The sequence below is a fragment of the Myotis daubentonii genome, chromosome 2 (assembly GCF_963259705.1).
Source record: "Myotis daubentonii chromosome 2, mMyoDau2.1, whole genome shotgun sequence".
Lineage (NCBI taxonomy): Eukaryota > Metazoa > Chordata > Mammalia > Chiroptera > Vespertilionidae > Myotis > Myotis daubentonii.
This window is the reverse complement of record NC_081841.1, coordinates 95,609,838-95,681,926: the sequence shown is the minus strand read 5'-3', so window position 1 is coordinate 95,681,926 and position 72,089 is coordinate 95,609,838.

Here is a 72,089-nt window from a genome sequence, read left to right as displayed (position 1 = left end):
CACCACCTCTGTTTGTCCAGACAGTGGTAGCTGAAACTATTCCCCCATTTATTATTATGTAAATCCTTGCTGATGGGCTAGTCTGCCTGTTAATGGCGGTTCGCCTGCCTAAGGGCTACTCCGGATCAATAAAAGATTGGAGCAGCCTGAGCATGAGTGGAAGTCCCTCTCCTTGAGTTGGACTTGCCCGCCTGGACCTCCAATATAGCAAAATTATCTCGTGTCTTTTTCTCTCATTTGTTGTGCGGCTCCTCTTTCAGATACCAAACCCTACTCCACGCGGGACGTGGAAGGAAACACTCAACATCTGGCGCCCTACGGTTAATCTAGAAGTGCAGGGCTCGCTGGAGCGAGAAAAGGAAGTTTTCACCGAAAAGGTGTGGAAAACTCACCGAAAAAAGGTTAGGGGAAGTCTACCGCAGGCAATGCCCAGGATCAACTACAGAAGCCCGGGTCTGTAAGTACACTGGGAACGTTTTCTTAACCAGGCTAACAAACGGGGCAGGATTTGGCTTTAAAAAAGTAGATTCGGCTTTAAAAAGGTATATTTGGCTTTTAAAAAACTAAGAAACTGTATTATGTGCTTTTGATTTGCATGTTTAAAGTGTTAAAATTTTAGAAGGTAATCTTTCTTTTACATTTTTTGCATGTTATTATAGAACATAACCTTTGCTTTTCTTGACGAAGGTACATTAGATCTTAAAAGGTTGCCAAAAAAGTTAGTTAGAACTTGAAAAAAGGTTAGCAGGAGGAAAATCCTCATCTCAAAAAAAAACTTCTTCCATGGGGAACATAATATCGCATTTGCCAAAGCCTTTTCCAGAGGCTGAGGAGGAGTCTCCTCAACTGGTTCCCTCCGCTCCTCCTAGTGAGGAGTGGGAAGACACGTTAGAGGAATGGCCTTCACCGTCCTCTCCACCTCCGCATGCACATCCCAATTCTGATATGCTTAATTCACTGTCATTTGAATCACCTGTGCAAAAAGCCATCCGAGAAGGATTGAGGGAAATACCGGCGGAAGAAAGGCTTGCTTTCCCGATCATAGAGGTACCTGATCCACAGCTACCGAATCAGGTAATCAGACAGCATGTAAAAATTGACTTTAAAATGATAAAGGCCTTACGGGAAAGTGTAGTCCAAAATGGTCCAACAGCTCCTTTTACAGGAGAAATTATGTATAGTATTTCTGAAGCTTTCCTAATCCCTCATGATTGGTATTCTCTAGCACGTGCAACTCTGGATGGAGGGGATTATTTACCATGGAAAGGAGAATTCTTGGAGAGATGCCAGGAGCAAGCCCAAATAAACCGCGGGCTGAATGCTCAAATAACTTATGAAATGCTAGCAGGACTGGGACAATACAACGATGTTCGAACCCAGTTAGATTATGTGCAACTGGCATATGAGCAAATTAGAGCTTGTGGAAGGAAAGCGTGGTGGACTTTACCAGCAAAAGGGGACTCTGAGGGAGCTTTTAGTAAATGTTTACAGGGGCCTTTAGAATCATTTTCAGATTTTGTGGCTCATCTCACTCGAGCAGTGAGACGACAGATTCAACATGAGGCAGCAGGAGACATTTTAATTCAACAATTAGCCTATGAAAATGCCAATGATGATTGTAAGAAATGCCTGATGCCTCTGAGAAAAGGTAGTACCATTACAGAAATGATTCGAGCATGTCAGAATGTGGAGTCAGGCACTTTTCAAGTGAATTTACTCACTGCCGCTGCTACTGTAAATAAAAGGTGTCATAACTGTGGAAACATAGGACATTTTAGAAAAGAATGTAGACAACCAAGAAGGACACAAGGAGGCGCTCCAGGGAAAGGCGCTAACATCTTGCCTCGTGAGCTGATCAAAACAGATCCAACCTCTCTGTGTCCTAGATGCCAGAAGGGCTACCATTGGGCCGGCCATTGTAAATCGAGATTCCACAAAAATGGGCAGCCGTTAAATCAAGACACAGGGTATGGCCAACCGCAGGGAAACGGCCAATGGGGCAACCCCCAGCCCCATCAATAAAAGGGGAGATCTGCCCTGCAAAGCCCACAGTGGAATCTCTGATTTGGGCCACTCCAGGAAGTGCAAGCCTAGATCTAAACAGTACTATAGCGGTCACTTTGACCCCTGATATGGCTCGGCAAGCTGTTCCTACAGGAATCTGGGGACCTGTGCCATCAGGAACTTTAGGATTAATTTTAGGGAGAACTGGAAACACTCTGAAAGGATTAACTGTTTTGCCTGGAGTCATAGATTCAAATTATGATGGAGAGATTAAAGTTATATCGGAATGCAGTCATATTATGCAAATTACCCCAGGACAAAGAATTGCTCAAATACTACGTCTACCTTATGCTCAACAAGGCAAGGCTATAAATAGGAAAAGAGGAATGCAAGGACTTGAAAGCTCAGACATCTATTGGATACAGGAAATTAGCAAAACTCGTCCTATGATTAATTTGAGAATAGAAGGAAAAATGTTTAAAGGCCTAGTAGACACTGGGGCAGATGTCAGCGTTCTCAGCAAAGAATTCTGGCCTCCTGGTTGGTCCATGGTAGAAGCTATGGACTCAATTAGAGGGGTGGGAGTTCCTGATAACACACAACGTAGTGCTGCAGTCTTAAAATGGCAAGATGAGGAAAGACAGACAGGATGGTTTCAGCCCTACATTGTCTCTGGAATTACAGTCAATTTATGGGGCCGGGATGTCTTAGAAGGTTTACAAGCTTGTATTATTACTGGCAAAGGTCAGCAGCTTGTAACTCAGATGTGACATCAGAGTGATCAAGGTGTAAAAAACCCAGGAAGGTGAGGATATCAACCTTTTTAGGAGTGGTCACTGCTCAGTCTCCTCGCCCCCATGCTGACCCTATACAATGGAAAGATGATAAACCTGTATGGGTGGATCAGTGGCCATTAACCAAGGAGAAATTAGGTCATATTCATGGATTGATACAGGAACAAATAGAAGCTGGTCATATAGAGCATTCCAATGGCCTTTGGAATACGCCTATATTTATTATACCTAAGAAGGTGGCAGGGAAAAATGGTGATTGATACATGATCTCAGAGCAATTAATGCTACTATGCATACCATGGGAGCTTTGCAACCTGGACTCCCAGCACCTTCACAAATCCCTTTAAATTGGTCTCTCATAGTAGTAGATCTTAAAGATTGTTTTCACCATTCCCTTGGCACCTCAAGATAAAGAAAGATTTGCCTTTTCAGTGCCATCTATTAATAATATAGAACCCATGAGAAGATATCAGTGGAAGGTTTTGCCTCAAGGAATAGCCAACAGCCCTACCTTGTGCCAAAACTATGTGGCTCAAGCTGTTCAACCTTTAAGGGACAGATATTCCGATGTTACATTATCCATTACATGGATGACTTGCTCTTAGCAAGTCCACGGGAAGAGCAGACTTTTGAAATACTTTTCCAATTAGAGAAGGAGCTCCCTAAATGGGGCTTAAAAATTGCTCCAGAAAAGGTACAAAAACAAACACCTTTTAAATATCTGGGAACCATTATTGAAAACCAATGCATTAGGCCACAAAAGGTGGAACTAAGAAAAGATTGTCTTAAAACTTTAAATGATTTTCAGAAATTATTAGGGGACATTAACTGGCTAAGACCCTACCTAAAAATCTCTACGGGAGAAATGACAAATTTATTTGATATACTTAGGGGTGACTCTGACCTTTCCTCACCCAGAACACTAACAGATGATGCCAGAAAGGAGTTGCTAAGACTTGAACAGGCGATATCCTCAGCTCAAGTAGCACGGGTACAGCCTGAATTGCCTTTATTGGGACAGATTAACCATACTGCAAATAGTCCCACTGGAGTCATCTTCCAAAATAAAGACTCTCTCGCTATTATTGAATGGGTCCACCTAGGCCATCAGTCCTCTAAAACTGCTATTACTTATATAGAACTGATGGCTCAATTAATATATCAGCTTAGGAAGCATTGCAAGCAGCTTAGAGGAGAAGAACCTAAATGCATCTATCTTCCCCTCACTGGAAAGCAATTAGAAATGTTGTTTCAACTGATGTAAATTGGCAAATTGGGTTAAGTGGATATTCAGGGGAACTTAGTTGTCACCTATTAAAAGATAAACTTTTACAATTTTTAAATAAGACCTCCATCATTATACCAAAAAATACTAGGCAGGAACCAATTCCTGGAGCTTTAACTGTTTTTACTGATGGGTCATCAAATGGGAAAGCTGCCTATCATCCTATACATTCTGACCGAGTCATACTGACCAGTCATACTTCTGTGCAAAGAATTGAGTTAGAAGCTATTAAGGCTGCATTGCAAGATTTCCAACAGCCTGTTAACATAATTTCTGATTCCTCTTATGCTTCGGGCCTCGTGAGTAGGATTGAAACTGCCCGGCTGAAATGGCTTAGTGACCAAAGTTTATTCTTACTATTTAAGCAGGTTCAGCAGATTGTGCAGCAGAGAAAATACCCTTTTTATATCACTCACAGCAGGGCTCACAGTGTATTACCTGGCCCATTAACTAAGGGAAATGCACATGCTGATCAATCGGTTGCTTTATTAAAAGAGGCTTCAGAGTCTCATCAGCTTTTACATCAGCCTGCTAAAATGTTGTCCAAACAATTCTCAATCTCTCAACAGAAAGCAAAAGAGATTATCAAGGAATGTCCCAGTTGCATGTTACATCTACCTCAAGGGCCTAACACAGGAGTCAACCCTAGAGGTTTGCTAAGGGACCATATCTGGCAAATGGATGTAACACATTATACTCCTTTTGGACGTGTTGGGCCGTTAAATGTCTCTGTAGATACTTTTTCAAAGGTCCTATGGGCCACTGTATCTACAGGAGAGATGGCAAAACAGATTATTAATCATTGCCTAGCTGCTTTTGCCGTCATGGGAATTCCAAAGATTATTAAAACTGATAATGGACCTGCTTATACAAGCTGTCAATTCCAGGAATTTTGTAAAAAGTGGAAAATTCAGCATATTACGGGAATACCATATAATTCCCAAGGACAGTCCATTATTGAACGTCAACACCAAAGACTGAAATCTCAATTAGAAAAACAAAAAGGGGGGATGATGGAGAAATCACCTGTGGGTAGGCTGCATCAAGCCTTAATTTCTCTTAATTTTTTCACTTGTGATGCTGATGGAAAGACACCTATGGAGCTACATTGGTGTCAGAATAAAACAAAAGAAAATGGTCTAGTTAAATGGAAGGATCCCGAATCTGGTTTATGGAAGGGACCTGACCCATTATTAACCTTTGGCAGAGGGTACGCTTGTATATTCCCAGAGAATTTTTCCAAACCCGTATGGATTCCTGCCAGAAATATTAAACTGCATCAGGAATCTAGCCAGACTGAAGATCTTGCGCCTGGAGCCATAACATGTAGCTGTAAACAATCAACTTCTTCAGCCACAGAGAGCAGCGACTCCAAGCAGTCCACTGAAGATGAGGAACAGGAGGAAGACAAACCAAACAACCAACAGCCCAGAAACCACATGGGGCATGGTAAAGTGAAGTATGGTAGCAATTAACTCAGGTTAAAAACTATAGTTTCATACTGGTCTTAGAAGGCACATTTTTCCTTTACCTGGGAAGGACAGCATAGCTATCCCAAAGTCAGAAGGCTCCAGTTAGCGTGTCAACTCAGTGCTCTGGAGACCCACAACTGTAATTTAGATAGCATGCTGTCTCTGCTTCTGTAAATTGCTTTTTTTTTTGCTAACTAGGTTCCTCATTCCAAACCTTGAGACAGCCAGTTTAAAATTAAGTTGTCATGACCTAGAGCAAAGAATATTCTTACATGGTATTATTCTACAAGTTTCATTAATAATTTTTGATGCTTTACAACAGTATATTGTGCATTTATCCCAAACGAATTTACAAATGAATTTGAATGTTTTACGTGAAGGGATTTATTCCTTTCCACTGGGTGGAGGGCCTCCTGGGGAAGGCACTTAAGTATTCTGTATTGACCTATCTTGATTTTTCTTTGCCAAGAGGAATCCAATTGCCTACAGCTGTTATCTGAGCTCTCTGTTCAAGCTGGGATCATGAAAAGCTGGTACCATGGATCTGTCTCTTGCCCAATGGCGTAAGCGTGGCCCTCTCTGGAGAAGAAACCTGGGTTCCCTATGATCAATGCTGGGGCCCCGCCAGCAGGCGAGGGGATCCAAAGGCAGTTGCTGGGCATGGAGGCCAGAGGGACACAGGTTAACAAGGAGACAGAACTGAACCTCACATCACCCTACTTGGCCCAGAGATGGTTGGTAGTCAACGACGGGTAAGACCCCACAGGGTGGGGCGACCTAAGATAGGCACAGCCGGGGGCCAGTAGGAGAAAACTTGGCGCGCAACAAAGGTGGGGCTCAGAGCCCCCCCCCCCCCAATGGTGCACGGGCTTGAACACTCGCCCTTTCTGAGGAAGGTCTCCTGTCCCCATGGCTGCTTCTTGCTTCCCATGCCCAGCCCAGATCAGGAACCAAATAACAGAAGAGATTTGGTCCAGCTGAAATCAGAATCCAGATAAACGGAGGCTTGGCTAACAGACCCTATGTCTAAATCTAGCCTAACAACATGAATGCTCACAGCCTTCACAAGGATGTAAAGTGATCCTTTTCATTAATATTTACAGTGTAAACTAAGATTATTGTTAAAATATTAAATTTGACAGCAAAATAGTTTTCAAATTAATTAAATTTGGCTAATTTGAAATAAGTAATTATTCAAAAAGTATTAACAAAAATTTTCATTTCATGGTAAACATGCTATGAACCTAAAGCATGTTCAGGTTCATTTTTTTGCGTGCAAAAAATTAATATTTAAAGCTATCTAGACTGCATTATAAAATTTTCAATAACTCTCCTAATTAAATAAAAAAAGGGGGGGATAGTGGAAAAATATAGTAGAAGAATACCAAGTCAGGAAATAGATCCTGTAATTAAATTTCATTTAGAGAAAAAAATTTTTTTTCGTTTATAATGCTAATAGTGAGACACCTAGAAAAAACACACATTATGCCAGGGTAAGCCAGGGAAAGATCATGTTAAAGAAAAGACCCCAAGTAAGGTGTGGTTTTTTTTTCCCTTTAACCTTTGTTCGAGAATATGTTTGTATACTTTCAGAGAACAGGTACAAGACCATGGGGATTCCTGTAACAACAGATCCCAGAAAGCCAGCCACAGAGACAGAAGAGACAGTTCAGAGATGGAGATGGTGGAAGACGCCTTGCCATGCTAGCAGTCAGCAGCTGTGCGTTGCTGCAGGGTGCCCAGGACCAGACCAGAAAGGACCGGACCTGCATTTTCCACCATCCAGAACCAACATTTCATTTCTGGCATGTACACATGAACTTTTGGACATTGAAACATGGACTCAGAACTTTTGGACATTGAAATTGGAACTTAATTATTTTTTAAAGAAAAAATAAGGGGGAGATGTGGGAAACTGTTTATTGCCTTCACTATCTGATAAGCATAGACAGAGAACTCCCCGAAACACGCCCCCCCCCAAGGCTGGGTGCCTTTGAAACCCTAGCAAAGCTCGGAGCTAGGCACCACCTCTGTTTGTCCAGACAGTGGTAGCTGAAACTATTCCCCCATTTATTATTATGTAAATCCTTGCTGATGGGCTAGTCTGCCTGTTAATGGCGGTTCGCCTGCCTAAGGGCTACTCCGGATCAATAAAAGATTGGAGCAGCCTGAGCATGGGTGGAAGTCCCTCTCCTTGAGTTGGACTTGCCCGCCTGGACCTCCAATATTGCAAAATTATCTCGTGTCTTTTTCTCTCATTTGTTGTGCGGCTCCTCTTTCAGATACCAAACCCTACTCCACACGGGACGTGGAAGGAAACACTCAACACAGTTGTTCCTCCTTTTTTTCCCCATAGCTCCCTTCCACCCGGTTCCCACCCCCACTCCACCCTCACCCACCACTGTCCTCATCCATAGGTGTACGATTTTTGTCCAGTCTCTTCCCGCATCCCCGACACCCCTTTCCCACCCAAGAATAGTCAGTCCACTCCCTTTCTATGCCCCTGATTCTATTATATTCAACAGTTTATTCTGTTCATCAGATTATTTATTCACTTGATTTTTAGATTCACTTGTTGATAGATGCATATTTGTTGTTCACAATTTGTATATTTACCTGTTTCTTCTTCTTCCTCTTCTTAAAGGATACCTTTCAGCATTTTATATAATACTGGTTTGGTGGTGATGAACTCCTTTACCTTTTTCTTATCTGTGAAGCTCTTTATCTGAGCTTCAATTCTGAATGATAGCTTTGCTGGATAAAGTAATCTTGGTTGTAGGTTCTTGGCATTCATCACTTTGAATATTTCTTGCCACTTCCTTCTGGCCTGCAAAGTTTCTGTTAAGAAAGAAGCTGACAGTCGTATGGGTATTCCCTTGTAGGTAACTGACTGTCTTTCTCTTGCTGCTTTTAAGATTCTCTCTTTGTCTTTTGCCCTTGGCATTTTAATGATTATGTGTCTTGGTGTGGTCCCCTTTGGATTCCTTTTGTTTGGGGGTCTCTGCGATTCCTGGACTTGTAAGTCTATTTCTTTCACCAGGTAGGGGAAGTTTTCTGTCATTATTTCTTCAACTAGGTTTTCAATATCTTGCTCTCTCTCTTCTTCTGGCACCCCTATAATTCGGATGTTGGTACGCTTGAAGCTGTCCCAGAGGCTCCTTACATTATCTTCGTACTTTTGGATTCTTTTTTCATTTTGCTTTTCTGGTTGAGTGTGTTTTGCTTCTTCGTATTTCAAATCTTTGACTTGATTCTTGCGATCCTCTAGTCTGCTGTTAGAACTCTGCATAATATCAGTGTATGCTTAATTTCTAGTTGGTCCATTTTCATAACCTCAAGGGTCTCACTAGATTTCTTGAGGGTTTCACTACATTTATCGGCAGTCTCACCAGTCTTTATGAGGGTCTTACTAAATTTATCGGCGGTTTCTAGAAAGTTCTTGAAAACCTTCAAAGTGTGGTTTTGAACTCTATATCCAGTCGTTTTCTTTCCTCCATTTCCGTCATTTGTGACCTGTTTCTTTGTCTCCCCATTTTCTTTGCCTCCCTGTGTTGGTAGAGTGGCTTTGTGTGCTAGGTGTCCTATAGGACCCAGTGGCTCAGCCTCCCCAATTACCTGAGGTGGACACTCTTGGTGCACCACTTTGTGGGCTTTGTGCATGGTCTTGTTGTAGTTAAGCCTTGATTGTTGTAGGTATCACTGGGAGGAATTGACCTCCAGGCCAACTGGCTGTGAGATTCAGCTGTGTCTACAGTGGGAGAACTTCTGTGCTGAAGACACCCTTATGAGGCAAGACTTGCTTCAGTGGAGCTTTGGTGCTCACTGAGTCTGCCCACTGAATGTGTCCTTTATGGATATGAGGAGATGTACTTGGATTGTCCCACTCTGACCACTGGGTACACTGGCTCTTGGATCTAAGGAGGTGCTAATTTAGCCTCTCTCTGAGGCTCCCCAGCAGGAGCTACGAGGAGATCTGCAGATTCCCCTTCCTTGTTTGGGGTTTGGAGGTTCCCAAATGAGGCCCAGCTGTGAAGCAATGCAAGCTCCTGTGGGGGCTTGGGCCTTCTCTTGGAAGTTCTGGATCTATCTGGCCCAGCTGCAGTCTTTTAGGTAATTTTCAGATTGCAAAGGGCCAGGGCATTCATATGCAAAAGCCTCTGTCTCGGCTTGGGTGGGGCGGGGTCTCCCCTGAGAGACTATGGCTGATCCTCAGCCCTGCCCTAAGAGGCCCCGCATCTCAATGTCCTGGTAATCTCTGCAAACACCTCTGACAGAAAGCCGCCCTCGAGTTCAGAGTTCTGCCCACTGCCAGACAGTCCATTTTCTCCCCGAATGAGTCTATGTCCCCAGAGTCTTACCAGGAACTGGAGTTCAGAGCAGTTGGAGGCTTGTGACTCCCTCCGAATTCAAAAAGAAAGCCGCATCCTCAGTTGCCAGCCCTTGCCCCATGCGCCTCCGTACCTCTGCACTTCCGCACCTCCTCTGAGTCTCAGTGTGCTTTTGTCTTTCCTTCTAGTTGTAGAATTTCCACTCAGCCAGCCTTCTTTGGTTCTGGATGATGTCTGTTTTGTCTTTTAGTTGTATTTTTGAATTTGTTGTGGGAGGCAGCAATTTCCGTTTTTTACCTATGCTGCCATATTGGTTTTCCAGGGTTGGATTATTTTAGTTGTCCCAAGCTATGTTTATAGCAGTCTATTTTAAGTTGATAGTCACGTAAGTTCAAACACATTCTAGAATCACGACAACTTTAACTCATCCCCTCTACATTTATGTTTTTATCATTACTTTTAGTTCTTATGTGTCTCTTAATTTATTGTTGTAATTATACATGATCTTCCTACGTACCTTTTAACCTTTGTACTAGCTGTATAGTTGGTTGATCCACTGCTTTTATTGTTTGTCTTAATCAGCTTTGTCTTTCCTGTATTTTCTTTTTTTTTAATTTTTATTTTATCCTCACCTGAGGACATGTTTTTGTTGTTTTGTTTGTGGAGTGTTTTCCTTTTTTTTTTTTTTTTTTTAGAACGAGAAGGAGAGAGAGAAACACCAATTGGTTGCCTCCTGAACAGGCCTGGAATTGAACTCATAACCTAGGTACTAGTATGTGCCATGACTGGGAATCAAATCCATGACCGCTTGGTGTATATGGGACATTGCTCTAACCAACTGAGTCATACCAGCCAGGGCTTCCCTATATTTTCTTATTCATATTTTTGATCTTTTCTCTTCTCCTTAAAGAAGTCCTGTTAGCCCAGCCAGTGTGGCTATAGAAGAAATGGGCTCAGGAAAAAAAATAGGCAATAGACAGGTTCAATTAAGGGAAAGATTCTTTTGTCAGGGAAGATTCTAGCCTAAGACATGACTACCTGTCAGGAACTGCTTTTGCTTAGAGTTTTAATTTCAGACCATCCTATGTGGTTGCTTCAGGTCTCTGAGTTTGTAAGGCCTCCCCTGAGCTTGTCAGGTTTAGAAGTGGCCCCTTTTCGTCCACATCAGGGGTCCTCAAACTTTTTAAACAGGGGTCCAGTTCACTGTCCCTCAGACCGTTGGAGGGCTGGACTATAGTTAAAAAATATTATGAACAAATTCCTATGCACACTGCACATATCTTATTTTGAAGTAAAAAAACAAAATGGGAATGAATACAATATTTGTATTTGCATGTGGCCCGCGGACTGTAGTTTGAGGACCCTTGGTCCACATAATTTACAAATATGCTTTCTATAACTCAACAGTGAGAGCTATTTAAACCTGTTATGTATTCCTCTTTGCCTTTTTTCTAGTAATCACAGAGTTAAATATTGTGTGTCTTTTAAATTCTTCGTTGGCCAGCATTGTTTCTTTTCCTGTTCTCATTACTTCTTGCTAATTTTAAGTATTTGTGCTAGTAAGCGTCACACTGCTTGGATTCAGATCCCTCCTCTACGAGTAAGTAGTTGGGTGGCCTTGGAATGTTGTTTAAACCCTCTGAGCCTCAGTTTTCTTAGTTATAAAATGGAGATAATGACAGAAACTATCCTGGAGATCTCCCTCCTGGGAGCACACCTGTGCCTTTCCCCTCCCATTTCCCTCCTCTCTCTTCTTCCCCCCAGGCTGGTCCTTCTTGCCTCTCTCTTTCTCCTAAGTTCAAAGTGTCCTTTTCTATTGCCTCCCTAACTTGTTTCTGGAGCCCATTTTTCTATTGCTCATTTCTTCTACCTCTGCAACTTTCGAAATAAATTTTCTCTTAGAGCTTGTGGGCGGGAGGGAAGGACCTATCCTATGGGATTTTTGTGGGATCATTGAAATTCTCTTGGTAACATAAAGGGTTTAGCACCTTGCATGCTGCATTATAAAAGCTAAAAAAGGTTAACTATTACTAATATCAATTGGAGTTAGTTAGTGGACCGAGACAGGGCCCACAGCAGTCTGCCTCAGGCAGGCCAGTTGTATGTTTGTTCTTGACTTGCTGCAGGAAAGATTTCACAACACAAATCCAGGTATTTCAAGAGCATATTTATTAACGGTGGGGATAGTAAAAGAGGAAGGTCTTAGGATAGAAGAAGCAACAGGAGAGACCTAGGCGGTCTGCTTTGGCCTCTGGAAATGTTATAGGAAAGAAATTAGCTGAGGCAGGGCTACTTTGGCTCAGAGTAAAGGGGCCTTGGAGACAGATTCAGGGATTATCCCAGGATGAGATGTTGCTGCCCATTGCTCCCCTGGTTGCAAGTCTCCTGGAGGCCCTTAGAGTTTAGGAGTTGCACACCTGTGGGGAATGACAAGGGAAAAGGGGAAGGCACAGGCACACTCCCTGCGAGCTGGATCCTTGTCTTGAGGGTTTTAAAGGCTGGGAGTTTAGGGGAGTTCTTAGAGAAGGATCTCAATAGAATATTCATCTGCTTTTCCAGGCATATCCTTTCAGGGTCATGGTCTCCACTGATTGGTCAATGCCAAGGAAGGGGGTCATTTGTTAGCTGGTCCTGGCTTGCCCCCCTTGTTTTGCTGCTTTTCTGGCCCTGGAATTGAAATAAAACTGAGGCCTAGATGTTATGTCTAGGGAGGAAACGTCATGGTATCTAAACCACATGACCAGCTAGAGGAAACGTCATTAACGGAGCATCAGTCCAGAAACTGAATTATCTTAGCAACTCAGAAAGTATCAGGTTCACGACAGATACATAATCACTAAATTTATATTTGCTAATGGATGTGTATTTATAAAGGAGCCCTTTCCAGTGAGCATAAGCTAATTTTCTATTTGGGAAGCGGATGTGAGTTGGAATTGCTTATTGATCATAGACTCAAAACCAGGAAAACATATAGATTTGAGTGAGACATATTTCCTAGGCCCAGGAAAGTCCCATGAAATCTGCCTGTCCTGTAAGAGAAAACACCTTTCTACAGACCCATTATTCCCATCCCCCAAACCCCATGTGCCTCTCCCTGGAACAGTACAATGTGTACCCTAATAATACTTGTCTCTCTGGACCTCAGTTTCTTTGATAACTGTCCAGTGTACATCTAATTACACTACTTTTGCTCATTAAGCCACACTGTAGTGGGCATGGGACATATTCTCTTTCCTCATGTAACAGTCAATAATTAATCAAACTGAATTTCCAGGCTGCCCCACTTTCACTGACTACAATTGGTATTCCATGGTGTTTAAAAATGGGGGACTAGAATTCAAGAAAGAGGCAGTCTAGATGTATGGATTTGGTCACCCCTGAAGAAAAGAACTAAATCTATGGTAAGTGATAAAACTAAACCTATGGTAAGTGATTTCTAAAGAGTGAATAGCTTAAAAAAAGGGGGGGAGAGGAGGTTATATCCCTATGGAAAAGAATAAAGTTGGACCTTACACCATTTATAAAACTTAACTTAAATGGATTTAAACATAACTATAAACTATAAAAGTCTTAGAAGAAAATGGGGGGAAACTTCAAGATAGTGGATGGCAATAGTTCTTAGATATAACAAACACAAAGGCTGAAAAAATAAAAATCGGTAACTTGAACTAAAAATTAAAACTTCTGCACATCAAAAGACACAATCAACAGAGTGAAAAGACAGCATATGGAATAGGAGAAAATATTTGCAAATCATATATCCAATAAAAGGCTACTACCTAGAATGTATAAAGAACTTGTACAACTCAACAAAAACAAATACCCCAATTATAAAATGGGCAAAGTAGTTGAAAAGATAATTCTACAGAGAAGATATACAAATGGCCAGCAAGCACATAAAAAGGTGCTCAACATCACTAATCATCAGGGGAATGGAAATCAAAACCATAATAAGATACCACCTCATGCTAATTAGGATGGCGAAAGGAAGGAAGGAAGGAAGGAAGGAAGGAAGGAAGGAAGGAAGGAAGGAAGGGAGGGAGGGAGGGAGGGAGGGAGGGAGGGAGGGAGGGAGGGAGGAAGAAAGGAAGGAAAGAAAGAAAGAAAGAAAGAAAGAAAGAAAGAAAGAAAGAAAGAAAGAAAGAAAGAAAGAAAGAAAGAAAGAAAGATGGAAGCCAGTAAGTGAGGAGAATAAGAGGGAAGGAAGGAAGGGAGGGAAGGAGGGATGGAGGAAGGAAGGGAGGGAACAAGGGAGGGAGGGAAGGAAGGAGAGAGAGGAAGAAAAACAAGGGTTAGCAAGGATGTGGAGAAATTGGAGCTCTTGTGTCTGCTGGTGGGAATGTAAAATGGTGCAGCCACTATGGAAAACAGCATGGCAGTTCCTCAAAAAATTGAGAATAGAATTACCATATGATCCAGCAATCCCACTTCTGGGAATGTACTAAAAAATGTGAAATCAGAGACTTGAGCAGATTTTTTAATCTCCCTGTCTTTAGACACATTATCCACAACTAGAAGCCCCATGCACAATAATTTGTTCACTGGCGGGGGATGGGGGGGTGTCCCTCAGCCCAACCTGTGCCCTCTCACAGTCTGGGACCCCTGGAGAGATAACCACCTGCTGGCTTAGGCCCGCTCCCCTGGTGGCAGATGGCAGGCCAGATCCAGCGCTGGGGCGGGAAGCGGCTCGGGATCACGCTGAGGTCCCTGTGGATGTTCAGGCTCCAAAAGCGTAGTTTTTCTTTCTTGGTTTTGTTTTTACTTCTTGAAATTGAAATGTGTTAAAAATATTTTTTTTTAAAGAATAGCTCAATCACTCAGTGAGGCCTTAAAGCCTGGGGTGCTTGCTTGTGTTGTCCCAGTCTAAGCTCGCGGTGCTGAAGCGTCCCCAGGAGACAGGACCCTGGTGCGGCTCTGTCTCCTTCCTGCAAACCGCATGCACAGCTGCGGCCAGGTGCCCCGCTGCCCTCCTTCACTTTTCGTCCCAGACTTGCGGGTCACTCCCGGTCTCTGTCCGCCTCTGGCCAATGTGGGGGGCGTGTTTCTTCCTGAGGAGCCATCCTGGACCTGGCCCTGAGCCTCCACTTCCTCAGACCCACCCCCCCACCTGTTATGGGTTGGCTCAGCGAGATAGACCACCGACTCAGAATTTAAATTTAAGAGCCTTTATTAAGCTGGCCAGCTGACCACGATCCCAGCACTCTGCCGAAGCAGAGGCTGAACTGCAGTAATGACTGCAAGAGTTACAGCCTTTTTATTTGTAAAAACCACAAAGTTACAAAGCCTTGTTTACGCAGTTTGTTCCCAACACAGTATAGCATTATCACCTTCCTATCTATGTTTTCCTGGAACAGAGAGTACAGCATATTGAGGAGGGACCATGAGACCATATCTCAAGGCCAGACCTGATGTCAGTACCTTCCTATCTATGTGTTCCAGGAACAGACAGCATAGCATGACCTGTCTGGCCAAAGCACCAGATATGCAGCCCAGTACATTCCCCACTGGTTTTATGTACATGAGTCAAATCATTGACTCTTTTGGGTCATTGTTGGGGAGGGAGTTATATTGACCCCTGAGGACTATAAGTCTTTGCCGAATAAAGTCAGTGGGCCTGTTTATAAGATAAGGGCCTGTAATGAGGGTCCACTGAGTCCTGGACGTCTCTATTTTGCCTGGGCTGTCTTAAGCTGGGTGTGATGAAGCCACGTGGGGATCCCGTCGATCTTGACTGCCGTGGGGGTGGTCCTTTCCAGGTAGGAGTCAGTCCTTGGGTGGCAAATTTCTTTACCCAAACAGAGTCACCAGGTTGGAAGGGATGAACCGGATACAGGCAGATCATCTCAGACGTGCTTCTGGTCTGCTTTCTGGGTAGACTGTAAAACCTGAAAGAACCTGAGTAAACTGTTGAGATGAGTAGTTCAGGGTCTGGAAGAGTCACTAGAATCTGTAAAGGCCCCAATGGTTTTAGGGCAGCCTCCTGGGCTGCTTCGTCTGCAGCCAAGTTCCCTCTTGCTTCTGGGGAGTCAGTGCCAGTTGGCCCATCGTCCTTGCTCTGCTCATGTCTGTCTAACTGCCTACTATATTACCTCAAGGATCCTGGCTCTGAATTCTTTCAGGGAAAATAGGCATTGAATTCTCTTCTGTAACTAAACAGCACATCACCTCTGACAAAGCTGCTCTGCCCAGGCCCCTCAGGCCTCCTCCCTGCTCCCAAGCACACAGTGCATATTTCCACCCTGACACCTACAAGGCTTAGAATAATGCCCACTTTCTTGTCTATTCACTCAAGTAGATGATGGTTTCCTGAAGGCAGAGGCTGTTTTTACATGAATACCTTCGGCTCAGCCCAGTGTCTGCTCTGCTCTAGGCATTTAGTGCACTGCTTTTTTAATCCTCACCCAAGGATATTTTTCCATTGATTTTTTGTTAGAGAGAGTGGAAGAGAGAGGGAAAGACAGAGAGAAATATCGATGTGAGAGAGACACCTCAATTGTTGCCTCCTGCACACGCCCTGACCAGAGCCCAAGAAAGGGTGGAGTCTGCCACCAAGGTATGTGGCCTTGACTGGAATCGAACCCGGAACCCTTCGGTCTAGAGGCCAACGCTCTACTCACTGAGCCAAACCGGCTAGGGCTAGTGCACCTTTTAAATAACTGAATTAAAAAGATCAGAATTCTCGCTTGCTTCATTTTGTACCCCTAATCTACCAACCACAAAGATGTGCATACATTAGGTGCTTCATAGGTACTGTTAATAATAAGAGAGAAAACCATCTTGGAAATAAGGCCTCTTTCCTGGAAACCTCCAGAGCTCAAATAAAGTATTTCTCAGTGACAGGAAAACAGGAATCGAAATCAAGAAACCTGGATTCAGGCCCTAGCCAGTTTGGCTCAGTGGATAGAGTATTGGCCTGCGGACCGAAGGGATCTGGGTTCGATTCCAGTTAAGGGTACATATCTCGGTTGCAGGCTCCTCCCTGGCCTGGTCCCTACTCAGGGCATATACAGGAGACAACCAATTGATGTGTTTCTCTCACCTAGATATTTCTGTCTTTCTGTCTCTCTTCCACTCTCCCTAAAAAATCAATGGGAAAATATCCTCAGGTGAGGGAGGGAGGAAGGAAGGAAGGAAGGAAGGAAGGAAGGAAGGAAGGAAGGAAGGAAGGAAGGAAGGAAGGAAAGAAGGAAGGAAAAAAGAAAAAAACTTGGATTCAGGTACCAGTTTTACCAATAATTTTCTTAAGATTGTAAATCCTCCTGGATTGTGTTTCTTCAACTTCAAGGTAGGGATGACGACAGCTATAGGTTATTTAGGCTAATATGTTACAAATCTTTATTGTTGACACTTTATCAACACTAAATTGGGAGCACATGGAAAAGCCAAGGCAGGACCCCACGCCGTCACCACCACCAACCTTGCACTCTATGTGGAAAGGAGCCCATATTTCCTCCTCAACTCTGTATCCCCAACATGAAGCACAGTGTATGCGATGCCCTCAAATATTACTTGAATTGACTGCTTAAATAGGACTCTAAAATCAACAATCTTTCCACTGCACCAAGTACAAGCTCCATTCTATTAAGACTATTAGGAGGTTTCAATGAAGACAATAGATGGCAAAGTTCTTGATAAAGCCTAAAAGGCTAAACAAAAGTAAGACACTTTGATATTTTTGTCATGCCAGTGTGACGACCAGTTTGTGGTCCTCTCCACCCCTTGATTCCCAGGATGCAGGAACACTGGTTTGTTCTTTCCCCAAGGCCTGTACTCATTCACATTTCCTCAGCCACCTGTGTGAGCACCAGGTTTCTTCAGCACCATCCTCCACGTTCAACGCACCCCTCGCCCCCGCATTGCAACCACCACACACCCAGACAAACCTTCTCATCACCATCATCGCCGAAATAACACATCCTCTCCAAGGTGGCTCTGATGAGTTGCTCCTGCCAGTGGTCATCATCAATAGCCACTAATGAGTGACTCAAAAACTGAGGAAGAAGAAGGGAGAAGAGGACCACAAAGGTCAGTGGTAGGCTGTTCTGGCCCACAAAAGTGGGGTCAGGAAGTAGCAAGAGCCGTAGCCCATTGGCTCAGTGAATGGAGCGTCGGCCTGTGGACTGAAGGCCCAGGTCTGATTCCAGTCAAGGGCATGTACCTTGGTTGCAGGCACATCCCCAGTGCGGGTGTGCAGGAGGCAGCTGATAGATGTTTCTCTCTCATCGATGTTTCTAACTCTCTATCTCTATCCCTTCCTCTCTGTAAAAAAATCAATAAAATATATTTTTTAAAAAAAAAAAGAAGAAGAAGGAGCAAGAGACAGGGGTTATGGCCTGTAAATATGGAAAAAAAAGGGGAAACACATGGTGGGAGTTAGGACTGAAGAATGATATTACAGTGACAATGATGGTAATGCCAATTACATGTGTGAAGCCCTTTCCAATTTACAGGGTCCTCTCCGATATCCTTTTTAATTCTAGAAGGCAGGAGTTACTTCCATTTAACCCATGAAGAACCTGAGACATGCAAAAGCTAAATACCTTGCCCAAGGACATACAGCTAGGGCCCTTTCCGTTACTCCCCCTTGAGATAGGGTCATAAGGGTATGGAAGGGGGCCAAGACTTAGCACATAGTCAGATACTCTGAGGCAGAGGCCAGGAGGCAAGGGGACCACAGAAAGAGGTTTGCTTGAGCAGTTAGGCCCTTCATCATGGCCTCAGTCTCTGGGGGGCTTGGGGCTATCCTCCCTCAGGTTCCTGAAGATGGGAAAGAAGGCAAGTATGGAGGGAGGGAGGGCTTGGGGAGTGCTTACGCAAAACAGCCTGTCCTCCCACTCCTCCTGATTCAGGCTCTTCTCAGTATGATCTAGGAAAGGAGAGAGCATGGGGACCCACTCAACCGGAAGGTCCCAGACAGGGAGAAGAAAACATTTAAGTACTATGCGGCACTCAGCCTACAAGATAACTGCTCTCCCACTTTCCAGAGGCTCCAGAAGATGAATGACTTTCCAAAGGTTAAATACACACAGCTGACCAGTGTCAGAGGAAGGATACAAAACTGGTCTGTCTGTTTCCAAAGCCCACACTCTTCCCTGATCTTCTGCCCATAAGAAGGTGCAGGATTCATTCTGGGAACACTGGAGCCACAGAACTTTGGACAGTGTTTCTGCTCAGTTCACAACATTGCCCCCAAAAGCATACCCATCCAATAGCACCTCAAAGTGACAGAGAGCCTGGTTCCAGTTCTCCTCACCCCAAGGAAGGTCCATCCTGCACCTGGGGATGCCATCTCTTTTGGAGTCTGGCCACTGTCCCAGCTTCATTACTCCCCCTGCTAACCAAGCCCTTACCATGTAGTATCTCCAACATCTGTTGGATCAGCTTCCTCCACAGCTGGCCAACACTATGGCTTATAACAGGATTCAGAGAAGTGATAGGATGCAGGGCAGATAGTAGCCTCAGAGAGCTTGTACCAAACTCCTTTTCCCTGTAGGGCTTCCGGGAACACATCTGAGAAGCAAGCAGGAGGCAGAGAAAATATTTAAAAGAAGAGAACAAAGAAAATGAAAGCAAATCCATAGAATGGTAGAGCTGGAGCTTAGGCCCTGCCCATTCTTTGCCACCTGTTGAACTCCTACATCCTTCCAGATGCTCTGGAAACATCACCTCTTCTGTGATGCCTTCCTGCCTCCTGGAGACCATGTCAGCCTGTTGCTCTTCTAAGTCCCGTTGCACCTTATGTATTCATCTACTAGTACCTCTGTCACACTAGACTATAGATAGCTATTCCCACACTTGTCTTCCCCACTAAGTCTGTGAACACCTCAAGGGTAGGTCTACCTTTGTCATTCCAAGTGTGCATAATGTCTAGCACATAATGTCTGGGCTAACAGAGAAACTCAAGATAGAGATCCAGAAATGTATGTGGGCGTGTCCACGGTCAACAGAGAGCAGCTCACAATAAGGCCACATAGGAGAAGGCAAGCCTTTCCCATTGCCCACATCCTCATCTCGAGGCCTCACCACTATGTTCCCAGGTCCCTCCTCCATGCTCTTTGGCCCCTATCTCATTATTCCATACCCAGCATAATGCCTGAGACAAAGTAGTAACCAGCTCTTTGTGAAATGAGTGGATGGATGGGTGGGTTGATGAGTGGATGGAAGGATATATGACTGTGGAACTCATTCTGGCATCACTTACCACAAGATGGGTCAGGAGTCTCTGAGGGGAAACGTACTCGGTAGCTAAGTTAGAGAGAGGATAGAAGAAGAGGGCAGAGTCAGTGCACACTTCAGGATGCTCAACCCCCCGCCTCCACTGGCAGCTCCCCATCAGTACTTCAGAGGAGGAGAAAGAGCAAAGAGGAGAGGGAACATCAGTGTCAATGCCACGGGAGCTGTGACATTTTGATTCAGACTAAAACACAAACAGTTACAACTTCAGCCTTTAAAAAACACACAGACATCAATGATATGCTGAACAGACATCCTAACTCTAAACCTATGTCCCACTGGGGTTAGAGGTCAGGGATGGGGTGAGCACAGAGTGAGGCTCAGAGTTAGGACAAAGGAAGAACTAAGGGTCAGGAGTGTGTGTATTCATTACTTTGTAATTAACAATGTTTGTACATCTTGAATCAAGTGTTCTATAATGAGGAGTGAAGGCAAGAAGGAACTGTGACTTTGAGAGGCATCCCCTTTTCATTCATGAGGCCAAATGGCCTTAAGGAGTTGCCTTACTCTTCCCATCGTGGCCCAAGCATGGGACCTACAACCCCGCCTCCAGCATCCTCTTCATCCTCTTCCCCACACCCATCACTCCTTCAGTGTCTCAGTCAGCCACCAACTCCAACACTCCATGCCCACAAACAGACTTAATTTCACAGTGAGCACCTCTCCACAGGCTGCCCCACCCTTGTACTTACGATCCTGGTGAAAGCTGCTGAGGTAAGGAACCTGGCCCAGGGAACGGGCCTTCAGAGCCATTTGTGTGGCTGCCTCACACAGAGGCACGAAGGCCAAGGTGTTGTTGGGCTCACACACCAACGTGACCATTTTGGGCAAAGACACCTGGCAGGAGATGTGGCAAGAATTTCAATGCCAAGCCCCAAGTCAGCCCGTCATCAGTCTCCAACCCCAAGACCTTGTCTCCCTTTCTGGACCGAGTATTTGAGGCCTGTATACAGAGCCCCCTTAACCTATTCATATTCATTCTCTCCCTCCTCTTCCTCTTCTTTCTCTCTCTCCCCGCCACCCCCACCCCCAACCCCTCACTGCATGTTGGAAAAGTATAACCAAGGTCCTGATTAAAATTATAGCAGGCATGAGTTGACTTGATAGATGAGGACTTCTTGAAATTTGGAATGTGTGACTTGTAATCACCTTCATTGAGGAACCTTCCAGAGTCAGAGACATGCTGAAGGTCAGGAGGCAGAGCTCACTGGGAGGGAGAGGAAATCTTAAGTCCTTTTCCTCCCACAACACAGCCCTTTCCTCAGCTCTGATGCAAATCAGTTCATATGAGCCTCCCAGAATCCTTGGAGGTTGCTAGGAACAGTCAGGAAATATAATCACCCCCTTTTTTATAAAAGAAGACACTGAAGCTGGGAGAACAAGTTATTCAAGATTTTACAGCTAGAAAACTGGCTGATCAGGACTCAGACTCTGGTTTCCAGATCCACACCCCGTGACCCTCTTTTGCTGCGCTGAGCACTTCTCAGTGGAACCCCAGGCTCTTGTATGGAATAAACTGCAGGTGGGTTGAGGTGACAGAGACACCAAAAGGCATCTGATGGAAGGGGAAGGTGTGAGGTAGTTGGGGGTAGGGCCGGGGTCAGGGTAGTGATCTGGGGAGCCAGGGGAGGAGGAAATGGAGAGGCCTGTTGGCCCTAGCTGTTTATACCATCTGTAGGATTCTGGAACACATTATTCAGATGTCCTCTTCATTCTAGGATGAGAAAGGGAAAGATTTAAATCTAAAACCAATGCTAGCTAAGTCTCTGGCTTCACCGCCTTCTCTGCCTCACTGCTCAGGGTTTTACAGGCCAAAGATGCTTCACATGTGCCAGGCATACCCTCCTGTTTCCCTCCTGCTCCCAACCCTGCCTTCCTCTTGCTCTGTCCCCTGAGGTGTGCTCCCATCCTCGGTCCCCTCCCTGCCCAGCCCCTTGCTTACTGATGACTCAGACTCCACAAGCTTGATGACATAGTTGATTAGAGTGTTCCCCTGGGGCAAGGCCAAGTAGTTATGCTGACCCAGCATCTCAATGAAGTGCACAAGGACCTTCGGCACCTGTGGAGTCACAGGCCATCACATGACAAGACAGAAAGGAATGTCAGGGACTGCCAGTGTTACCCTTCATAATCCAGGTGAGGACACAGAGGACCAAGGCAGGTGAGGGGATCAGATCTCCTGACACTAAACCCAGTGAGACTCTACAGTGGGCTCTCAATAATGACAGACCACAAGCCATTAACCATGACCATTTCTGTACCTTGCCCTGAAGTTCAAACTGCTTCAGCTCCCACCACCTCCCTGGAGAACTCTAAGTACTTACCTTGCCCTCACCTTATTTCCCCCTAGATAGGAAAATTAGCAGGAATGTGGGATTGGGGGAGAATCTGAGTCCAGGAAAGTCCCATGGTCTGGCCTTCCTGAGGAAAGCCAGGAACAAATCCCACAAGTCCTGAGGGCCCATCCCTCAAGATTCCAAGCTCTCCATTAACCTTCTGGAATGTATTTTTAGGGATGATGCTACTGTCGTGCATTTGGTACCCCAAACCACTGCTCCCCTCCTCTCCTGTTCCCCTATTCTGTGTGATCCAGAACTGAAGCAGTCTCTGCTGTCTCCAGCCCTGTCTGAAGAGCTTTTTTAAAAATATGGTTTCTCACAAAATATTGAGTCATCAATTTGAAAGATAAGGTAGTAGAAAACACCTAATAAGAACAGCAGAAAAAAAATGAGGATAGTTTGGGGGCATCTGGGACAATATCACGCATACAAATATTCGTATCATCAGGTGCCAGAAGGATAAGAGAAATAGGAAGGAATTGAAAACTTATTTGAAAAAATAATGACAGAAATCTTCCTTCACCTGGTAAAGGAAATAGACATACAAGTTTAGGAAGTGCAGAGTCCCAAACACGATGAACCCAAAGAGGCCCACACTAAAACACATCATAATTAAATGCAGAAGGTTCAAGACAAAGAGAGAATTTTAAAGGCAGCAAGAGAAAAACAGTTAGTTACCTACAAGGGAGCTCCTAGCTGATTTCTCAACAGGAACTTTGCTGGCCAGATATATTCAAAGTGATGAAAAGCAAAGACCTACAACCAAAATCACTCTAACCAGCAATGCTGTCCTTTAGAATCCAAGGAGAGATAAGGTTTCCAAGACAAGAATAAGCTAAAGGAGTTCATCAACACCAAACCAATATTACAAGAAATGTTAAAGGGACTTCTTGAAGGAGAAGAAGAAAGGAATATCAAAAATATGAATCATTAAATGGCAATAAGTACATATCTATCAATAGTTACTTTAAATGCAAATGAATAAAGTGCTCCAATCAAAAGACATAGGATGATTGAATCGATAAGAACACAAGATGCTTTCATTTGCAAGAGTCACTTCAGGTCAAAACACACATACACGGACTGAAAATAAAGCAATGGCAAAAGGTATTTCATGAAAATGGTAACAAAACAAAAATAGCTGGAGTACCAATACTTACATCAGACTAAATAGACTTTAAAACAAAGACTATACGGAGAGCCAAAGGAGGACCCAGCAATTTCACTTTTGGATATTTATCTCAAGAAACCCAAAACGCTAAATTGAAAAGACATATACATCCATATGTTTCTCACAGCATTATTTATAATAGCCAAGATCTGGAAGCAACCTACGTGTTGCTTCAATAGAGGAATGGGTAAAGAATAAGTGGTGCATATATACAATGGAATATGACTCAACCCTGAAAAAGAAAGAAATCTGGCCATTGGCAGCATGGATAGAGCTAGAGGGTGTTGTACTGAGTGAAATAAGTCAAACAGAGAAAGACAAATGCAATATGATTTCACTTAGTTGTGGAATCTAAAAAACAAAATAAATGAACAAGCAGAACTGAGCCAGACTCATAGAATCAGAAAACATTTTGATAGTTGGCAGATGGGAGGGGAGTGGGTGGATGGATGAAAAGGTGAAGGAATTAAGAAGTACAAATCGGCAATTATACAATAGTCATGGGATGTATACATCACAGGAAACATAGTAATTTTGTAATAACTATGCTGGGTGTACACTAGATTTATTGGGATGATCACTTCATAAGTTATATAAATAAATGTCTTATCCCTAGCATGTACACGTGAAACTAATATAATATTGTATATCAACTGTAACTGAATAAAAATTTTAAAGAAAGAATTTACATATATATGTATATAAAGAAAAGATAGGCATATATTGATAATATGTATATATCTTCTCAGAGCACATGCAGGATGTGATGTTTCAGGACTTCTCTCCCTAACCAAACTGTGGATTCTCTGGGGGCAAAATTAATATCTTTCAGAGCTCCATGTCCCTGCTGGACTCACCACAGCATTGCCCACAGCAAAGGCTCAGAAAATAGGAAGCAACCACCTGTTCACTTCTCAAACCTTTCTCAGGTTTTCACAAGCCCAAATGTAACCCATGGGCAGAAGGCTGAGGCCAGAACTAGATTGGCAAGGGGGCCTTACCTCTCTCATCATTCCCCCAAACCTTCCCCTCTCCATCCTACCACACCTCAAGTTCTCAAAACAGAAATTGCGCTACCAGCCCCAACATTCTGCCATTCTGCTCACTGGTTTGAGGTCCTCCTGAATCACCAGAATGGTTGAATTCAGTACCATGCGCTGCAGCTTCTTGGTCTGAGGCACTAGAGGAAAGACAGACATACGGAGGGATCAGTCTCCTCCCTCCCTTTTTGTTGCTTTGGGAGGCATGAGAAGACAGACAGGCAGGAGAAATTTTAGATACAGTCCTGCTCTTCAAGGTCAGATCAAACCCGAAAGGCTATCTCCCCCACCCCCCTGCTTCAAACCTGACTAAAAAGTGACCTAAAAGAATATTTCATCAAGCTAGCGCTTGCGCCCCAGCCCTTGCCAGACTCCCACAGCTGACCACACAAGTCTACCTCAATGGCGGAGCTCTTCTGCTCACCCTTTGCCTACCTCAACCTTTAGAACTGCCAGCACTGCTCTCCTGTGTGAATTCCTTCTCCTGACTCATAGTCTCCTTTCTGCTCTCAGCACAGCTCCTACACAGAGTCTATCCTATCTCCTGACTGACACCTTCTCTGCATTCCTGTTGCCCATTGCCATCACATTTAAGTAATTTATCACCTATTATCCTGTATCCTTTTGCTGTGTGAACAGTCTCATCTTCCCTACTTGACTGAGCTCCTCAGAACAAGGACCATATCTTATTTAAGTGTGTACTTTCTGTGCTTCGTACTGTTAGTCACACAGCAATGTTTTGATGGGCACTTGACTGAAGTTAAAACCTATAATCCAAGATATGTTTTGGCCTTTAATTCTCACTAAATATGGCTAAAAGTAGGAATTAATGTTACCTACATTTTTAGTTTTTATAATCCTCACCCAAAGGATATGTTGTTTTTTTATTTAATTAAAAGGGGGGAGGAGAGAGAGAGAGAAAGACAGACAGAGAGAGAGAGAGAGAGAGAGAGAGAGAGAGAGAAGAGAAACATTGATCAATCACCTCCCATATGCCCCTGATCGGGAAACACACCAGCCACATAGGTATGTGCCCTGACCGGGAATTGAACCGACAGTCTTGTGGTGTATAGGATGACACTCCACCAAACTGGGCCACCCAGCCAAGGCAACTCCTTTTTCAAATGAGGAAATAGAGGTTCAGACTAAAAGTAATCTGCCACAGTTTGCATAGCTAATAAGAGTCAAAACCGGGATTTGAACCCACTGAGTTTATGTTGAGTTTAAAGCTGTGCTTTTACCTACTCAATGGGACTATCTGCCAGAGCAAGGAGATTTCCTGAGAAGATCCCTAGGACCAGGCTTGTTTCCTACTCACATTCCTGGAACACATCTGTGAACGCTTGCAGGGCTGATTCCATCTTGGCTGGATCACTGGATTCCATGGCGGTTAGTAATAGGGATACCATCTGATCCTGGTATAACTTGGCTATTACAGGGCATGAATAAAGGGAGTCAGGGGTATGTTTAAGTGGGAGGTGGTGTGTAGAAGTAAATCATGCTCCCAGCAAACCACTGATGCCATGGGCTGGATAAATTAGGGTCTATTAGGTTGGAGAAAGGAAGCAGGAAGAAAGAGAGCCAGTGTTTGTCCAGCATTTACCATGTGCCACGCTAGGGGGCAGATGCTTTTCCTAACCTAGGCCTGTCCCTCCCCTGCCCCACCATGTGCTCACCAATTAGGTCAGAACCACTTTCGTGACCATCAGTGCTCTAATCACAGTATCACCTTTCTGAGCTCAGGATCACCAAAGGAGAACGGGAAGCCAACCCCAGGGGAAGGGAGTGGTAACAAAAGGGATAGGGAAGGGAGAATGTCTGTGCCCTTGGAGATTCATTGAATTTCAGGAAAACTTTACATGGATTACTTTGCATCTTGTCTGAAGGAGAGAAGGCTGTCTTGGGAACCTAGCCTCCCATGGAGTACAAGGTCCCCGGGCCCATACCTGGGGTTAGGAAAATGTGTGGACTTACCCAGGATGAAGATAGCCCTCAGGGCGAGGCTGCGGTTCTCCACAGAGTGAGGGTCTGCTGGGTTCACTCGTTCACAAAGCTGTGGGGAGACCAAGGGCATCAGACCTGGGAGCACTGAAAAATCTGGGGCTCTGGGCATGGATGGAGAAACTGAGGTATGCAGCCAGAAAAAGTGTGGCACTTGCCCATAAGAACGTGAAAATAGGACCCAGGAATACACCTACACAGCCCCAAAGAAAAGACGACAGTGGCCAGCAAATATAGGGATGGTAACACCTTTTAGCAAAATGTTCAATTGTCCTCTTCCTCCTCTATGGTACAACACAGAAGGCCTGCCATTTCCCACAGGCATAATGGGTCGGTTTGGACTCTCTGCCCCTAACCAGTTTAGAGGGAGCAACAATGGCCTCCACCCCCAGAAACATCCAGAAATGTATCCAATTTACCTCATAGAGAATATCCACTCTGTGACTAGAATCCAGGCAGGGAAGCCTGAGGTGTGTGCAGTTACAGTCACCATGAGAAAAGCCCAGGGCCGTGTGGAGGTAGTGACCTGCTCTGGGGTAACCATCACCTCCAAACAAGAGGGGAAGACCAAGCCCAGGATACCTGCAGCCTCCAGCACTCACCTGCTGGAACAGCATGCCTGTAATGTTTTCCAGCTGGGATTCCAAGTTTATACCTCCGCAGCCGCTGAGCGCCAGAGCATCCACGAGTTGGTAGATACACTGTGTGTGTAAGGACAGAGTCAGCCACTCAGCCAGCCCTTGCCCCGGCCTCAACGGAAAGCCTCTATCCTCAGATCTCCTCTTAGAGGTGGCCCAATATCATAGTTCACACTGCCCTCTTGGACCTTTTCAAGAAGGCCCAGGGGCTAGTTTTTCCATAGCCAAATACAGCCATGACCTGTTCTTTCTCCTCACCCAAGAAGCTACACTTACTTTCAAATAACCTCATTTTTTCACGGTAACTTTTAGAGCAACTCAACATGGCAGGTGTTGGCTGATTTCAAAGAAATAGGATAAAGAAATCATGGTCAAAGAAAGAACTGGTTTTATTGTTCTGACTTTCAAAATTCAGAAAACCACGTTTTAAAGCCTAAATATCTACCCTTTACCTAGTGAATTGTATTGTTTTATGGGTTATTCTTCTCACTTGTATGAGAGGCTACAAATAGCATTAGTTTTCACATGTGTAAGCAGTCCATTTTATTTTATTTTTTTAATATTTTATTGATTTCTTACAGAGAGGAAGGGAGTGGGATAGAGAACCAGAAACATCGATGAGAAAGAAACATCTATCAGCTGCCTCCCGCACACCCCCCACCGGGGACATGCCTGCAACCAAGGTATATGCCCTTGACCGGAATCGAACCCGGGACCCTTCAGTCCACACGCGGATGCTCTATCCACTGAGCCAAACCGGCTAGGGCCATTTTATTCTTTTTTAAAAAGGCTTTATTGATGTCTAATCCTATATAATAAAAGGGTAATACGCAAATTGATTGAATGGAAGAACATCTGGTCACTATGATGTGCACTGACCACCAGGGGGCAGCCGCTCAATGCAGGAGCTGCTCCCTGGGAGTCAGTGAGCTTCCACAGGGGAAGTGCTGCTCAGCCAGAGGCATGGCTCATGGAAGTTGCAGCTGTATTTGCAGGAGCCTCTCTTGCCTCCATGGCACGGGACATCCCCCAAGGGCTCCTGGACTGCAATAGTGTGAACGCCAGGCTGAGGGACCACACCTCTCCCCCACCGAGGGCATGAATCTCATGCACTGGGCCTATAGTTGATATATAATATACTGCACATATTTAAAATATACTATTTAATAAATGTTAACAGCCTTGAAACCATCTCCACAATTAAGATAATAAGCATACTCATCATTCCCAAATTTTCCTCTGGTCACTTTGTAACTCCTCTTGCCCTGCCCTCCCAACACCGTTCTTTCCCCAGACAACCACTGATCTGCTCTCTAAATTATAAATCTCCCACTTACTTTTTAAAAAACTGCCAAACTGTTTTCCTAAATGGTTGTGCCAATTTACATTCTACCAGATGTATAGTGGCATCTCATTGTAACTTTTAATTTCCTAAATGATGTTTAGCAACTTTTCCTGTGCTAATTTGCTATCCCCATATCCATTCAATTTTTGTGCCAATTTTTAAAATATTTTTAAATTTATTTTAGATAGGATGGCGGGTGGGAGGGGGAAAGGGAGAGAGAAGGGGAGAGAGAGAGAGAGAGAGAGAGAGAGAGAGAGAGAGAGATCAATATGAGAGAGAAATATCAATCAGTTGCCTTCCACATGTGCGCTGACCGAACCTAGGATCAAACCAAAACCTGGATATGTACCCTGAATGGGAATCAAAGCCACAACCTTTTGGTGTACAGGACAGCGCTCCAACCAATTGAGCCAAACTGGCCTAGGCAGTTTTTTAATTTTTAAAATTGCATTTTGAGAGTTCTTTATACTTTCTGGATACATATATGTATGTATGATTTGCAAATGTTTTCTTCCAGTCTGAGACTTGTCTTTTCATTCTCTTAACAACTTTCAAAGAACAGAATTTACTCACTTTCGGAGGGTGGAGAGAGTGAAAGGGGTGGAGGAATTGAGCAAAATATTTGAAAAAGAGATAAAAACTCATGGACAGGGACAGCAGTGTGGGGATTGCTGAGGGATGGGGGACAGAGAAGTTGAGGAGGGTATAGAGATGATAAATGGTGATGGATGGAGACTTGACTTGGAATGGTGAACACACAATACAGTGTACAGGTGATGTGTTGTAGAATTGTGCACCTGAAACCTGTATAATTTTGTTAGCCAATGTCATCCCAATACATTCAATAAAAATGGAAAAAAATTAAATTAAAATAAAATTTAAAAATAAAGTATTCACTTTGATGAACTCCAATTAATTAATCCAGGTTTTTAAAATCATGTTTTATTTTTTGCCCTGGCCAATGTGGCATTGTCCCAGGCACTGAAAGGTTGCAGGTTTGATTCCCGGTCAGGCACATACCCAGGTTTCGGTCTTGTTCCCTGATGGGGGGTTGCAGGAGGCAGCCCATCGAAGGATCAATGCTTTGTTCCCATTGATGTTTCTCTTTCTCCCTCTCCCTTCCTATTTAATTTAAAAAGAATTATTTTAAATCTTTTTAAAACAAATAAATAACATCATGTTCTATTTTTCATTTACAGTTCACAACCCAGTGACCGGACATTAAATAACTTACAAAGTGGTCACCTCGATAAACCTAGTAGCCATCTGACACCCTTCAGAGTTGTCACAGTATTACTGAGTATATTCCCTATACTGTACTTTACATCCCATGTCTATTCTGTAACTGCCAATTTGTACTTCTTAATGCCTTCATCTTTTTCACCCATCCCTCACCTGCCTCCTATCTAGCAATCATCAAAATGTTCTCTGTATCTATGAGTCTGTTTCAATTCTTATTGTTTATTTTGTTTCTTAGATTCCACAAATAAGTGAAATCATATGGCATTTGTCTTTCTGTGACTGACTTATTTCACTCAGCACAACAGCCTCTAGGGCAGTGATGGCGAACTTTTTGAGCTCGGCGTGTCAGCATTTTGAAAAAACCTAACTTAATCTGGTACCACGTCTCATATAGAATTTTTTTTTTTATTTTTGAAACCATAGTAAAACAAAGATTTATATTTTTGATATTTATTTTATATATTTAAATGCCATTTAACAAAGAAAAATCAACTAAAAAAATGAGTTGGCGTGTCACCTCTGACACGCGTGTCATAGGTTTGCCATCACTGCTCTAGGCCCATCCATGTTGTTGCAGATGTCAAGACTTCATTCTTTTTTATCGTTGACAGTATTTTTCTACAGGCCGGGCTGGCTTCCCTCTGGCCGCCGGTAGGCACCCCGGATGCAAGCTGGCTTCCTTCTGGCCCTGGCTTTGTCCGGAAGGATGTCCAGAATGATGTCCGGAAGGATGTCCAGTCTAATTAGCATATTACTCTTTTATTATAGATCTTCTCAGTTCCATTGTTTCCATTGAGAAATCTATTATTGTTATCATTATTCCTCCATATGAAACATCATTTTGTGTACTTAAGATTTTCTCTTTTTCAAAATCTATCCTTCTCAAATTCTTCCAAAACATTGAAGAAAAGGCAATACTTCCTAACACATTCTATGATGCTAATATAACCCTGATACCAAAACCTGGCAAAAATAATACCAAGAAAGAACATTACAGACCAATATCTCTGATGAACATAGAGATATTGTGTTCAATATCTCTGATGAAAAGTCCTAAACAAAATACTAGCAAATCAAATATTACAGTATATCCAAAAAAAAAATAATACATCACGGTCAAGTGGGGTTCATTCCAGAGTCACAAGGATGGTTCAACATACACAAATCAAATCAATGTAATACACCACATCAGCAAAAGAAAAGATGAAAATCATATGATCTTATCAATAGATGCAGAAAAAGCACTGGATAAGATACAACATCCATTGTAGGATTAAAACACTCAATAAAATACGAATAGAAGCAAAGTACCTCAACATAATAAAGGCCATCTATGTAAATCCTCAGTTAATATCATACTCAATGGTGAAAACCTGAAACTTTTCCTCTAAGAACAGGAACAAAACAAGGATGTCCACTCTCACCACTCTTATTCAACATAGTACTAGAAATCCTAACCAGAGCAAAAAGGCAGGAGAAAGAAAGAAAAGACATCCAAATAGGGAAGGAAGAAATAAAACTATCACTTTTTGCAGTTGACATTTTTCTAGTGTATATACAAAACACTAAAGACTCCACCAAAAAAACAAAACTATTAGAAACAATAAATAAATACTGTAAAGTTGCAGGATGCAAAAATCAATGTGCCAAAATCCATTGCCTAACAGCCAATGACATGGGGATGGCCAAGTGAACCAGCCAATCAGGCAGCCACTATCCATGTGTGGCCACTGAGCACTGAAAACAGCCAGTCTGAGCTGAGACATGCCATAAGTGCAAAATACACAACAGGTTCTGAGGATTTAAAAACACTTTTAAAAAAGAATGTACAATATCTCATTAACAAACTGTCTGGAGGGTGTGGCGCAATTGGTGGAGCCTCCCCCTATGCACCAAGAAAAAAAAAAATCCATTGCCTTCCTGAATACTAACAACAAAACTTCAGAAAAGGAAATGAAAAAAAAAATAATTCCTTTTGCAATTGCAATCAAAAGAATAAAGTACCTAGGAAGAAACTTCACAAAGAATGTGGAAGACCTATCTACTGAAAATTATAAAGTAATATTAAAAAAGTTTGAAAAAGACACAACAAAATGGAAAAATATTTCATGTTCATTGATGGGAAGAATCAAAATAGTTAAAATGGCCATATTACCCAAAGCAATATACAGATTCCAATGTCATTTTTTAAAGAAATAGAATGAGAAATCATCAGATTTGTATGGAACCACAGAAGACCCCCAAATAGCCAAGGCAATACTGAGAAAAAAGAATGAAGTTGGAGGTATCACGCTACCTGACTTCAAATTATACTACAGAGCTATGATCATTAGAACTGCATGGTACGGACACAGAAACAGACACACAGATCAATGGAACAGAATAGAGAGCCAGGCTATAAAACCACATGTATATGGACAGATAATTTTCGACAAAGGAGCCAGAAACACACCATAAAGATAGTCTCTTCAAGAATTGGTGCTGAGAAAACTGGAAAGTCCCATGTAAATGAATGAAAATGGGTTACAGTTTGGTCCCATGTACAAAAACTGGATCAATAGGGGTGGGGAGAGAAGAGGGAACTAGTATATGGTGACATGAGAAGATCTGACTGCGTAGTGAACACATGGAGCAATATAAAGATCTTATAATACAGAAACCTACACCTGAAACCTCTATGTTCATGCTAACTAATGTCACTCCAATAAATTTAATTTTTAAAAATTCTTTTTTCTTTTCCACTGGTTTTGAGAAATTTGATTGTGACATGATTTGGAGAAGTTTTTTTATTTCTTGTGTTGGGTTCATTGACTGTGTTGGATCTGTAGTTTTATTCTATTCTTCAGATTTGGGAATTGTTCAAACACTATTTCTTCAAATACATTTTCTGTCTCTTCCTTTATGAGGGGACTCATATTGCACATAAATTAAGCTGCTTAAAGTTGTTGCATGCCTCACTGATGCTTTTTTCCTTAATTTATTGTGTTATTGATTTTAGAAAGAAAAGGAGAGGGAGAGATAGAAACATCGACCATGAGAGAGAATCATTGATTGGCTGGCTCCTGCATGCCCCCCACTGGGGTTCAAGCCTGCAACCTGCTCATATGCTCTGACCCGGAATCAAACCATGACCTCCTGCCTCATAGGTCGACGCTCAACCAGTGAGCCACTCTGGCCAGGCTGATGCTTTCTTCTTTATTTATTTATTTCATTTTTTTCTGTTTCATTTTGTGTAATTTCTAATGCAGTCTTCAATTAACCAGTTTTGTCTTTTGCAATGTCTAATCTGTCATTAATACTATCCAGTGTTTTTCATCACACATATTCTAGTCTTTAACTCTAGAAGTTCAATTTGGGTCCTTTTGAAATATATTTTCCTGATTTTTCCTTATTTACTTAAACTTTCTTCCAGTTTTTAATCTAACAGAACCAGTTATAAAACCTGTTTAAATGTCCTTGTGTGCTACTTCTAACATTTGTGTGAGTTCTGGGTCAGTTTTTTATATATTTTTCTCCTTATTATAGGTCATATTGTCCTGCTTCTAAGCATGCCTGGTTATTTTTTAAAAAATTAATGTGACTCATTGTAAACTTACCTTATTGGGTATTGGACATTTTAGTATTCCTATAAATATTCTTGAGTTTTCCCTGGAACACAGTTAAAGTCACTTGAAAATAATTTGATCCTTTGGGTCTTGCTTTTAAAATTAGTTAGAGAGGAACAGAAAAGCATTTAGCCTACTGTTAATTTTGGTCCCCAACCCACCCATCTACCTAACGTCCTATGAATTATGAGGTTTTAAGACTGGTTGGTGGGAACAGGTATAATAATTGGCCCTGTGTGAGTCCTGGCTACTGTTCTTTCAGGTTTGGGGGCTTTCCTCACCTGGAACCATTTCCTCACACACATGGACAATTTAGTACTCCACCCTGTAAACTCTAGCTATGCTGGTCTCCCTGGCCTCTCAGTCCTATCTTCTCAACTCAGAAAGTCCATCAACTCTTCCTGGGGTTTCTTTTCCTCTGCCACTGACTGGAAATTTTCTCAAGGAAGTAAATAGGGGCAATAATAGAGCTTATGCCATGTCTCCACTGTCTCTCAGGGACACTGTTCTTTGTTGCCGGCTGTTCAATAGTTTGAGAACCATTATTTCATATATTTTGCATAGTGTTTTAGTTATTTCAGAAAAGAGAGTAATTCTGGCCTTGGTTACTCCATCTCTGCCAGAGCAGAAATCCCTCCACTGGATTTTAAATATTTAACATTTCTTCCCCTTTGGTTTGCCTGATGGACCCACAAATTGGGCCAGCCTCCCTAAGTAGAGCTGGCTAGTGCTAGTTACTGTCCAAACAAATTGTACTACAGATTGACAAATATCTCGATTCTTAATCACTATCCCCTGAAGTGATAGAGATGGAGAGAGAAGGAGGAAGTAGCCAAAACATTTCCACTGTCCGTAAAATGTAGGGTACAATCTCTACCTGCACAATCTGCAGACTAGTGGGTAGGTTACAAATTTCATCCTCTAACCGGCTAATTGACTACACAGAGCAAACCTCTGCTCCAGGTTCATAGACCTTACCTGAGGCAACATGCAGACACATGACAGGAGGGTAGGTACTAGTAAATAAGAGACTGGCTGCTCCACTAAAGGAGAAAGCTCAGAGCACATACATGAGGAAGGTCAAATCTTCACACACCAAGGAAAGTGCATGTGAGGTGGTAGTGCAATGGTAGAAAACAAATGGTGATCCCTGAAAACTTGATGCTCATGGGGGTTGCACTAAAAAGAAAAAAAATATCCTGTTGGAAATTTACAAGTGCATACTAACATGTTGAGAAACCATGAAAAATGTGCCTCTCAGATGCCTATTCTGGAGGGCATAATTGAACTACATCTCCAACTTCTTAATTTTAAAATCCATCACTGTTTAAAAGTGAGGCTAGATTCCCAAAGGTTTCTTCCAGCCACTGACTGAGTATGGCAGGTCCACTAAAGCATGCCTACATATGCAAGATGTAGGACTTTCTGATGGGTAACATTGGCTCGATGACTTCCTGTTGGCATTGAATCCCTGTTGGCATTGAACTTTCTTAGAAGGACACTCTAATGTAAAACTTTCCTTTCTTCTTCCCTTCTCCCCCTTCTTCCCTCCTTCCCCTTCTCCTTATCAATGGTCAGAACTACTACTCAGTCTGATGGCTCTCCCAGCCTCCTCTGGCTCCTTCCCTGTTTTTTCCTCACAGGCGTTCCTCCAATAACTCTCTTGCACCTCTAGTCCAGGTTGGTATCTGCTTCTTACAGGACCAGACTAACCCACATATTGAACACTCGGAGAAGTCCTACAGGTAAGAAATTTGTTGAATTTTAAACTCAACATTTCTCACCCAGTTTACTAAATAACACGCCTTCTTTTTGTGGAATCTTCATTAGAAGTTGGGGGAACTCGGTTTGAGAAATGCCATTGAATTAGAAGGAAAGCTGAGACAACAATCAGAACATTTGTGTTCTGGTTCTTGAAACTCTGTTCATAAAAATACCTAATATGTGTATAACATTTCTATCACAGGCATAATTCTGAAATGGCCCTTAAAATCCCAGGTCCCTGGTGTACACACACCTTCTCCTGATTTTTCAATCAAGCACTAAATTGGGTGTTGATGTGAAAGGATTTTGCAGATAAAGTGTGTCCCAAAATTCACCCAAGATTTGAATTTTACCCCATTGGTGCCGTCAAGTGTTGCCAATGAAAAAAAAAAAGATAGCGTGACAGCTGACAGTTCAGGGTTATTAAAAATGGAGCGCTGCACAAAAGAACAACACGTTTTCATTGTTGAGCAATATTTTAAAAATAATGAAGGTTTGGCAGCTACAGTTAGCAATTTTCGTGCAAAATATGGTCGGAATAGTGATTTTACTTCATCAACTGTGAAGAGATTAATTAAAAAATTTAGACAGACTGGATCAATTAGTGATCTTAAACACTCTGGCCGTCCTTCAACAAGTCGTTCAACACAAAACATCAAAGCAGTTTGTGAGAGTGTAGCTGAGAGTCCAAGGACATCAATTCGGCACTGTGGTCAAGAATTGGGCATTTCGAGAAGGCATTTACCCAATATGCTATTCTATACATAACCTTATACTGTATACTTTATGAATCAATAAAAAGATTAAAAATTTTAATTATAAAACTGTTTTTTCTATCAAAATTACTTCTTGCGTGAATTTTGGAACACCCTTTATAAGTAAGGTCCCACACTGGTTAACTTTAACATAGGGAGGTATTCCAGGTATTCGTTATCTAATCTCATAGGCCCTTTAAAGCTGGATCTAAAGGTCAGAGACAGGGAAGTCAGAGAGTTTCAAAGCATGAGGTGAATTCAACAAATGGACATGGCTGAGTTCCAGTAAAACATTCCTTACAAAAATAAGCTTCAGAATGGATTTGACCTATGGGCCAAGCTTTGCCCAACTCCAGCATTAACTACTCAATAAATATGAAATGCATAAACGAGTCAAATTTCCCTCTCACGCACAACCCAATCACCTGGGAAATGTAGAAATTTGTCACTTTTGTGGACATCAAAATCATTAACCATTGTGTTAACCGGTTCACTTGGTCATTGAGTTTGGTTGGTGGCATAAGGAAGAAAAGGTGGCCCATTATCTGCAGAACCTGCTCTGTCACCTGTGCCTACGGAGATATAGAAACTTGCATCAGCAATAGGATGAAGGAAGAAAAATCCTCAGGGGTTGTGCTTTATTCATCTTTGTATGACCAGGGCCTAGCATCATACCTGGCAAATGAGACTAATCAAGAAATGTAAATTGCACACTTAGCAAATAAGTGAATGGACAGTGCGGTGTTTTTTGACTCTATGTTTTTCTGGAGCATGGTAAGAGGAGCCTGAGGAGGAACACCTGCTCTCCCAGAAGATCCAAGTGAGTCAGCCTTCTACCAGCAAGTGGACACACTTGAGCCTACCTTTGGCTCAAGCCTTACTCCTTCAGCCCATCCACCCAACCCCTGTAATCTCCCACTCCCACCTTGTCCTTGCTCTTCAAAGACCAACGGTTGAGGAAGATGCAGAAGGTGATGTAGGCCTTCATGGACATTTCCCTTTGACTAAAGTCCAGCACCTTATCATCCCAGGAATCCAGGTGTTTCTGGGCACTGATGACCAATCCATAGAATACTGTACGGAGGGAAGGGAGTTAGAGCTGCCCATCACCTTTCCCATCCCACAAAGTAAAGCATACACACCTATAAGTACAGTCCTCTCCTCCCCAACCCAAAAAGGGCTTTGGGGGTCCTGTTCTGGGAAAGACCCACCTGCCCACCATCTCCCCAACTATCGTTCCTTTATGACCTCACCTAATTCCAGGATAGGCAGGGAAAGTGAAAGAGAAAGGCTGTCAACACCTACAGCCTTCCTATCAAGTTTGCTCCTTGCCCCAAACCAGGCCAAGAAAGTCAGATGGAGAAGAGCATCTACTCATACCTGGCTTGCTCTCAGCCATCATCTGCACCTTCCATAGACTTAAGAGATCTAAATTCAGAGGGACCCAGTCTCTTCCTGGCCTTCTTTCCTCCCTCCCGGATTCCAATTATGCCCTTCACCAGACCCTCCTGACCCTTACCATGACATATCGCCAACATGTCATTCTCCTCTTGGGCCAACTTCAGAAGAGGCTGGATAGATCTCCATATAGAACCAACGAAGGAAACTGTATCTGAGAGGGAGAGTAAAAGAAAAACATCTCTATCCCAAAGAAAGGAGCCTCCTGCCTTAGTGTACAAAATCTTACAAGAGACCAGGAGGTTTGGGTTCTGATCCTAGCTCTGCCTCCAAAGTGTCTGGGTAACCCAGAGTAAGATACTTAATTTATGCTAGTTTCCGTGTCCTCAGCTGTTAAATAGGACTACAGTTCCTAATGTGCCCACCTTACAGGGCTGTTGGGAAAATTAAGCTCCATAATGGATGATAGCACAGCATGCACATGCAAGGTACTGCCACACCCTACACATGCACACTCCCTTCCAAGGACCTTTATGAAGCAAAGATCTGTGCAGCCTGAGGCTCTCTCACTATTGTAAAGTGAGAACATTTGCCCTGATTAGATCAAGAGACACATTTCCAGCTTCTGTGCTATGTCCTCTGAGTTTGCTATGCAGCCTAACCCATAAGCCTTGTCATTTTGAACCAAATGCCCAGAAGGCCAGCTGACTTCCCCCAATATCTCTCTGGCCCAAAATCCAAGTGGCAAAGAAAGGGCAGGGTCTGGCATTTGCCTGATGACCTGATTTTTTCCTTAACACTTTTTGATTGAGGGAGGGGAATACAATGGGTAAGAGAACTAATGCTGTCACCAACAGCCACCAGGATGGAGATTGTATGGTGATTCTCAGCCTCATCCTACTACACTATTACCTTCCAAACCTCTAATCAAATTCAAAACTTCAGGTTCCCCTAAGCAAAGCACTCCTCACGTCTCTTTGCCCCTCCCCACCTCTGTTAAATGGGGGCTTTCTATTCAGCCTTCCCTCTAGTTCTCCAAGCCTTACCTCCAGCCCCACAGTTTCCTGTGCTTTAATATGCTCTCCTGTGCCACTCCTAGTCTCCAGGAACTCCCTCCTCAGTTCCCCTTGGACCCACAGGGATGCTAGTTTTCCCCCCTCGCCCCTACACACACACACCCTTGACTAAACTAAGTGGAGATATACTAGTACAGTGAAAGGAGTCAGGAGAATAAAGCTATACTCTAAATTCCATACAGCAACCCACAGCCTGTTGCCCCTGTTCCATTCTCAGACAAACTCTTCCATCTGGGGGAGCAATACCTTGGGAAAGGATGATCTTCCCCACTGCAACCATGAGGCTCCTTGAGGGCAGACAGTATATATTTGGTCTGTCCCAAAGCTTGACAATGATCACTTCTGGAAAATGTGACCCCAGAGCCATTAGGACCGCAGTGAATGCCTTTTCCAGTTCTCCCTTTGTCTCCTGGAAAAAGAAAGACTCAGTGTTCCAAGACTAATCTCCAAGATGAGTCCCTCAGCTTCTGAGAATTGGCTTTGCTCAGTAAGTGGTTCTCCTCTATCTAGTGGGCAGTAACTATCCTATCTCATCCTACAACCCCATTCAACATACACCTTTCCCATGATAGAGGGCAAGAGCTTCCTAGAGTGTGCAAGAGGGCAGGAAATGAAAAACTGCAAAGTCTCCGGGCTTGTGTTGTGGTGGGAATGGGGCTTGGCATTTCCGGAGCACAGAGCTTTCCCTGAAGCAACAAGTGAACCGTCATCACAGAGGTGGGTACATTATGGAGGTAACTTTGAAAATTTCTTGAAGGGTCAGGTCTTGAGCAGTAAACAGGTGTGCCAAAGAAGGCAGGTAAACAGGAAGACACCTTGTATGTAGACAGTTAACCAAGAAAATCAGAAACCAGATTTACCCAGTACCAGGAAAATTAAGTATAAAAGTATCTGGATAGATGATAGGTAGTGGTCATGAATGTTCAGTCCAAAGTTGGACTAGCAGGCAAGTGAGTGGATTTAAATAGGTTAGTAAATAAATTGAGGTGATTAGCTGAGTTGCAACAGCAAAGGTGTGACTGCCTAAGATATCCCAGGAGGAGGATTAGGACAGCTTAGATTTTGAGGCCCAAAGCCTAAATCCGTTTCCCCCTTTCCATGTCACTTCTTTCACCATACCTCCTTACTTCATTACTTTAACTTTTAGGTCACAGTTCTTGAGACATGTTCAGGGTATAAGACATAGGCTCTAGGAAACTGTTTAGAAAATTGAGGTACTCATCTCACAAATACTACTTAATTTCAAAATGTCATCACCCACTAGTAGGAACTCCTGGCTTTAGATCTGGAATCCTTTCTTTCTCCACAGCCCCCAACCCATAGGCATGAGCTCCTCACCATTCTCCTCAGGTAGTTGATAAGGACACCTGTAATTTTCCGGCAGAATGTATTAGGCATCTTAGTATTTAGAAATTTGACTTCCAGTAATTTGAGGGTTTGTATATCATCTTCTGACATCTAGAGGAGAGAAGGGATTCAAGAAGAAAGGAAGGTTGAAGGATGGAGGGTTAAAAGAAAGAAAGAGAATAATGATCCATGGTAGAGAAAGGAAGAGGAGGACTCAGTCTAGAGAGCAGATTAAAGATGGGCCCAGGTTTGGGGGGGAAGTAGGTGGAGAAGTTTATGGTTTAACCTAGGGACATGAGAACCTGACCTGGAGCTGTGAAGGGACTGAGCCGAGTAGTGCTCTGCTGACTGGAAATACTTGCCCCTCTCCTGACAGAATGGGTTGCACCCAACCAGCTACCTTTATGGAGGTGGTTCCACCCTGGGGCCAGTGCCAGGAAGATGTCTGAGATGTCCTCACCTGACCTCCAACTTTGAATGCCATCATAAATTTCTCGATGTCTTCTTTTGAGATATACTGGCTCAACTCCCCTTTCGAGTTAGCTGAGGAAACTGCCATAGCTCTAAATATCTCTGTAAGGAATAAAAAGGGTTGGCAGAGGGGAACTGTTTCTCTCTTGCTGAAATTGGGTATGTTTTTCTTCAAAATTGGGTAACATAGTATGATGAAATCATGCAAAAAATAATGAAAAACCAGAAGAGACCAGTTTGGTTGCTGATTATGACTTTGCCCTTCACTAGCAATATATCCTTTGGCAATTCATTAAATCCTGGAGACTCTATTCTTCAACCACTAGGAATATATCCCAAGAAACCAGAAACACCAATCAGAAAGGATATATGCACCCCTATGTTCATAGCAGCACAATTCACCATAGCTAAGATCTGGAAACAGCCTAAGTGCCCATCAGTAGATGAATGGATTAGAAAACTGTGGTACATCTACACGATGGAATACTATGCTGCTGTAAAAAGGAAGGAACTCTTACCATTTGCAACGTCATGGATGGAACTGGAGAGCATTATGCTAAGTGAAATAAGCCAGTCAATAAAGGAAAAATACCACATGATCTCACTCATTCATGGACAATAGAGACCATTATAAACTTTTGAACAATAATAGATACAGAGGCAGAGCTGCCTCAAACAGATTGTCAAACTGCAGCGGGAAGGCCGGGGAGGGTTGGGGGGCAGGAGGTAGGGGGGTAAGAGATCAACTAAAGGACTTGTATGCATGCATATAAGCATAACCAATGGACATAAGACACTGGGTGATAGGGGAGGCTAGGGGACTGTCTAGGGCGGGGGGATAAAATGGATACATATGTAATACCCTTTGTAATACTTTAAGCAATAAAAAAAAATAAAAGAAATAAAATAAAATTATCTTAACTGGAAAAAATAAAGAAGAGGAAGAAGAAGAAAAAGGTAAAGATACAAATTATGAACAACAAATACACATCAACAAGTGAATCTAAAAATCAAGTGAATAAATAATCTGATAAACAGAATGAACTGGTGATTATAATAGAATCAGGGACATAGAAAGGGAATGGATTGACTATTCTTGGGGGGGAAAGGAGTGTGGGGGGTGCGGGAAGAGATTGGACAATAATCGTGCACCTATGGATGAGGACAGTGGGTGGGGAGTGAGGGTGGAGGGTGGGGTGGGAACTGGGTGGAGGGGAAAAAAGAGGAACCAATGAAATAATGTGAACAATAAAGATTTAATTAAAAAATAAATAAATAAATAAGTAAATAAATAAATAAAAATAAATAAATAATTCCTGGAGACTCTATTCTTCATATGAAAACTTAGTGTAATAAAAATCAATATGAGAATCCTAAGAGATTGGATATGTGTTAGTAGGTATCACCTTTTAGGATCTCAGCCTGCCCTTTGGATCACATATTTTTTTTCAATTTAATTATATATTTTATTGAGTTCAGACATGAAGGGAGAGGGAGAGAGAGCTAGAAACATAAATGATAAGAGAGAATCATTCAGCCCTAAGCAGTTTGGCTCAGTGGATAGAGCGTCGGCCTGCGGACTGAAGGGTCCCAGGTTAGACTCCCGTCAAGGGCATGTACCTTGGTTGCGGGCACATACCCTGTAGGGAGTGTGCAGGAGGCAGCTGATCGATGTTTCTCTCTCTTCGATGTTTCTAACTCTCTATCCCTCTGCCTTCCTCTCTGTAAAAAAGCAATAACATATATATTTTTTTAAAGAGAGAGAGAGAATCATTCATCGGTTGCCTCCTGCACACCCCCTGCATGGAATTGAGCACAAAACCCGGGCATGTACCCTGACTGGGAATTGAACCAGTGACCTCTTGATTCCTGTGTCAACCCTCAACAGTTGAGCCACACCTGGCTGGTTTGGCTCAGTGGAAAGAGCATCGGCCTGCAGATCAAGAAACATCTCTTTAAAGAATTATAATCTCCCTGGCCAATTTGAGCATTGGCTATCAAACCAAAGTATCTCAGCTTCGATTTCCAGTCAAGGCCAGATACCTCAGTTGCAGGTTCTTCCCTGGTCCTGGTCAGGGCACGTGAGGGAGGCAACCATCTATGTGTCTCTCTCACAACAATGTCTCTCTCTCTCTCTCTCTCTCTCTCTCTCTCTCTCTCTCTCTCTCTCTCTCTCTCCCTCCCTCCCTTCCATTTTCTCTGAAAATCAATGGGGGCAGGGGAAAGTATTCATTACAAGTTCTATAAAAAGAAACAACTGAAACCACACCAAGGTTCCATTTCTTCTCATATCAGATTGACACAGTTTTTAAAGCCTGCAATGCTGGGAAAACAAGCTCTGCCACACAGGACTGGTGAGAACACACACCAGCACGACCCCCTGGAGTGAAGTATCATAACATCTAACATCACATTTTATTCCCTCTCCCCTCAGCAAACTCTCACTTCTAGAATTTACCCTGAAAAACCCCCCTCCATTAATATGAAACTATATTATGTCACTATAATGAGTAACTTTGTCCACATATCGTTTCATATTTGTAACAGCAAAATATTGAAAACAATGTAACTGCCTATGAATTGGAGACTGGATGAATATACTATGGCATATTCCCCAGCGGGCTATTATGCAACCAAAGTGTAACATCTCTATGAAACAATGTGTAATTATGCTACCTTTAGAGTAATAAATAAAATAAGGATAAGTGTATATTTGTGTGCACACATATATATTCCTATTAATGTGTATAGTTTTATTTATTAGGAGGGGAGAGGACCACAGAGAAATAAAACCCAGAAATTAATGAAAATGATTACTATTGGGGTGCGTAAGAGGAGAACGGAAGGGCTAAGGATGGCATTAAAACTCCTCTGGCTTTACCTTTCCATAAAGGTTTGACTTTTAAGCCACTTAAATGCTGTACATATTCAAAAATAAACTAAATCCAGTTGGATCAAAAACTCAATACAACAGAAAAAAATGAATCTAACTGCATACAAAACTGATTAAATAGCAATGCAGAAAAAAATAATTCAAGTAACTTTAAACACACTGCTCTAACTGGACATCCTTAGTGTGATATAATCTAAGGATAAAAATGCCTGCAAAGAAGCCCTGAAACCAACTTAATGAGTTTGTTATTGGTAGTGTTATTATGGGGGGAATGCTGCAACTATTGTGCATATTGTGCTAAAGGTAGTGATGCTTTTCAGGAAACAGGATTCTTGCCATGGAAAATGCGAGATGTAATGTGTAATGGGAGCCTTATGATGTTCCAGTTGTAATGGGAAGTGTGAATAAACATCCATCACTCATCGTTATCGCTGTTCACTGAAAAAGCCTAGAAGCAATGACACTCCAGCAGCACATCTACTACCCAAATGCTACTTCCCACATGCCGTTCTCTGTAACAAGGACGGCTCCTTGGAGAAGGAGCTGACTACTGGTTGGGAGTAGGAAAAGTGCAATCTGAGTATCTTTTTATGCCAGAACTAAGGAAGTGCTCAACAACTAATGGGTACACATTAAAAGGACAGAAGTTTCCGATTAAAGGGTTCTCCCATTGGCGAAATGAGAAACAATTTGAACATCGAAACGAATAATGATGGGAATAGATTAAAGTCCACTGAATAAAATACCAACTCATGGCCCTAACCGGTTTGGCTCAGTGGATAGAGTGTGGGCCTGCGGACTGAAGAGTCCCAGGTTCGATTCCGGTCAAGGGCATGTACCTTGGTTGAGGGCACATCCCCAGTAGGGGGTATGCAGAGGCAGCTGATTGATGTTTTTCTCTCTCATTGATATTTCTAACGCTCTATCCCTCTCCATTCCTCTCTGTAAAAAATCAATAAAGTATATTTTAAAAAATACCAACCCATGAGTCCAAATTGGAACCAAAAATGCACGATGGCTGGAAGAGGGGATTCCACTCCAAAATATGCCAGCTAATAAACATAGAAGAAATGACAGAATTACAACTACTGATGAAATAGTTGATGCAGACAAGAAGCATCAATGAAACAAGAGATACACATGGCTCAAGGTATCACCATTCATATTACTTACAAATTGCAAAAGGACAAAAGGTACTTTACAATGGGAAGAGCTAATGGAAACCACCTTCACGAAGGGATCAAACTAGGCATCACCAATAATGGAACTAGCTGATATCATGTGCCTTCTGATGATGCAAAACAAAATATATGACATCACCTATGCAGCATTTTGGCTCAATACATTGAACCTGAATCTCTAAAGAGGAAAGAATCACTCAAATCCAGATTGTGGGACAGTCTACAAGGCAACTAAAGATACAAATTATTGGTGGAATGTTTTGCTAAAAGGAAAATGTAATCCATGATCTTCGTTGGAACTTATGTGGGGGAAACACAGCTATAAAGAAAATTTTGAGGAGATTTGGGAAATTTGACCATAGGCTATATTATAATGACAACGTTATTGTATCAGTAAGTTCTTGGAGTATAATAATTTTATTGGAATTTGCTTTTTTCAAAGGGGATGCATGCCAGAACACTTATAGTATCATAATATAAATGTGAGTTTACTCCAAAAGGATTCAGACGTGTGTGTGTGTGTGTGTGTGTGTGTGAGAGAGAGAGAGAGAGAGAGAGAGAGAGAGAGAGAGAGAGAGAGAGAGAGAGAGAGAGAGAGACTGGAGAAGAAACAGAGAACACCAATATGGCAAAATACTTTAGCAAGTTGGTGAATGTAAGTTGAAGAATAATAGGTGCTCATTGTACTGTTCTTTCAACTTTTCTATAGGTTTGGCATTTTCTCAAATCAAAAGTTGGGAGTTTTGCCAATGAATAGCCCCAACAGGACACGGCAGAAAGGGAGGATGGTCATGTCAGAGAGTATGGTCTCATGGTTCCTCCTGGCATCATGATCCTTGGCTTGGGAAAAAGAAACAAAGAGTGAGGACGACAGATGGAGTAACATTGATGCCTCCATAAATGCATATAAATTGCTGAAAATATCTGAAAGAGAAACATATGAGGAACTTTCCCTGAGTTATTATATCACTACGATTTCATGATGTTGATGAAATGCACTATGTTAATTCTCTGAGGCCACTGCTTCTCTCAAGATAACCCCGTACATACATCTCTTCTTTCAGGTTTCTACCACTGCTCCTTTCCCAAATCCCTTCAGGCCTAGCAGTGCTAAAACTCTGGTTGTTACAAGCTCTGGCACATTAAACTGCCTCTTGTGGGTTTCTTCATCTCTACCCATACATACCCATTAGATAAAGCTGCTTTAATTAATTAATTTCTTTGTTAAACTCTCCTAGAATTGTCCTAATTTGAGTATGTAATCTGTTTTCTATTAGGACCCTGACTAGGAAGTTGGCAAATTTAAATTAGTTATTAACTGTCAAAATATAGTAATAATCACCTAATTTGAGAGAATTGAAGTTGTGATAGAACTAAAACATTAGCCAACACAACAGAAAATGTGAGAAAGGTGAATTACAGGGCAATTAAGGGGTTGAAGACCCTTAGCTTGTTCAGAATGAATGTTGAGAATTTGTGAAATTTAACCATTGCTAGAAAAATATAGTCAGAATGAATGTTTAAAATTTTTGTATATATATATATATATATATACATACATATATATATATATATATATATATATATATATATATATCCAGACTTGTTTGAGTTGCAAACCTTTATCTCTATATTTTAGAATTCCTATTTTCTTACAGTTCTTCAAACTCAGTACATCCCACATTGAACTTAGTATCTGCTCTCCATTCAAACTTAATTTCTGTGTCCAGGCAGTGCTTGAGTCTTACTCCTTCTCTCTCGAACCATCCACAGCCCTTCAAGAACAGAAAATTGTACTTAGGAAATACCCCTTGAATCCATCCCTTTCCTATTCTGACACAGCCACTGTCCAACTTTATTTCTCACGTTCAAACTCACCTCTGCTCCAGGGCTGAGCCTATTTCTATTCTCTCACCAACACCAAATGCGCAAGTAGCACTATGAGAAAGCAGTCAGAGGACACAGAAATGTCTCCTGAAATGACTGTTAAACTGTTGAGAAATATTCGTATCTTAGCAACCAAGCCTAGAATGCCCAACTTGTAACTGACCAATCAGCTCATATCTAAAGAACTTAAGGTGAACTGGAAAGCCCCTCCCCACAATGTTGACTCCTGAGAGAAATGGCACGAAACAGTTAATCAATAAATATCTGTTGAGAGAAAAAATGAGTAAATGAACTATTTTTTTATCTTATTTTGAATCAAAATTATGCACAAGGATATATATACAAATATATGTTCATGATGACATTGTCCTATATAATAATAGGGTAATATGCAAATTGACTCTAAGGGCAGAATGACCAGAATAACCGCTGGACCAGTCCCTATGAGGCGCACTGACCACCTCTTGGTCCCTTTCCATGGCCAGTCAGCTCCCATCGCCCAATGGCCACCTGTGGCAGGGGCGGGGATAAAGAGCCAGCAGGAACAGCCTACCTCTCAGTCCCTTCCCCTAGCCATCAGGCACTGATCACCTGATGGCGAACTGGGAACCAGGGGGGTGTGGTGGGGCTGGCTGCGGGCAGCTGAGAAGATGGTGTTGACTACAGGCCAGGCCTAGGGAACGTACCCATGCATAAATTTTGTGTGCCTGGCCTCTATCAATAAGTAAACTTCAAAATACTCAACATTTCATGGTATATAGATACATTACAGTTCAAATACATGATGCAATTCATTAAAATGATGTTTAAATACTTTTTAATGACATAAGGAAATGTTCATACTACATTAAGTTTTAAAAAAGAGGTTTCATGCCCTGGCTGATGTGGCTCAGTTGCTTGAGTGTTGTCCCAGGCACTTAAGGTTACTGGTTTGATTCCCAGTCAGGGTACATGGTCAGGTTACGGGCTCGATCCCCAGTCGGGGTGGGCATGCAGGAGGCAGCTGATTGGTGTTTCTCTTTCACATTCATGTTTCTCTCTCTCTCTCCCTCCCTCCCTCCCTTCCTCCCTGTCTCCCTCTCTGCCTCCCTCTTTTCCTCCCTCCCTCCCTTCCTTTCTCTCATAAATCAATAAAAAAATATTTTTTAAAAAGAGGTTACACGAGAGGAGACAAGATGGTGGCAGAATAGGCAGATGCGTCCCAAGGCTTGTCCCAGAGCAAATAGAATGAGCAGCTGAAACAAATAACATCTACCCCAAATTGGCAAAGTATACTCAGCTGGTGAGACAGTTTGCAGCCGGGAAGGGCAGAGTTCCCCTGGAAAGGTAAAAACCAGGGATCTGGGCAGGAAAGTTTGCCAGATCTCTGAGCCCAGAGGGTCAGAGGGAGACCTCCCGGCACCCAGCCGCGTCCCTGGGGACAGGCACAGCCCCTGACTGGGGAAAGGAAATCCTCAGGACTGGGTTGGGGCTGGGGGATTTGAGATCTGGGTTCCATAATTACTGAGGACTGAGCCTAAAGGGAGCAGCCTGTAGTGCTGACCAGACCATGCAGTGCCTGTAAGAGAGCAACTTACAGAGACTCAGTCTTCCTCATTTCTGCGGCCGGTGTTTGTTTCTTTGTTTTCACTGAACCCGCTTCATAGGACATTTTGGATACAGACACTCAGCCGTGCTGAGGGGCAGGAGAAGGTGCGGACCAGTGGAATCTGGGGAGAGGCTGGGGAGAGAAGGGGGTCCAGGAGAGGTGGCAGCAAATTGAGTGCTGAGTCACATCTGAGCCCAAAACTGGGGCAGCCATTTTCTCCTGAGGATATAACTCCTCCCTCCAGCCCCCAGGCAAGGAATACAGCTACACCCACATTCCACCCTGAATGGTACAATGGATTAAACAAATCTGATTAGTCCCTGGGAGTTAACAGGGTCTGGCCTATAGTAGGGCCTTCAGTCCCAGCAACAGAAAAAGAAAATCACAGACATTCCAGAAAACTGGGATCTTAAGCCAGCCAAAGGAATGACATTTCAATTTTTAATTTTTATTTTATTATTATTGTTTTGTTAGCTTTTTTTTTTTTTTGCTTTTTGCTTTGTTCTCCTTTTTTGGTGCTTTATTTTCTACTTCTTTTCACATTATTTTTTCATCATTCAATTTTATTTTATTGTTACTTGTTATTTTCTACTTTTATACCATTTTTTTTAATCTTTTTTTGTAAATATATTATTTTATTCCCCTTCTGTCTCTTCTTATCCACTCATCCCTTTTCTACTTCCTTTATACTGAAGTGAGGTCCACCCCATATTTATCCAATTCCTAACCTTATATTCTGTATATTAGCTCAGCCTCTACAGATTCTGGCCCCACCCTCTTTACTGGGTGTTTGGTGTTTGTATTTGTTTGGTTTATCTATTGGTCCTGTGGTGTTTTCTCCATATATAGCTATACATATTCATATATACATATATACATATATACATATATACATATATACATATATACATATATACATATATACATGTATGTATGTGTGTATATATTTTTTTCTCCTTTTTCTTTTCTCTCCTATCTTCTCTCTCTCTCTCTCTCTTTCTCCTTCTCTCTCTTTCATATCATTAGTGCTCTTTTTTTCTCTCCCCTAATTCTCTTTTCTCAGATGGTCACTTATATTGGGGTTATCGGTGTCATGAGTACATTCATGCTTTGTTCCCTATTGGTCATGCCTTGTTAAGGTGAATTTTATCCTGTCTGGCTAAAGTGCTAGAGAGCAAGCCACATAATCAGACACGTGGAGAGGAAACTTCAGTAACAAATGGGTCAGTTACACCCTAGACCCAGCTACAGAGGCAGGAAGAAGACGGCAGCGAGGGTGCAAAAGAGGAGTGTGTGTGTGTGTGTGTGTGTGTGTGTGCGTGTGTGTGTGTGTGACTGAGGCACAGTTAGACCCCGCAGGACCTTCGGGGGCAGGCTATCCGGGCTCGCCTAACTAGGCAGGCTCTGCTACCATTGCAAACAGGACCAGGAGGCCAGCTCTCCCTCAGAGGCCTCGCCTTTTCAAAGGGGAGAGGTGATGTAACTGGGAGCCCAGCCTCACCTCCACCCAGGGTGCCCTCAGGTAACACCTGCGACTCTACAGCCACCCCTGCCAGAAACCTGATACTCTGGCTGTGGTCCCACAGTCACCAAGTCTCCAGCCACCCTGGCACAGATTCCTCTGAGTTCTGAACCACGGTCCCCGCTGACCAGCCCAACGCTTTAGTCCAGGGCACTGCAACCACGTGAGCAGCAGGCACGTGAGCAGCACGCTCCTGTCCAAGGAGCATCAGCCCCGTGAGCAACCTGCCTCAGGTCTAAGAGCAGCAGCTTCCTGTGGCCTGCCCCTGTCCAAGGAGCAGCAGCTGTGTGAGTGGACCTCTCCCCTGTCCATGGAGCAGCAACCACGCGAGCAGCCGACCTGTCCAAGGGGCAGCAGCCGCACGAGCAGCCTTTCCAATCCGAGGAACAGCAGCTATGTGAGCAGCCGTCCCCATTCAAGGAGCAGCAGTTCTGCGAGCACCCTGTCCCCATTCGAGGGGCAGCAGCATCCCACCTCGGTCTGAGGAGCAGCAGCCACACGATCAGACTGCCCACGTTCGAGGAGCGGCAGCCCTGCGCAGCACACACTGGTCCGAGGAGCAGAGCCACACACAGCCTGCACCTGTCCGATGAGCTGCAGCCAGGTGAGTGCCCCTTCCTGTCCAACGAGGAGCAGCCACGCATGCAGCTCACTCCCATCCAAAGAGCAGCAGCCGAGCAAGTGACCCACCCCCATCCGAGGAGCAGCAGACTTGCAATCAACCAGTCCAAGTCCAAGGACCAGTAGCACCACAAGCATCCCACCACATCAGAGGAACAACAGCAGTGTGCAGCCAGCCCCCATTCAAGGAAAAGCAGCCACATGAGCAGTCCACCCCAGTTCAAGGAGTAGCAGTTGGGTGTGTAGCCCGCCCCCATCCAAGGAACAGCAGCCTCGTGATCAGCACACCCTCTGTCTGAGGAACAGCGGGTGTGTGAGAAGCCTCTCCCCAACAGCCAGAGGAGCCACCACAGCTGTGAACAGCACCCACCAGAGGAGCTGCTCCCAACTGAGGAGCAGCTGCTACCACAACTGCCTGAGGAGCAACCGCAGCCTAAGGAGCCACTGCCACAAAAGGAGCAGCCCCTGAAGGACTCAACATTTAAATCTGTCGGTGAGATCAAACATGGGTAGACAAAGAAACCCCCAAAGGAAAGAAAAGGAGGACTCACCAGCAAAGCAGCTAAGTGAAACAAGGGATGCAACATGTCAGAAAAAGAATTCAGATTAAGGGTCCTAGAGTGCATAAACCGGATGGAGGAAAAAATCAACAACTTACGCAAAAATCAAGAAGAAATGGATGAAAAAAATCAACAACTTATGTAAGAATCAAAAAGAAATGGGTGAAAAATCAATAACTTATGTAAGAAGCAAGAAGAAATGAAGAGTGATATAGCTGCAATAAAAAACACCATTGAAAGTTTCAACAGTAGACTAGGAGAAGCGGAGGACCGAATTAGCGAATTAGAAGACAGGGAAGCAAAACACACCCAAACTGAACTGCAATTGGAGAAAAAAATTAAAAGACAGGAGGAGATCCTAAGGGAGCTATGGGACAACATGAAACGAAACAACATACAAATAATAGGGGTGCCAGAACAACAGAAAGAGGAACAGGGGTTAGACAACCTATTTGAAGAAATAATATCAGAAAACGTCCCTGAGATGGGAAAGAAAAAAGTCACACAAGCACAGAGAGCCCCAAACAAGATGAACCCGAAAAGACCCACGCCAAGACACAGCATAATTACCATGGCAAATGTTCAGGACAAAGAGAGAATCTTAAAGGCTGCAAGAGAGAAACGGAAAGTTACATACAAGGGATCTCCCATTAGATTATCAAATGATTTCTCAACAGAAACACATCAGGGCAGAAAAGAATGGACGGAAATTTACAAAGTGATGCAAAGCAAAGGACTGAATCCAAGAATACTCTATCCAGCAAGGCTATCATTCAAACTTGAAGGGGAAATAAGAAGCCTCACAGACAAAAAAAGGCTAAGGGAGTTTATCACCACCAAGCCACCAATGCAAGAAATGCTAAAGGGACTGGTGTAAAAAGAAGAAATAAAAAGGTAAGAAAGAACACAGGCACAAAAAATAGAAATGGCTACAAACAAGTACATTTCAATAATACCTTTAAACATAAATGGACTAAATGCTCCAATCAAAAGACATCGAGTGGCTGAATGGATAAAAAAACATGACCCATATATTTGCTGTCTACAACAGACCCACCTCAGAATAAGGGACTCACACAGACAGAAAGTGAAGGGATGAAAAAATATCTTTCAGGCAAATGGAAATGAAAAAAAAAATAGCTGGGGTAGCAATACTTATATCGGACAAAATAGACCTCAAAGTGAAGGCCATAACCCGAGATAAGGAAGGCCACTTCATAATACTAAAGGGATCGATACAACAAGAGGATATAACCCTGATAAACATATATGCACACAATGCAGGAGCACCAAGATACATAAAAAAAAACTCCTGGAAGATATCAAGGGAGAAACCGACAACAAAACAACCATAGTAGGGGAATTTAATACACCACTGACATCACTGGATAAATCCTCTAGACAAAAATCAGCAAAGAAACAGCAATCCTAAATTACTCACTAAATCAGATGGACTTAATTGACATGTTCAGAACATTTCACACCAAAGCCACAGAGTATATGTTCTTCTCAAGTGCACATGGGACATTTTCAAAAATAGACCACATATTGGGTCACAAGAAAAGTCTCCCCAAATTCAAGAAGATTGAAATCATACCAAGCATCTTCTCAGACCATGATGGCATAATATTAGAAAAACTACAATAAAAACATTTCAAAACACTCAAATACTTGGAAGCTGAATAGCATGTTATTAAATATTGATTGGGTTACCAATGAGATCAAAGAAGAAATTAAAAACATCCTGGAAACTAATGACAATGAAAACACAACAATCAAAAACCTATGGGACACAATGAAAGCAGTCCTGAGAGAAAAGTTTATAGCTGAACAGGCCTAACTCAAAAAAACAAACAAACAAACAAAAAAAAAACACAAGAAAAAATGGTAGTAATCATCTAACTCTACATCTCAAAGAATTGGAAAGGGAGCAACAAGAAAAGCCCAGAGTGAGCAGAAGGAAGGAAATAATAAAGATTAGAGCAGAAATAAATGATATAGAGAACCAAAAAAGAATACATAAAATCAATGAAACCAAGAGCTGGTTCTTTAAAAGGATACACAAGATTAATGAACCTCTAGCCTGGCTCATCAAGAAGCAAAGAGAAAGAACCCGAATAAACAAAATCAGAAATTATAGAGGTGAAATACAAGAGACCCCACAGAAATACAAATGATTGTTAAAAATTACTATGGACAACGCTACTCCAACAAACAAGACTACCTGGAAGAAATGGACATATTCCTAGAAAAATACAACATTCCAAAACTCAATCAGGAAGAATCTAAAAATCTCAACAGGCCAATAACTATGGAGGAAATTGAAGCAGTAATCGAAAAGCTTCCAGCAAACGAAAGCCTAGGGCCAGATGCCTTAACAGGGGAGTTTTACCAAACATTCAAGGAAGAACTAAAACCTATCCTCCTCAGACTATTCCAAGAAATTCAAGAGGAAAGAACACTTCCAAGCTCATTCTATGAAGCCAGCATCACCCTAATACCAAAACCAGACAAAGACAACACAATGAAAGAGAATTAAAGGCCAAAATCCCTCATGAATATAGATGCCAAAAACCTCAACAGAATCTTAGCAAATCAGACCCAGAAGTACATCAGGAAGATCATACACCACGACCAAGTAGGATTTATCCTAGGGATGCAAGGATGGTACAATATTTGCAAATCAATAAACGTGATATATCACATAAACAAATTGAGTGATAAAAACCACATAGTCATATCAATTGATGCAGAAAAAGCATTTGACAAAATCCAACACCCATTTTTGATAAAAACTCTCATCAAGGTAGGAATAGAAGGATTATACCTCAACATAATAAAAGCCATATATGACAAACCCACAGTCAACCTCATAATCAATGAGCAAAAACTAAAACCATTTCCCCTAAGAATAGGAACAAATCAGGGATGCCCACTCTCACCACTCCTGTTCGACATTGTACTGGAAATATTAGCCATTGCAATTAGACAAGAAGAAATTAAAGGTATCCAAATTGGAAAAGAAGAAGTAAAACTGTCCTTATTCGCAGATGACATGATATTATACATAAAAAAACCTAAGGACTCCATCAAAAAACTATTAGACTTAATAAATGAACTCGGCAATGTAGCAGGATACAAAATTAATGCAAAGAAATCTATGGCACTTCTATACACCAATAGTGAACTCACAGAAAGAGAGACAAAAAAAGCAATCCCATTTACCATCGCACCAAAAAAATTAAGGTACCTAGTAATAAACTTTACTAAAGAGGTAAAAGACCTCTACTCAGAAAACTACAGGACGTTGAAAACAGAGGTAGAGGAAGACATAAACAGATGGAAGAACATACCATGTTCATGGATTGGTAGAATCAACATCATTAAAATGTCCATACTACCCAAAGCAATCTATAAATTCAACAGTTCGCATTAAAATACCAACAACATATTTCACAGACCTAGAAGGAACTCTCCAAAAATTCATCTGGAATAAAAAAAGACCCTGAATAGCTGCAGCGATTTTGAGAAAGAAGAACAAAGTAGGTGGTATCTCAATACCAGATAGCAAGCTGTACTACAACACCACTGTTCTCAAAACTGCCTGGTACTGGCACAAGAACAGACATATAGATCAATGGAATAGAATAGAGAGCCCAGAAATCGACCCAAACCAATATGCTCAATTAATATTTGACAAAAGAGGCAAGAGCATACAAGGGAGTCAAGACAGTCTCTTCAGTAAATGGTGTTGGGAACATTGGACAGATACATGCAGAAAAATGAAACTAGACCACCAACTTACACCATACACAAAAATAAACTCGAAATGGATAAAGGACTTAAATGTAAGACGGGAAACCATAAAAATACTAGAGGAATCCAAAGGCAACAAAATCTCAGACATATGCCAAAGCAATTTCTTCACCGATACAGTTCCTAGGGCATGGAAACTAAAGAGAAAATAAACAAATGGACTACATCAAAATAAAAAGCTTTTGCATGGCAAAAGAAACCATCAACAAAACAATAAGACAGCCCCTGCATGGGAGAACATATTGGCCAATGTTATCACTGATAAGGGTTTAATCTCCAACATTTATAAGGAACTCATGCAACTTAACAAAAGGAAGACAAAAAATCCATTCAGAAAATGGGCAAAGGACCTAAATAGACACTTTTCAAAAGAGGACATTCAGAAAGCCAAGAGACATATGACAACAGGCTCAAAGAGACTACTTACCTGAGAGATGCAAATCAAAACAACAGTGAGGTACCATCTCACACCTGTCAGAATGGCTATAATCCAAATCTTTACAACGGTTGGCTAAACACACACAAAGTTACCTGGGATACATTAATCAACACTGCCCCGTTACCAAGGTATTCATTAATCAACTTGCCCAGTTGCTCTAGCTACTAATATCAACTTGCCCCATTTCTCTAGCTACTAATATCAACTTGCCCCGTTGCCCCGACTACTAATATTAACTTGCCCTGTTGCCCCAACTTCTAATATTAACTTGCCCCGTACCCTAGACCCTCGACCACAGTTGGTTCCATTTCCCCAGTACAAGAGGGGCTTAACTGTAACATAAATATAAGGTTCAAATTTTTTTAATTTATTTATTTGAGAAGGAGAGAAATATCAAATTGTTGTTCCATTTATTTATGCATTCATTGATTGATTCTTGTATGTATCCTGATGAGGAATCGAAGCCACAACCTGTGGCATAGTAGGGCAATGCTCTAACCAACTGAGATACCCAACCAGGGCTCTAAATATAAGGGTTTATTTCTGGACTTTCAATTGACCTATATGTCAATCTTTATGCCAGTACTACACTGTATTGATTATCTTACTAGTCAATTTTGAAATCAGAAAGTCTAAGTCCTCCAACTTTATTCCTTTCCAGGATTGTTTTGGCTATTCTGGGTCCTTTGCATTTCCATATGAATTTTAGGATCAGTTTGCCAATTTTTGTCAAAAAAAAAGAAAAAGGAGCAGGGATTGTGTTGAATCTCTAGACCAGTGGTTGGCAAACTGTGGCTCACGAGCCACATGCGGTTCTTTGGCCCCTTGAATGTGGCTCTTCCACAAAATACCACGTGTGGGCGAGCATGTACAGTGCGACTGAAACTTTGTGGGGCATTCATAGAGGTCAGCATTTTGTGGAAGAGCCACACTCAAGGGGCCAAAGAGCCGCATGCGGCTCGCGAGCCACAGTTTGGTGACCACTGCTCCAGACCAACTGAGGAGTATTGCCATTTTAATAATTTTAGTCTTCTGATCCATGAATATGTGATGCGTTCCCCTTTGTTTAGGTCAGTGGTTCTCAACCTTCCTAATGCCGCGACCCTTTAATACAGTTCCTCATGTTGTGGTGACCCCCAACCATAAAATTATTTTCCTTGCTACTTCATAACTGTAATTCTGCTACTCTTATGATTCATAATGTAAATATCTGATATGCAGAATGTATTTTCATTGTTAAAAATTGAACATTATTAAAGCATAGTTATTAATCACAAAAACAATATGTAATTATATATGTGTTTTCCGACGGTCTTAGGTGATCCCTGTGAAAGGGTCGTTCGACCCCCAGAGGGGTTGCGAACCACAGGTTGAGAACCACTGGTTTAGGTCTTTAATTTCTTTCAGCAATGTTTTATAGTTTTTAGTGTATACATTTTGATATGTAAATTAAACCTCAATAAAGCTGTTAATTTTTTTAATGTTTTAAAATGGTCATATCTACCCCTAGCATCAAGATTGTGGCCTCCAAATCCCACTTCCCACTAAAAGAAACCAGGACTTGGAGAAATTATTGATTCCAGGCCTAGAGCCAAAGATATGTGAGATGAGCCTGGAACATATTGCCACTCTAGGGAGCAAAGATTATCAGGGTGATGTCAACAAGTCTCAAGAGCAAGTTTAAAATGAGACATTTTGCACAATAAGGAAAAGAATTGCAATCAATTGAAATACACCAAATATGTTTAAATCTCAACCTAGCTGGTCTGACTCAGTGAACAGAGTGTAGGCCTGCGGACCCAAGGGTCCTGGGTTCGGTTGCAGACAAGGGTACGTACCTTCTTGCAATCTCCTCCCTTGCCGGGGCCCTCTTCTGGGCTAGTGCAGGAGGAAACCAATCAATGTGTTTTTTTCACATGCATGTTTCTCTCTGGCTTTTCCTCTCTCTTCCACTCTCCCAAAAAAACAATGAAAAAATATCCTCAGGTAAGGATTAACAAAAAACAAAACAAAACAAAATGCTTAAATCTGGAAGTTCATAATGATTCTTAAGAAAAAATAAAGCTGATTGCAACTGAAGGGTATGAAACAACCAATTATTTTAAAAATTGTAAATAAAAAGAATAAATCAAGCTATATCCAGACTTTTCTATATATATATCTGACCACGGGGTAACAAAACAGTTTATAAGGGACAGTATCTCTTTATAGAAGTATGCCAGCTAATCAATGAAGAAGAAATAATATAAGAATACCACTATTTTTCAATCCATAATGGATCAACAGCTAATATCACCAAAAAAAAATTAGACAACCAGACATTGTGTACCTCCTGATAGAAGAATTTAGCAAAATATTTGTTGTCCCTCCGTATTTAACCTGAATCTAATCAAGCCTTTGTTTATGTTTACAAATATTTTTAATATGTTTTCATTGACTTCAGAGAGAGGAAGGGTGAGGGAGAGCGGGACAGAAACATCAATAATGAGAGAATATCATCCATCGGCTACCTCTTGCACACCCCCCAATGAGGAAGGAGCCCACAACCCCGGCATGTGCCCTGACCAGGAATCAAACTGTGACCTCCTGGTTCATGGATTGACACTCAATCAGTGAGCCACACTGGCCAGGCTGATCAAGCCTTTGGATCAAACTACTAATTTACAGTAAATACAGAGATCAGAGAAACATGTTAGACAACTTCATGAAGACATAATTAGCAAAATCCAAAATTTGGAAAAATGACCTCGTTTCTTCAATAAATAAATCATAAGGGAAGAAAAACAAGAGATCAAAGTAGAAACCAAAGTTCAAAAAAATCCAAGAAGCCCAGGCGGTATGGTTCAGTGATGAGCATCAACCCATGCACCAAGTGGTCAAAGTTCAATTCCCAGTCAGGGCACATGCCTGGGTTGTGGTCCCAATGTGAGGCATGCAGGAGGCAGCTGATCAATGACTCTCTCTCATCACTGATGTTTCTATGTCTCTTTTTCCCTCTCCCTCTCTCTAAAATCAATAAAACCATATTTTTAAAAGTTTTTTAAATTAAAAATAAAAACAATTGTTTTAAAAATGCCAGGAAACAAATTTAAAAATCATAAAGTAGGACTTTATTTGGATCGTGGTTCAAAAAAACACATTGTACGAAATAAGTAAGATCATTGGAAATTTGGAATACTAGAGTATTTATAGATATCCTATCTAATAAAAGAGAAACATGGTAATTAGCTGTACAACCACTACCCTTCCTATTGGCTAATCAGGGCGATATGCAAATTAACTGCCAGCCAAGATGGCAGTTAACCGCCAACAAAGATGGCAGTTAATTTGCATACTCGCAATGATGGGAGGCGAAAGGGGAAGGACTGAAGAATGGTGATCAGCAACCCAGGCGGCAGGCAGGAGCTGGGGGGTGGGCAAAGGCCGCCTTTCCCCACCCCCCAGCCGGTTATCGCCATTAGAAAGCGGGGTTGCCCGCTGGCCTGCGGCCGGCGATCGCCATGGTGATAGGGGGACAGGAGAAGGCGGGAGGGCCGGCGCGCAGGCCAGGTGGCAACTGCGGACCCCCACCATGGCGATTGGAGGGCGGGAGGGGCGGGGAGCAGGCGAGGCAGCAACCCGGACCCCACCATGGCGATCGGAGGGTGGGAGGGCCAGGGAGCAGGCCAGGAGGCAACATGGGACTCCAGGAAACTTTCTTAAAGGTTCTCTTACAGCAGTTGGTGAGGGACCTCGGAGAGCCCCAGGGGGCCCTGGTGCCAGCAAAACTGAGACCTGGGGCGGCTCTCCCCAGGAAGGTCCAGGGAACAGCCACTGCAGCCCGCCTCCACCCCAGCTCAAGGCAGGGCAGGCTGGGCCCGAGGACCCACCCCCTCCCAGAGGCCCCTCGCTTGCTCATGCAGCCCTGGTCACGTCACTGGAACAGCTACAAGGCACAGAAAGCACCAGGGACAGCTGCTTGCCCCCACCCGCATTTGCAAAGACAAGGCAGGAGGGTGTGAGGGCAGGCTCACATCTCCTTCTCCCTCCTTTTGCTCCTCCTCTGGCTGCTTAGCTCGCCCAGCTTATAATCCAGGCTCCTCTGCAGCTGGGCCCTCTTGGTGGGGTCCAGGGACCCATCCTTGGCCCCACTGCCCGTGTACAGCACTTCCTCCCGGCTGATTCTCTGCCGGGCGTGGGCGTGGGCCCTCTCCCCACAGCCATGGATCTCGGACAGGCAGTGGCTGAGGCAGTAGCAGTGGCTGCAGTGTGGGCAGAGCTGGCCCAGAGTCACGATGCTGGCCCGGCACTTGGGGAGGCCAAAGGTGTTATCAGCCTTCATGGCAGCCGAGACCAGGGCGTTGAAGTCCTCTGTGGAGGGCAGATCCAGTTCCGGGGTTCCTTTTGCATCTTTCTTCTTTTTCTTTTATGGCAACTTCCGCAGCCCAGGCCTGCGGCCCCTGGGCCCTCCTTGGCTCGCTGCTCCTGCCTGCCCCTCTCCCTCTGCAGTCGCTCCAGGTGCACAGCCCTCAGGTCCAGGCTGCTGGGCTCTTGCCTGGGGGGCTCTGTCTGCGTGGGGCTGGAAGGCTAAGGATGGAGAGGGGCTTTGCTGTCAGTCCCTACCGGGACAGGTGGGACTGGTGGAGCCGATTTTTTTTTGACTGTGTGCACATAGATTTAATTCTTAAATAATTTATACTCCTCTGAAACAAATAAAACTCTGTGGCCCCATGATCGCCATGGTGATCGGAGGGCGGGAGAGCCTGGGCACCCCAGCACCTGACATGCAAAGGTCGGGGATGAAATGACTTCTCCCAACCACATCTGCAAATATCCTGGGGAAGGCATCACTGAAGAGTTCACAACAACTCTCTTACTTGGCAAGGAAGAAAAGAGTTGGCAATGGAAACAATCCCTTACATCAAAGTTAAGGTCCCTCTGGGTAAAAAAGAATATTTCCAATGTAAAGGAGGGAGCAGGCAAAAATAATTGGTTCTCATGACTTCCACTGAAGATTGAGCATATGACAGAGTCAAAACAAACATACAAATTAAAACACACAGTGGACATTCAAATGACCTGAATCAACTGTCACTGTTTGTCCCAATAGCAGCAATGCTTATGTGATAATATAGTTTAACAGACATACAAAACAAGTCACATGATAAGATAGGTTCGGCTTCTAAAGTAAATTGAATATGTTCTTTTAAAATTCTAATGTCCTTTCCTCTGACTATAATTCTTAATTTTCCAATCAGAAAATTATCCCAGGTGATCCAGTAACATGTAGAACTCCAGTAACCTAACATTTAAAAAAAACAAGCATCCCAAACATTTTTAAAATATTTAAATTGACATTTTAGGGTTAAAATTATAGAAGATATTTAGATCCAAATATATTTTCTGAATATTATATATATATATATATATATATATATATATATATATATATATATATATATATATATATGATACATTTTCCCAAGGAACTCTGAATTAGTACCTTTCCCTCTAACTTTCTTCAAATTGAGAGAATCTATGGAGTTCCTTATACTGCACAAGTTTTAATGAAAGAAAATAAGACTTTCTAAGAGCATCAAATACATGTTTTCTTATTTACAAACATATACACTCTTCTCTCTCTCTCTTTCTCTCTCTCTTTAAAATATATTCTTACTGATTCAGAGAGGAAGGGAGAGGGAGAGAGATAGGAACATCAATGATGAGAGAGAATCATTGATCGGCTGCCTCCTACACACCCCGTACTGGGGATCAGGCCAAAATCTGGGCATGTGGCCTGACCAGGAATCAAACTGTGACTTCCTGGTTCATAGGTCGATGCTAAACCACTGAGATACACCCGCCAGGCTCAATTCTTATTTATAAATTCATTCCAAGGACATATACAGCTTGAAAAGCTTTGGAAGCAGTTTCAAAAAATCTAGCTTTTAAGTAACAAGAAAACAGTTATAGAAGAAACTTTGAATTAAAAGAAAAAAACTGTTTTAATTTATTCAAGAGTGGGAACATCCTCCATGAAAATGTGTGCCTTGACTGTGGATGGCTGGGTGGCCTTATCACACCTTAGGAATTCAAATGCTTTTTACAATGACAAGAAAGAGAGTTTCATCTCATTTCTCTCCCAGGGTAGATGTCTGTCAACAGAAGGTGGACATCAATAAAAGGAGGGGCTTGCACAATCAATCCAGAAAGTCAGCAATCTATGAATAATCCAGAACCCAGTATTTATCTCCTCTGCCACACACCCTCCCTCCCAGCCAGTGAGCAAGATAATTACTCTCAAGTCAAGCTAAGTGCCCCCCAGTCACAGTGGCCCAATGCTGACATACAAAGCATACAAATAATTCTCACTCTGGCATAAAAGTGACAACTTTCTTGGAAGAAAAACAGATACTGTAAATTTCTCAAAGTCTTCCTGAAACACTTTTTAAAGTAATTTTTACTTCTTTAGAAAAAATGCATACATGGCACACCATCTGTAATAAAAGGCCCATTCTATAAAATTTTACCTGGTCCTACTCATATCTGCAATCATAACCATATTGACAGACAAATACTAATAAAAGAGTAATATGCTAATTAGACTGGGAGACCTTCCAGGAGACCTTCCAGATGTTCTTCTGGACAAAGCCATGGTGGTGGGGCCGAGGTAGAGGCGATTAGAGGCCAAGAGGGGAGGGCAGTTGTGGGTGATCAGGCTGGTGGGGGATGGGGCCATTGGGGGCAAGCAGACCATCAGTGGGGGTCAGTTGGAGGTGATCAGGACAGCGGGGGGCGGGGGGGAGTTTGGAGTGAGCAGGCCAGCAGGGGGACAGTTGGGGATGAGCAGGCCAGTGGGGATGGAAGGTAGGGGCGAGCAGGCCAGCAGGGGGGGCAGTTTGGGGTGATCAGGCTGGCGGGGGGGCACTTGGGGGCAAGCAGGCCAGCAATGGGGGGGAGGGCAGTTGGGGGCGAACAGGCCAGCAAGCAGAGTGGTTAGAGGCAATCAGGCAGGTAGGCAGGCAGGTGAGCGGTTAGGAGCCAGCAGTCCCAGATTATGAGAGGGATGTCCGACTACTGGTTTAGGCCCAATCCCTGTAAACTGGCAGGACATTTTTCGAGGGGTCCCAAATTGGAGAGGGTGCAGGCCAGGCTGAGGAACACACCCTCCCCCATGCACGAATTTCATGCACCGGGCCACTAGTCTTATATAATAAAAGCATAATATGCAAATTGTCCCCTTGACCAGGAGTTCCACCACTTCTCTGATGTACACTGACCACCAGGGGGCAGCGTGGAACATGGCAGGCATCAGGGATGCAGCACTGGCAGTGGGCAGCCATGGAGGCGGTGCTAACCCTCATGAGCCTCCATGAGAGCAGGACCACAGTGGGATGGTGGAACAGGTGAGCAGGTGGTGCCAGGCCAAGGCGGGTGGGAAGTAGGGTTTTGAGGCCACAATCTTGATGCTAAGGGTGACCAGCTGAGGCGGCAAGGAGCAGGGCCGCCGCCCAGCTTATAGGCACTGAGGGAGGCAGGCCGAGGGGGGGCCCTCCCCTTCCTCTCCCCCCTCCACTCCCCACCACCTTCCCTCCCAGGACACTACTGGCCCGACCTATTGTCCAACAGACAGCAACCAGCAGCCCGCAGGCCCTGATCACCCAATCAGGTCTGGGCTCTAGGCTGACATGGGAAATTGGGGGTGGGTGGCAACAACCAACTTCCCAAGGTACCTGAGCTGGGGGCTTCGACCTCTCACAGGCAGGGTGAGAGGGACAGAGGTGTGGTGAGAATGCGGGGTGTAGGCCAAACTTGCTCTTACTCCCCTTGCTACCCTCCCCAGGATGCCAGGGTTCACGCACTGGGGAAGCCCCTGCACTCAGGTGCCTGGTACCTGCTCCACAACCGTGAGGCCTCTTCTGGGTGAGCCGGGACACAAGCGCCGGGACCACTGGGGCCAGTCGGGCTCCCTGTGGGTCCATGCAGGAGCTGGTCTGTGAGGCTGGCCAGGAGAGCGTGTGCTGCCTTCCCAGCTTCTGTTTGGCACCGCTGGCGGCCTAGAGGCCCACGCTGTGCCCTGGCCTGCTGTGTCTAGCTACACTCAGAGCATCTCCCCCTGGGGACTCATGCACTGTGACTCAGCTGAGGGGGACGCGTGAGGGCCCAGGAGGCCCAGGTGCGGCCCATGGCACACAGGTCAGCTGGGACCCGTCCTTCCATGCCAGACACTTGTGCTTCAATCTCTGGCCAGGCCTAAGGACAGCACGCATGCAAGAATTTCCTGCACCGGGCCTCTAGTTAAAGAATGATTGTGTGATCATGATACTCTGTTATGTTTTTTTGAAGCAACTTTATCTTTTACAGATATATACTGAAGTGTTTATGAATGAAATTATATGAGAACTAGGATTTGCTTCAAAATAGTAAGAAAGGGGGGGGAACAGGGTGGAGTATGTGTGACACATGATTGATCCTGAGTTAATAAATGGTGAAATTTGGTGATGAGTACAAAAGGCTTACTATGCTATTCTCTTGACTTCTGCATATGTGTAAAATTTTCCACAAAAGAAAATTTTCCTAAAAATGTACTTCATAGGTTTGTAATGAGTATTATAAAAAAATGAATAGAATGTTTATCACCATGGCTTACAGTCCCCATTGTTTTCTATTGTTATACTAGAGGCCTGATTCACAAAATCCATGCAAGGGGCTCGTCCCTGCTGTCACTGTGGTTGCCTCTGCCTCAGCCCCCGCCACTGCAGCTTTGTCCAGAAGGTCGTCTGGAAGGACGTCTGGTCTAACTGGCATATTACACTTTTATTATTATAGATTTTCTTTCAATTAATCACACCTAGAAGAAGTACATTATTTAGACCGTGAGCCATGGCCCACATGACTTTGTCTACCTGGTAGAAATTTATTAAAACTTCAAGTTTAAAATTAGGAAATGCCAACTTATCATGCAACAGCAATCAACAATTTCAAAAGCCTCCCTACCACTTCTAGTAAATAGGATTGTCTTCTTATCACCTTGTAGAAATATTTGAGATCATTAAATCATTATTTTTCAGTCATTTATCATGAGTAGGTTCTGAGGGTGCAAATATTAACATAGTGGACCCTTGACTGATTGAATGCATTTCAAGGGCCAAATGAATTCAATAAAAAGTGCTAAGCAACTATTATTGATACATAACTCAGTAATCATTAACTCCCCTCCTAAAAGCTTTTTGATGTGCTTTTTGAGTGAGAGGTAGAGTTATTGCTGTCCACTGTATGTAACCCGAGGCCCGCCTGTTATGCTTTAACCTGAAATCTGAATACACCCATGGAAATGTGTCAAACATGTGAATTTCCTGCAACCTGTGCAGAGGTGGGGGAAAGATTGAAAACTAGGTACCCTGTGATTCTACCACGCTACTCCTCCCTTTTGCCATTTGAAACTTTACCTGAAGGTAGAAGGAACTGTTTCCAGAGCTGTTGCTGTCACTCAGGTTTATCCCCTAAACCCCAAACTAGGATGGAAGCCATTTTGTTTAGGATGAAAAAATAACGTTTATTTACAAATGTATATACTGATAGCTCACAGTACCCTAGGGGAGATAAAGAACAAGGACTATACTATATCTTCTAAGATCGAAACTATCTATTTGGGGTTAAACCAAGTCGCCATCCAGTTGGAAAAAAGGTGGGAGAGACAAGGGCAGAGTCCAGCACTGACATCTGAATAAACAACTGGAAAAGGCTTTAGCCACCAGTTCTAAATGTTCACAGTGGCTCAGGAGCAACTTGTTTTGGGATCAATTCAGTTTCCTCAGGGGGACTTTCAGACTTTGGTGCTTGTGACTGTGTTGACTTTTCTAAGTTGCCAATTATAAGGGGAGTATTTTTTACACTCCCCTGCACCAGCTGCACAGTAAATTTAGAGGGCCTAGGAGGCAATTCCTGAGCCGATCAGTATCATTATGTCCTTCCCGTCTGACAGTCTTAAATAGGTGCCTCTTTCTTTTTTGGGCTTTCCTGCCACGTAATCGGAAGAAGCGAGTACTTATGATGGAAGTAGAGCTGTCCTCAGGATTAACATATTCCTCAATATTTTGAAGAAGAGTAGTCACAAGAATCTGGATAGATTCCACAGGATCATTCTTCAAACTTTCAAGAGCTGAAACCAGAAAGGAAGTCAACTCAGATTCTCAATCTCCAAAAACTGTTCACCCAAACACCACTGTTTTCCACCCCACGTCACATTATAACTTGATTTAGAATACTTTTTTGTCATTGTAAAAGTGATATTGTTTGATTATAGAAAATGTTTAAATACAAATTGTTTTTTAAAAAGGAAAGAAAGAAAAAGCACTCAACTCCGCAAAAAAAAATATGATATCTTCATACTTGTCCTTGCAGTATTTCTTTAATATCGAACACAGACACTTTGTTTTACAAAAATAGGATTAACATTTTTCTTCCCATAAAATATTTCCCCATATAACTCAATATCCAATCACATGATTCTATCATAATTTCTTTGATGAACACCTTATTAGTAAACAATAAGGCTGCTTGTAATTTTTCACTGTTATAAACAATGATCAACAACTCCTGAGATTTACAGTACTATCATCATGCACTGTGCTATAAACAAAGACTATATATCCCATCCTCCCTTGCAGCTAGGTGTGGTCATATAACTAAGTTCTGACCAAGTGGGTGTAAGGGAAAGTGGCATATGCAACTTCCTAGAGATATAGTAGTGAATAAGAAAGACAGATTCCCCACAGTCAAGAACATTCTAGCCCAGCCGGTGCAGCTCAGTAGTTTAGCATCAACTTGTGAATCTGGAGGTCATGATTCAATTCCTGGTCAGGGCACCTATCCGGGTTTCAGGTTCAATCCCCAGTGTGGGGTGTGCAGGAGGCAGCCGATCAATGATTCTCATCATTGATGTTTCTATCTCTCTCTCCCTCTCCCTTCCCCTTCCTCTCTGAAATCAATACAAATAGATATTTTTAAAAATAGAACTTAATATTCTAGTGGAGACAAAAAAGTAAACATAAATTAAGTGCAAAGAAGGAAATTTAACAGTATGATGAGAACACCTAACTGGGAAGGACCCCTTTAGATAGGCCAGTCAGGGAATGCCTCTCTGAGAAGGTGACATTTGAGCTGGGATGCAAAGAATGGGAGCCAGCCTCCAAGGCAGCCCCATGAAGATCAAGGGCGGAAAATGTCCCAGTGGAGGCAGGGATCACGTCATACTGCTGCAAATAGCCACTGTGAGCTGCCCCTTCTAGTGAGGGGGACATGATGTAGGCTAAGGGTGGAGAGAAGTCAGAAGCCAGACTTTTCAGGGCCTGTGACCCAGGGTAAGGGACCAAACTTTGACCCAAAGAGCAGTGGAGAGCCACTGAAGGGGTTTAAGCAAAGGCGTGCCATGATCCAGTGTGCATGTTTCAAGGAGATCCTGGCTGCTGCATGGAGAGTAGTGTAGAGAGAGGAACAGGATGTCAGGAGCTGTCAACGTGGTCCAGTTAAAGAATAGGGGTGCATAGTTTAGAGTTGAGTGGGAACAGAGGGATGGAGACAGGAAATTACTTACTAGTATTGCAAAGGAGAAAAGGGACAGGAAGAATGTGGGCTCAACAAATCTAAAAGCCAACCAGGCCCATCAAAGTCTACAGCTTCATGTTGATCCCATTTAGAATAGAAAAAAAAAAGAGTTGGGCTTGCACTATATAGAAAAATATACAATCCTTTAAATAACCACTTCTCAACCACAGGTTTGCTCAGAACTACGTATGGGTGCAAGTGTAATTAGAAGTATTTGTGGGAAGCTGATATAGGGTTAAGCCTGGGACTGACCTGTTGGTAAAGTCACAAACAGTTCCCAGCTTAGAGGGCACAGTCCTCTTAGCATAATTAGGTTTGACCTTATAACACTCCCTAGATCTTATCTGGGAAGCTAAGGGGCTGAGGAAGTGCAGCAAGTGTAACCATGGTCAAAACAAGTGAAGCTAACAAGAACTGTGTAACTATGGTAACCACTACCTTGTTTACCTCTCACTATAAAAAGCTTGGTGAGAGCTGAGCACAGTGGAAGTCCTTCTCCTTGAGTTGGACTTGCTCGCCTGGCCCCCAATATTCCCAAATTATCTCTTGAATTTTCTATTTCATTTGTTGTGCGGCTCCTCTTCCAGACCGGAACCCTGAACCACGCAGGACATGGAGGGAAAAACTTACGCCAAGTATTTTCCTTGGGAAAAATGTCCTCCTATCTAGGTATTTGGGCATCTTTCTAGGAGGCTGGGTGGGAAGAGGAAGGCAAGGTGAATTCTCTGATAGACATAGGAGTCCAAGATTTCCATTCTGGATATACTTTCCCTGAAATTGAACTACGGTAGCTGTAATAGGTGTCTACTACACAGTAGAGACCTCAACTGTAAAACCTAAGAGAAGGCAGCCAGCATACAAAATATCAGAGCCAGAAATGAAGCCAGGGTCAAGCCCTCAGAGGGCAGATGCTACCAGCTGATGGTTAATGTGCTAGCAGCAGCATGGCTTCTCTCTGGGAAGCAACAAATATACTCCCTACCTGCCCTCCCGCTACCACCCCTCCCCTGGCCCAGAAGCCTGAGTCAGTTCAACACAGATGTTTTGTGGGACATCTATGTGCCCAGCAAAGCTCAGTGCTTCCCATGTTTTGTGTTCAATCTTCAAAACAATGTTCAAGATCAGCACTATTATCCTCATGATGCCAATGTAGAAACTGAGGCACAGAGGCAAAGTAACTGGCCCAAGTTCACATGGCTCATTATCAAGAGATCTAGTATGTGACAGTGGTCTGAGTAATGCAGACTTTGGGGAAGAAAGTACCCTTAGAAGTCAATACCATTTTACTCTCTGGACAAAGAGCTGTGAGGACAGCAAGGACTTGTCTCTCTCCAGTTGTCTCCTAGGCATTTCCTCTGAGACAGGATTCCACCACTACCTCACAAACAGCATCCCTCAAATATTCCCTCACACCCGGCACCAGGACACTCTAACTGGGCTCAGACCAGAGGGCAAAGCCCCTGAGGATAGGCATCTGCAACAGCAGAACACAAGGCTGTGGAATTCATGCCAGGACTTTCAGACAAACACGTAACACTCTCAGCTACAAAAGGGCTGAGACATAGGAACAGGAGCTAGAGAAGCAAACATTCTCTTCATCTTGTCTCTACATCAAGGAAGGAAACTGTGGTATGAAAAATAGTGAAGAATAAGTAATTCAAAAATCCTTTCCATTTGGTCCTGGAATGAATTATACCACCCACCATTGATCACAAGCAACCTAAACTCTTCCCAGTGACCATTAGCAGAGTTAAGAACTGTGTTCAATGCTGCACCCTACACTCAAGTAAAACCCTAAATCTTTACCATGTCTAAAGGCCGCATCAACATGGCCCTACTGCTGTTCCCTGATCTCATCACCTCCTGCCCTTCCTTTTGCTCACTCCATGCCATCACATTGATCTTCTTGTTCTCCCTTGAACATGCCAAGTGCTTATCCCTCAAAGAGTCATAGGGTTCACTCCTTCATTTCCTCCGGCTCTCTGCTTAAATGTCCCATAGCGGTGGGGTACTCCGGACCCCACTCTGGCCCTTCTTACCCCTTGCCTTATGGAGATAGTGACCTCCACAGTGCTTATCTAACATCTATGTATTTGTTGAGGGAGTATGCCTCCCTTCCCGACTAGAATGTAAACTGCATGAAGGATAGGTTATCAATTTTGTTCACTGCAGTATCTCATGCTTAGAATAGGACATAGTTTACAGTAGGTTTTCAATAATTAACAAATGTAATTACTAGAGAACAATGGCAGGGAGTCAGCAGAAGTACATCCTATATAAAACATAGGTGTGGCTCTTCAGGGACTGAAGGGAACAAAGGGTTTTGAAAGGTGAGGTAAAACTTTCTCTTCTGATGGACATTGGGAATAGCAGCTCCTCTTTCTCCACACTACCAACTTCCATTCCCTACCTCTTTTTTTAGGACTTTGGTAAGATTAAAAATAATGGAGACCTGGCCAACATGGCTCAGTAGTTCAGCATAGACTCATGAACCAGGGGGTTACTGAATCGAATCCTGGTCAGGCCACATGCCTGGTTGTGAGCTCAATCCTCAGTAGGGGGCGTGCAGGAGGCAGCCGATTGATAATTCTCATCATTGATGTTTCTATCTCCCTCTCCGTCTCCCTCTCTCTCTCTCCCTCTCCCTTCCTCTTTCTGAAATAAAAAACAACAACAACAGCAAACCACATATCTTTTAAAAAAGAAAAGGTGACCATGAATTGCTACTTGTTGAAATTGGAGTATGGGTACCTGGTTACTATATTACTAGAGGCCCAGTGCAAGAAAATTGATGCACTGGAGAGGGCTCCTCTCATAGTCCAGGAGCCCTCAGGTGTGGGAGGTGACCGTGTGATCAGGGGCAAGCAACGCCCCATCACACCTCTGCTGCTGCCCCTGCTGGCAGCATAAACCTCGGCTAGCCCTTGAGTCTCAGGCTGGATCTGGGCGGCTGGGGGGCTGAGGGGACTGGGGTTCTCAGGAACAGGCAAGTGGAGCAGCCGTGCCCACTGGGGGCAGGCTCGGCCTTTCTGCGTACCTGCCGCCCTGGCAGGGCTGAGGGGACTGGGCACCACCATCTTGTGGCTGTTGGTGCCGCCATCTTTGAGGACAGGGCAGTCAATTAGCATATTCCCTCCTTATTGCCTGTGGACACTGCCATCTTTGCGCTGGCATAAGGGTTAATTAGCATATTTCCACTTTATTAGATAGATTCTCTATACTTTTAAATAACACTTTAAAATATCTTAAAACAGCCACAGGAAAAGGAGAGATTACCTACAATGGAAAAAAAACTAGAATAGCAGGTTTCAAGTTAGCAACAATGAAAGCCAGGAAATACTAGCAGAATGTCTTCAAAATGCTGAGAGAAATTAATTGTTGGTGTAGAATTTTAAAACTAGTAAAGGTATCTTGCAAGGATGATGGTAAGAAGAAATTCTTACAAACAAAACAAAATCTAAGACAGTATATTATCAAGATACCAGCACTAATATGCAGTAACTTAATCAATAAAAAAATTAATAAAAAGTGCGTAAAAAAAAAAAGATACCAGCACTAGCCCTGGCCAGGTGGCTCAGTTGGTTGGAGTGTCATTCCCTACACCAAAAGGTTGCAGGTTCCATCCCCTATAGGGCACGTACAGGAGGCAACCGATGGATGTCTCTCTCTCTCTCTCTCTCTCTCTCTCTCTCTCTCTCTCTTCTCTCTTTTTCTCTCTCCTTCTCTCCCTCTCAAGGCAATAAACATATCCTTCAGTGAGGATTTTTAAAAAAGATACCAGCACTAAAGAAACTTCTAAAAGGATGGAGAAAAATGACCCCTGAGGGATGGTCAGAGATATAAAAAAGAATGGTGAGCATATAACACTTTTCAGTCTATGGGTTGTATAAAATAACAATAATCATAGCATATAAATTATGATTTTACAAAAGGAACTAAAATATTGGGTAATAAAAGTCTGTAATTGGGAAAGGCGGTGATTGAAATTCATGTCAACATAGTAGGAAAGATTAAAATGTTGTACTTTAAACTCGGTTAAGTTCAACATGCATGATAAAAGTCTATTTTTTTAGTACCTAGTCTGGAGTAAGAATTACACTTGTATATAAGGAGGCATATATAAGAATGTTCATGGTAGCATTGTTTGAATAGCAAAAAAAACTGAAATAACTTAAATATTAATATATCAAGGGCTCTATAAGTATAAATTAATTTTAAAATATTTTAAGGCAGTAAAAAAGAACACAAAACTGCATGTTCTTCGGGGGGAAAGGAACCATGTCTGCCTTACACACCTCTGCAGGGTCAGCCCAGAGCACAGGACAGAGGGGCAGCGACAAGAACGTGCTGTTAACAGAGCTTTTATCTAACTGGTATGATGATAAATAATCTTATCTTTCTCTTACTTCTCTTCACTTAAACTTTTAGATATAACATTTATACTGATAAGAGTAAACTTTTAAAATAATGTCACATGTACATCAGGAATTGCCCCTTCCTAATTTCTATCTTGCCCCATCCCCTTATGTAACCCAGAACCCAGGTGCAAGGCCCAGACTCACCATTTCGTAACAGCTGCACATCATCCTCATGTATGGAATGCAGGTTTATCTTCTTAGCTATTAATGCTAAAGACAGAACAGATGTAAAGTCCATCCAGAATTCCTGAGCCTTTGGGCCATCCCTTTCCCCAGGCTCGGTAGTGAACAAGGAAATTTATAAAATGATTTTAGCAAGGAGTGTATGTAAGAGATGCCTTGCTGCCTACATGTCAGTGTCCTAGTGAACGAACAGCCCTCAGAGCAGCTGTGACCCAGCTGATAAGTGGAGCCTGCGCCAAGGATGTTAAACTTCATGGGGCTCCTACTCCAACAGAAAGATGGACAGGGGGCACTAGGCAATAATTTGCAAAAATAAAATATGGATGGGAAATAAACAGGACAAAATACATAACCTAGCTGTTGATTAAAAAAAAATTAACCAAAACAACAAGCTTCTTTGTTTTCACCTATCAAATTGGTAATGATTTTAAAAACATATTATCTACGGTTTCCAAATGTTTGGCGAAATGGATACTCATATACATACTGGTGACAAGAGAAAAGGAATCTAACTTTTTAGAGGGCAGTTCCAAATCCTTAAAATTCTGCATACCCTTTGGGTCCAGCAACTCTACTTTTAAGCAATGTATCTTAACAAAATAATCATGATGACATGCAGAAATTTAACCACTATGTCCCTGTCTATAAAAACAAAAGATAACACAGTCTCAATATTCAAAAATAAGGACTGGTTTCATAAATCCATCTATACAATGAAATTAATATTATGTAGTCATTAAATATAATGTTGATGAGTATGTAATGCATGTCTTTGTGATAGAGCTGTCTGTGTACCAAAGTTTATTTTTAAACAGTTTGCCCTAACTTTTTGCTCCCAGGTTCCATTCTGGTCAAGGGCATGTACCTTGGTTGTGGGTACATCCCCAGTAGGGAGTGTGCAGGAGGCAGGTGATCAATGTTTCTCCCATTTTTTTTTGTTTTGTTTCTAAATCTCTATCCCTCTCCCTTCCTCTCTGTAAAAAATCAATAAAAATATTTAAAATAATGAAATGAATGGAAGTTCTATAGCTCTGCTCCAGTGGGTCAGTGATTGAGCATCGAACCAGGACCCAAGAGATTATGGTTC